At 42.8% G+C, this 72,089-nt stretch overlaps 1 protein-coding gene and 1 long non-coding RNA gene across 3 annotated transcripts; both read left to right on the forward strand.

The window, feature by feature from the left end:
- Positions 1-6,857: 6,857 nt before the first annotated feature.
- LOC141583311 (phospholipid phosphatase 2-like) lies at positions 6,858-11,178 on the forward strand. The gene is made up of 3 exons (XM_074392552.1): positions 6,858-6,954; positions 9,645-9,943; positions 10,855-11,178. Exons 1-3 carry the CDS (start codon positions 6,858-6,860, stop codon positions 11,176-11,178), a joined length of 720 nt encoding a protein of 239 aa, XP_074248653.1.
- Positions 11,179-12,707: 1,529 nt separating this feature from the next.
- LOC141583320 (uncharacterized) lies at positions 12,708-56,135 on the forward strand. 2 transcript variants are annotated; one of them, XR_012515987.1, is made up of 3 exons: positions 12,708-12,968; positions 51,451-51,589; positions 55,589-56,135. It is a non-coding gene; the product is annotated as an uncharacterized LOC141583320 (long non-coding RNA). The 2 variants fall into 2 exon arrangements; XR_012515988.1 differs by lacking the exon at positions 55,589-56,135 and adding an exon at positions 52,247-52,314.
- The last annotated feature ends 15,954 nt before the right edge of the window (positions 56,136-72,089 follow it).

The following is a 72,089-nucleotide window of genomic DNA, read 5'->3' on the forward strand; positions in this document are numbered from 1 at the left end:
AAGGGGCCAGAGAAGTCGCGTTGACTTCTTGGGGTATGGGGTTTTTAGGGCTATGAGTAAGGAGCAACAGCTGGGTGCTCTGATTGGCTCCAGGGGAGCGGGATTGGGAAGGGGCGGGCTTTTCTAATACAAGAGCCGGCCAGGGTTGCATCAGCTGGGGCTTTCCAGGGGAACTGTGTGCTGAGCCAGGTGCTGGGAGCAGAGGCCAGTGCCAAGTGCAGAGGTGGGTGCCGGGTCCGGAGTCAGGTACCGAGTGCAGAATGGGTGGGCGTGTCCGGTCTCCCGGCGAGGCAACCGGCCTTACATTCGGTCCCTTTTGATGATACAAGACGTCGCTTCTTTCTGGCTACTTCCTGCTGAATAGGGGCGGAGTGAGGGAGAAGGGTCAGTTGGCTGGTGCCTCCGTTGTTATTTTTTATTAATTGGAAGAGATCCACCTCTTTATTTTGGCTGTGCTCCTACCCAAACTCTCATCTTGCTTTGGGATCTCCATAGTGTTCACCTGTGAAGCCAGAGACCAGGTGGTGGTAATAATGAAATCACTGGCGCAGTTTCCGTATGCGAGGGAGTTCTCGCGAGATCTGATGGGTATGTAAGTGTTCGCTGGTTCCTCCCTCATTCAGTCTTCCTCCGACAGCCTTGGGAGGTGGTGTCTGGCTCTCCGTCCCCTTTATCAGTCCCTGTGAATGCTGGCCTCCGGAGGCTTCCCCAGTCGTGCAGAATGCTGAGTCAGTTAAATTTTTTTCCTCTGCGTCCTGGGTTAAAGCGAATCTTCCTGCTCAGCTTCCTGAGTATGTGGTCGCCTGCCGGGTTAATATTTTCGTGTTTTTAGTAGAGACGGGGTTTCATCGCGTTGGCCGGGTTGTTGTCGATCACTTGAACTCATGAACTCATGATGCTTCGGTTTCAGCCTCCGAAAGTGCTGGGGGTACAGGCTTGAGCCGCCATGTGTAGCCTTTATTTATTTATTTATCGTAACGGTTATTGCTGAGTTTAAAATGAGGAAAGTGAGGCCAGTATGAGAACAATTAAATGCGAATTTATTCAGCTACTGGGCGAGGTTCTGTGGTCCGGGAAAGAGGGGCCAGAGAAGTCACCCTTGACTTCCCCAGTCGTGCGGTTTTTACAGCGAGTGAGGGTGTCTTGATTGGTTATGAGGGAATAGGATGTGGACCGGGCAAGCTGCTGTTGTTGGTAGTCGGGATTTCTGGTGACCGGGCTGCCCAGGGGGAGCTGGACGGGGCAAAATGCTATTGGGCTGCTTTTGGCGGTGCTTCTTTCAAATTTTGGCAGGCTTTTCCATTGGTGGGCTAGGTGCCGAGTGCAGCGTCTGGTGTTGAGTGCAGATTGGGGTGCGGAGTGCCCAATCGGGCGTTGGGGAAGCTACGTGGCCGGGCTAGATGCTGAGTGCAGGGCTTGATGGCGAGCGCGGCGTGGTGATGTTTTCAGGTGTGGAGAGGGATGGGTGTGTCCGAGCTGGCAGGGACCGGCCTTACAATATGTATCTATTGTTTCCATTTGATTGTTTTTCTAAAGAGAGACAGGGTTTCTTTCACCATCTTGGACAGGCTTCTCTCGGTGTCCTGACCTCAGGTGATATAATGGGCTCAAGCTCTCAATGGGTGGATGATTAAAAGCATGAGCCTCCAAGCGAGGCTATGTATTTATTGAGTTATTTATCTATTAATCGATTTATTTAGAGGCAGACTCGAATTTGTTTATTTACTGACGTACTTACTGTCTGTAGTCCCAGCTACTTGGGAGGCTGAGGCAGGAAAATTGCTCAAACATGGGAGGCAGAGGTTGCAATGAGCCGAGATCATGCCATTTCACTCCAGCCTGGGTGACAGCAAAACTCCATCTCAAGAGAAAAACAAAAGAAAGAAAAGAAAATGAATTTGTGGGCAGCTGAGAAAAATCGAGGAGACACAGAGACTAAAGATGACAGGCAGCCAACTGGACAGCCACCGCCTCCTCAAGCCCGAACATGCAGAGGCTGGCCTAGGGGGGTGACACAGAAATGGCCAGGCATGGTGGCTCATGCCTGTAATTCCAGCTTTTTAAGAGACCTAGGAGAGCAGATCACTTGAGACCAGGAGTTCAAGACCAGCCTGACCAATGCGGTGAAACCGTTTCCACTAAAAATACAAAATTAGCCAGGCATGGTTGCAGGTGCCTGTAACTCCAGCTACTTGGGAGGTTGAGGCAGGAGAACTGCTTAAGCCTGGGAGGTGGAGGTTGCAGTGAGCTGAGATCACACCATTGGACTACAGTCTGATCAACAGAGTGGCTCTTTCTCAAAAAAAAAAAAAAAAAAAAAGAAAAGAAAAGAAAGAGAAAAAAAAAGACACATAGATTCAATTTCTTTTTCTTTTTCTTTTTTTTTTTTTTTTTTTTTTGAGACAGTTTCGCTCTTGTTACCCAGGCTGGAGTGCAATGGCGCAATCTCGGCTCACCGCAACCTCTGCCTCCTGGGTTCAGGCAATTCTCCTGCCTCAGCCTCCTGAGTAGCTGGGATTACAGGCACACGCCACCATGCCCAGCTAATTTTTTGTATTTTTAGTAGAGACGGGGTTTCACCATGTTGACCAGGATGGTCTTGATCTCTTGACCTCGTGATCCACCCGCCTCAGCCTCCCAAAGTGCTGGGATTACAGGCTTGAGCCACTGCGCCCGGCTAGATTCAATTTCTATGCAGAATTGTGAGTGAGTGTCTCTCCTTTTGGGGGCAATGTCAGGGGATTTCCGGGATCTGAGAGTGGCCACTGAGCATGTGGCTGAGAATCCTGGACAGCTGCAACATCCAGATGTACTTAGCAGAGGAATCCGGGATGTGCCTGACTGGGGTATCAAAAAAGCTGTCAATTCCAGCTGGCTGTGGATGTTGATGCTATACATCCTGTATATGAATTCTCCCATCAGAAGCTCTATCTAGTTAGAAAGGCAAAGAAGAAAGAAAATCATGCTCCCGTTCCCCAAAGGAAAGGGCAAGGAGGCGGGAAGGTGGAAGGGAACTTCCTCGTGCTGCGGCCTGAATCTCTGCTTGTGCTGCTGTCTTCCCCACTAGACTGTGTACTTTCAGAAGGGGCTGGAGATGGGCGCAATGCCAGCCCCTCCCTTCTATCCAGAAGTGTTCTGCAACCCTGACATTCACAGTAATTACTTCTTTCTGTTCGTCTTTTTTTTGAGGCAGGTTCTTGCTCAGTCACCCAGGCTGGAGTGCAGTGGTGTGGTCATGGCTCACTGCAGCCTTGACCTCTTGGGCTCAAGTGATTGTCTCCCCTCAGCCTCCTGAGTAGCCGGGACTATAGTCGTGTGCCACCATTCCTGGTTAATTTTAAAAAAACTTTTTTTTTTTTTTTTTCCTGTAGAGACAGGGTCTTACTATGTTGCCAGGCTGGTCCCAAACTCCTGGGCACAAGCGATCCTCCCTTCTCGGCCTCCCAAAATGTTTGGCGTTACAGGTGTGAGCCACCACACCTGGCGTCTTTGTGTTTCTTTAGAGTAGAGCCGTCCTAGTATGCATCTCTAGCCCATAACTGTTCCCCAGCATTGTTATGTCTTTTAAACCTCTTTAAATCTCCCAAGTTTGTTGGCTGGGTGAGTCCTCACACCTGTAATCCTGATGTGATAGGATCATTTAAGTTCAGAGGTTTGAAACCAACCTGGACAACACAGGGAGACTTCTATCTCTACAAAACCTAATTTTCTTCTTTTTTTTACCCTACCCAGGCTGCAGTGCAGTGGTGTGATCTCACCTCACTGCAACCTTCGCCTCCTGGGTTCAAGTCATTCTTCTGTTTCATCCTCCCAAGTAGCTGAGATTACAGGCACATGGGACCATGCCCAGCTAATTTTTGTACTTTTAATAGAGCCAGGGTTTCACCATGTTGGCCTGGCTGTCCTCAAACTCCTGACCTCAGGTGATCTGCCCACCTCAGTCTCTCAAAGTGCAAAGATTGGGATCACAGGTGTGAACAACCATGCTTGGCCAAAAACTAAAATTTTTAAAAAGACAAAATCTACAAGTTTCTCCTCTATTCCTTTTCCTTTTTTTTTTTTTTTGGAGACAGAGTCTTGCTCTGTCACCCAGGCCAGAGTGCAATGGCACAATCTCAGTTCACTGCAACCTCCGACTCCCAGGTTCAAGTGATTCTCTTGCTTCAGCCTCCTGAATAGCTGGAATTACAGGCATGTGCTACCACACCTGGCTAATTTTGGTATTTTTGGTAGAGATGGGGTTTCTCCATGTTGTCTGGCTGGTCTCAAACTCCTGACCTTGTGATCTGCCCACCTTGGCACCCCAAAGTGCTGGGATTACAGGCGTGAGCCTCCTTGCCTGGCCTATCCCTTTTCTTTTCTATGAATTTTGGAAGACTCCACACTGTTGGGCCTGTAGCATTTCTCAAAGTCTGGATTTCCCTGGTGCAGGTGAACCCATTTCTGTCTTTTGTATTTGTGGCGTATTTGCAGCTGGATTTATGCTCACCTCATTAGATTAGAGTTTGATCGTGTTGGCAAGATTCGGTGGGTGATGTGATTGATCTCTTATTGGTGATGAATACTATCCTATTTTCTCTCTTACTTTGTTAATTTTTTAAATGAGTTTTTTAGAAATAGGGGTCTCATTTTGTCACTGTCTGGAGTGCAGTGACTCCAACATAGCTCCCTGAAGCCTCAAATTTCTGGGCTCAAGTGGTCTGCACACTGCAGCCTCCTAAGTAGCTGAGACCACACACCACCACACCCAACTTTTTTTCTTTTTTGAGATGAAGTCTTGCTCTGTCGCCCAGGCTGGAGTACAGTGGCATGATCTCAGCTCATTGCAAACTGCCTCCCAGGTTAATGCAATTCTCCTGCCTCAGCATTCTGAGTAGGTGGAATTATAGGCAACTGCCACCACACCCAGCTAATATTCATATTTTTAGTAGAGATGGGCTTTCACCATGTAGGTCAGGCTGGTCTGGAACTCCTGACCTCAAGTGATCTGCCTGCCACAGCCTCCCCAACTGCTAGGATTACAGATGTGTGCCATCGCACTGTACCTGGCCAATGCCCAGCATTTTCTTTTTTTAGACTGAGTGTTGTTTTGTCACCCAGGCTGGAGTGCAGTGGCGCAATCTCGGCTCACTGCAATCTCCACCTCCTGCGTTGAAGCGATTCTGTTGTCTCAGCCTCCTGAGTAGCTAGAATTACAAGCACCCACCACCAGGCCCAGCTAATTTTTGTATTTTTAGTAGAGACGGGGTTTTGCCATATTGGCCAGGCTGGTCTTGAACTGATCTAGTGATCCACCCACCTCAGCCTCCCAAAGTGCTGGGATTCCAGGCTTGAGCCACCATGCCTGGTACCTAATTCCTATTCACTGGTCATGGATGGGAGCTATGGAACCTTTCCCCAGAATACATGCTGGCCCCATCAGAACTTCAGGATTCGGTCTCCTAAGAGATGTTCCTCTGTTTGTGCTACACACCCAAATAATCCATCTCAGTCCACTGTCAGACAACTTCCAGGAATGACAGTGGCTGTAGTCTAGCTGAAGAAACACTGAAGTAGGAGTCAGCAGACCCCAGGACTCTTTTGACTCAGCTGCTAACAACTTAATGTGGCCTTGGGGAAAAAAAAAAAGTTGGAGCGACCATGCCTGTCATCCCAGCACCTTGGGAGGTTGATATGGGAGGATTGCTTGAGCCCAGGAGTTTGAGAGCAGCCTGGGCAACGTAGCAAGACCCCATCTCTACAAAAAATTTCAAAAATTTTTCCAGATGTGGCAGTGTCCCCCTGTAGTCCCAGCTACTCAGGAGGCTAAAGTGGGAGGGTCACTTGAGTCCCGGAGGTCAAGACTGCAGTGAGCCAAGGTCATGCCACTGCACTCAAGCTTGGGCTTCAAAGTGAGACACTCTCAGAAAAAAAAAGCTGGAGCTTTTGTTTCACGTTTGTAAAAGGTAAATGTTATTATCTCCCTCATGGAGTTACTGTGAGGATGGAAATACAATTATTTTTCTTCCCTCTCCTTTTAGAAATACAATGAGATAGGCATAGTGGCCAGCTGAGGTGGTTCATGCCTGTAATCCCAGCACTTTGGGAGGCTGAGGCGGGTGGATCACCTGAGGTCAGGACTTCAAGACAAGCCTGGCCAACATGGTGAAACTCTCACTCCACTAAAACTACAAAAATTAGCCCAGTGTGGTGGCATGTGCCTACAGTCTCAGCTACTCGGGAAGCGGAGGCAGGAGAATTGCTTGAACCCGGGAGATGGAGGTTGTAGTGAGCCGAGATCATCCCACTGCACTCCAGCCTAGGAGACAGAGCAAGACTCCATCTCAAAAAACAAACAAAAACCAAAACCCGGTGTGGTAGCTCATCCCTGTAATCTCAGCACTTTGGGAGGCCGAGTTGAATGGATCACCCGAGGTCAGGAGTTCAAGACCAGCCTGACCAACATGCAGAAATCCCACCTCTACTAAAAAGACAAAATTAGGCAAGCATGGTGGCATGTGCCTGTAATCGCAGCTACTTGGGAGGCTGAGACAGAAGAATTGGTTCAACCTGGGAAGCAGAGGTTGCAGTGAGCTGAGATTGCACTCCAGCATGGACAATGAGAAGTAAACTCTGTTTCAAAAATAATAATAGTAATTAGATAGGCATAGGCCCTGCGCGTCGGTGGGATTCGAACCCCTGCGCCTCGGGCGGGGGAGACACTTGGAGAGAAAAGCTGAGTCCCACGCTTCGGGACCTCGGGAGACTGAAACCTGTCCCGCGGGTTATTGGGCCAGGTTGGGGAAGCAGTGCCCGGAGGCCTCCCGCCAGGGTCCCGGAAACAAAGGCCAAGTGTTTGCTCTGTGGCTGAAGGGACAATGGCGTCGCGGATCTGTCACCGCGGGGGGGTGGCCAGGGGTGCGCTCCTCCCCAGCGCGTTTCCTGGTTCTCTGGCCAAGCACTCTGAACTCCGAAGTAGACCCTTGTTGGGGCCCAGGGGACAGCACGAGGTCCCCGTGGGGTGTCTGCCAGCCCTGGGTGCCATGTCCAGTGGGGTGTCTGCCAGCCCTGGGCGCCATGTCCTGTGGGGTGTCTGCCAGCCCTGGGTGCCATGTCCTGTGGGGTGTCTGCCAGGCCTGGGTGCCATGTCCTGTGGGGTGTCTGCCAGCCCTGGGTGCCATGTCCTGTAAGGTGTCTGCCAGCCCTGGGCGCCATGTCCTGTGGGGAGTCTGCCAGCCCTGGGTGCCATGTCCTGTGGGGTGTCTGCCAGCCCTGGGCGCCATGTCCTGTGGGGTGTCTGCCAGCCCGGGGTGCCATGTCCTGTGGGGTGTCTGCCAGCCCTGGGTGCCATGTCCTGAGCAGCTGTGCTGTCAGTTACTTAAACGTGTGTGGCACTTTCTGGTTGCCAGGCCCTCAGCAGCATGCAGATAACCTAAACGGTTCCGTAAACGGCCTGTGAGGGAGGGGCAGCCGCGCGGAGTCGCCTGCTGGAGGCCGCACAGCCAGGAGGTGCCGCCGGGGTGGGGTTGGGTGTGGCTGCTGCGTGCCAGGGGTGGCGGCCAGGCCGAGGGCACCTCCATCTGGAAGCTGCCGCCCGTCACAGTGCAGTCCACAGGTTCCAGACAGGGCTGTGGGGGCAGCGTGAGGGCGAGAAGGCTCCCGGGGGTCAAAGGAAGAGAAGGTGCCTGTTCCGGGGACCCCAGAGTGAGCTTTCCAGGCAGAGGGAAGCCCGGGGCCGGTTGTCATGGGGGTGTCTGAGTCTCTAGCTGGAGTTACTGGGGCAGGGAGGTCGGAAACGGAGGCCAACCGGTGTGAGCCTCCGCCTGCTGAGAGCCCCTGGGAGGGGCTGGTGTCCTGTGACCCTGACCTTCCACCGCGGGGCAATTGCAGGAGCCTCCTCCCTGGTCTCTGCCGTCACTCACAGCAGCGCCAGCCACCCTTGTGCCCCAGCAGAAGCTGGGCTCTTACAAGGCATCCCGCTCTGCCCCAGCGCTCGCCTCTCCAGGCACCGTCCCGGCTCTGGGCCCCTGCACTGCCCGTTCTGTTCTGCATTCCCTCCGCCTTTTCTGCCCTGTGAGGCAGACCTCTGCTGTCTTCACTGCTTTATTTCCCCAGACTCAGCCAGCATCGAAGGCGTGCCGTGTCCTAGGACCCTTGCAGCTGGCATGCAGGGAGGAGTGTGAGGCTCCCTGTCCCTCCTCAGGCTCTCAGAATTCAGAGAAGCCACGCTTTTTTGTTCTTACCCTGCTGGGCCAAAGACGCCCTGCCTTCGTTATTCTCTGGGGTAGACACCCTGCGCTTTTGTTGTGTACCTGCCGTGTGGAACAGGGAGCTGCCCCGGGCCCTGCCCTCTGTAGCTGACTCCGGCTTCCCTGGCCACCCTGAGCCCAGCAGGGCCCCGGGAGCCCCAGTGCTGTGTGACACCTTCCGCAAGTGTGGAATTGACAATAATGTGCTTTTCGTCCCTGAGTTACCATGTGGCTGGCATGTGCCCTGGCACGAGGGTCAGTGGTGGGCAGGGGCGAGCAGGAAGGCACCTCCGCTGTGCCCCTGCTTTCGCCCTTTCCTGACTTCTCTGGCCAGCTCTTAGGTTGAAATAAGTCCTGCCTGTTTTAACAGATGTTTATTAAACATCTGCGCTGGCCAGGCTCTGAGCAGCCTCCAGGGTCTCTGTCCTGAATACAATAGGCCCCTCCTGGTGCTGGCGGGTGGAGGCGGGGAGATTAAGTCCAGTGTCCCACAGGTGACTGCGTAATTCCACATGGGGCAATAGGGAGAAAGAGCAGACCTTCCCTTTTATTTTTATTTATTTATTTATTTATTTATTTATTTTCTTTTAATAAATTGAGACAGAGTCTCGCCCTGTTGCCAGGCTGGAGTGTAGTGGCACGACCAGCTCACTGCAACTTCCATTTTCCGGTTTCAAGCAATTTTTCTGCCTCAGCCTCCCGAGTAGCTGGATTACAGGCACACGCCACCACGCATGGCTAAACAGACCTTTCCTTTTGTGAGAGGGATGCTGGTGGGGACAGCCGGGAGGGGAGATGAAACTGAGCGGAAGTGAGAGTCACTTTGGTGCCCAGCACGTTGTCTCACACCTGTAATCTCAACACTTTGGGAGGCTGAGGCTGGGGGGTCGCTCTAGCCTGGGAGTTTGTGACGGGCCTGGTCAGCATCAGACCGCAGTCTCTACTTTTAAAAATAAAAATAAGATATTCTGGGCAGAGAGAAGTCCCTGTGCAAAGGACCAGAGGTGAGTGTTTGCCCGTTTTTTTTTTGTTTGTTTGTTTGTTTTTGGGGCCGGAGTTTTGCTCTTGATACCCAGGCTAGAGTGCAATGGCAGGGTCTCCGCTCACTGTAACCTCCGCCTCCTCGGTTCAGGCAATTCTTCTGCCTCAGCCTGCAGAGTAGCTGGGATTACAGGCACGCACCATCATGCCCAGCTGATTTTTTTGTGTTTTTAGTAGAGACGGGGTTTCACCATGTTGACCAGGATGGTCTCGATCTCTTGACCTCGTGATCCACCCGCCTCAGCCTCCCAAAGTGCTGGGATTACAGGCTTGAGCCACGGTGCCCGTCCTTGCCCGGTTTTTCAAGGAGCAGAGGGAGGGTGTGACGGGGAGAGGGCCTGGGGAGTTGGTGCTCATCTGAGGGTGATGGGAAAGGAGTGTCGCTTGGGCCTCCCACGTGCTGTGAGAAAAGCTCTTCCTTGTTGGTGGGAGCAGGCCTCGAGGCCAAGGCGGGTGTGGGGGCCCCATGGCCCAGCTGGTTTGAGAACCTCACAGCTCCCAGGCCCTTCTCCCCCTCCAGCCTCCCTGTCCTTCGCTGTTCTGTGTCGCTGGTGAACACCCCGTATAACCGAGGATTTGACTGTGGGGATGACTCCATCCGGTACCCCTACCGTCCAGACACCATCACCCTTGGGCTCATGGCCGGGGTCACCATCACAGCCACTGTCATTCTTGTAAGACAGGAGGGATTCAGAGGGACAGGTAGGGGGCGGGATGGGGTACAGCCTAACCCTGGGTTCCTGATGGAGGTGGCCTGGAGGTCTGTGGGGGGCTAGGGGACACAGCCTTGCCCCGAGTGGTACTTGTGGGTAATAGGAACCCCCTTTTGGCCGGGCACGGTGGCTCAAGCCTGTAATCCCAGCACTTTGGGAGGCCGAGGCGGGTGGATCACGAGGTCGAGAGATCGAGACCATCCTGGTCAACATGGTGAAACCCCGTCTCTACTAAAAACACAAAAAATTAGCTGGGCATGTTGGTGCGTGCCTGTAATCCCAGCTACTCAGGAGGCTGAGGCAGGAGAATTGCCTGAACCCAGGAGGCGGAGGTTGCGGTGAGCCGAGATCGTGCCATTGCACTCCAGTCTGGGTAACAAGATCGAAACTCCCTCTCAAAAAAATAAAAATAAAAATAAATAAATAAAAAACACAAAAAACAACAACAACAAAATAGGAGGAACCCCCTTTTGTGTTTTGAGATGGAGTTTTGCTCTTGTTGCCCAGGCTGGAGTGCAATGGCAGGATCTCCGCTCACTGTAACCTCCGCCTCCTGGGTTCAAGTGATTCTCTTGCCTCAGTCTCCCCAGTAGCTGGGATTACAGGCATGTTAATTTTTGTATTTTTAGTAGAGACAGGTTTCATCATGTTGGTCAGGCTGGTCTTGAATGCCCGACCTCAGGTGATCCTCCCGCCTCAGCCCCCCACAGTGTTGGGCTGGCAGGCGTGAGCCACCGAGCCCAGCTTGGGCACCTTTAGAGTCCCCAGCTCTCCAGCAGCCTTGGGGAGGCCCGTGGGGAGGACTGAGGCCCACTAAGGGCCCATGGGCTGACCAGGACCCCCTCTGGTCACCGCGGCTGCCCCACACGCAGGTCTCGGCAGGAGAAGCCTACCTGGTGCTCACAGACAGGCTCTATTCCTGCTCTGACTTCAATAATTATGTGGCTGCCATGTACAAGGTGCTGGGGACCTTCCTCTTCGGGGCGGCTGTGAGCCAGTCTCTGACGGACCTGGCCAAGTACACGATCGGCCACCTGCACCCCAGCTTCCTGGCCATCTGTGACCCCGAGTGGAGCTGGGTCAACTGCTCGGTCTATGTGCAGCTGGAGAGCGTGTGCAGGGGAAAAGCTGCTGACGTCACCGAGGCCAGGTGGGTGTGGACGAGCAGCCTTCACTCTGAGGGCAGTGGGAGCTGAAGAAGCCGCAGAAGCCAGATGGTTAGCAGCCAGCAGGCGGGGGGTCAGGCAGGAGCGGGGCCTCAGGGCTCCAGGCGCCCCACAGACAGCAGGAGGCCGCGGGGAACGTGCTGTCTCCCTTGACTCCCTTGAGTCTCAGCCCTGCCCTCTTCTGCACTGTCTTTTTTTCTTTTTAAAGATAGGGTTTCACCATGGTGGCCAGGCTGGTCTTGAATTCCTGACTGCAGGTGATCCACCCACCTTGGCCTCCCAAAGTGCTAGGATTACAGGCGTGAGCCACCGCACCCAGCCATGCGCTGTCTTCTTACCATTTCTACTGATAGGCCCTTAAACATTTCAACTCATCATTGTCCTTTTTAAAAAAATCAAAATATTGACTGACAAGCCTAGGGTAATGTCGGACCAGAATAAATAAATAAATAAATAAATAAAAATAAAATTTGTGTAAGTCACCATTTCTTCCATTTTAATGTGTACAGTTCATTTTTAGTACATTCACAATGCTGTACAGCCATCTCCTCTACCTAATTCCAGAATATTTTCATCTCATCAGAAGGAAACCCCGCAGCATAGGTAACATGGCAAAACCCTGTCTCTACGACAAATCAAAAAATTAGGCCGAGCTAGGTGGCTCATGCCTATAATCCCCACACTTTGGGAGGCTGAGGCTGGCAGATTACCTGAGGTTGGGAGTTCGAGACCAGCCTGGCCAACGTGGAGAAATCCTATCTGTACTAAAAATACAAAATTAGCCAGGCATGGTGGCACACACTTATAATCCCAGCGAATACCACACCATGAGCAAGAGAACCCTGCAGTGCTCTAGTTGCCATCACGGGAGTGTTGCCAGGACGCTATGGGCAAGAGGGTCTTGCAGTGCCCCAGCGGCCAGCAGGGGGCGTGACCCCACTCCACCGAGAGTAAGAGTGTCCAGCAGCACAGGCACCACACCGTGAGCAAGAGGATGTAGCACTGCCCTGTTTGCCAGCAGCGGGCATATTGCCACTACTCTGAGCAAGAGGGCCCTGCAGTGCTCCAGCTGCCAGCAGGTGATGCCAGTCACCACACTGTCAGAGGGCCCTGCAGTGGATCTAGCCAGAAGGGGGCGTGGGCACAACATCATGAGCAAGAGGGCCCTGCAGTGCAGGCCCCCAGTAGGGGCCCCCACACCCACCTTTCAGATTCTTGAGGCTCCTCCACCGATGTACATCCTGTCACATCACCAGCGTGCATTGAGTCACAACGGTCTGCAGAGTTGCGTTCTCCTCCTTACAGAACTGGGGGGCATTGTGAGGGTGGAACTGCGTCCTCCTCAGCACAGACCTTAGGGTGGGGTTCTTACTCCAAGAGGGGCTTGCAGTGGCCCCAGCTGCCATCAGGAGGGGTGCAGACACAGGACCATAAGCAAGAGGGCCCCCACCGCCTGACCACCAGCAGGGGGCGCCCGAGCGTGCATCGCATCGCTTCAGGGCAATCTGCGGAGCTGCGTTCTCCACGGCACAGACGTAGCGAGCACAGCCTCGGTTTGGGACAACTCTGGGCCGTGTCCACGGTGAGTAAAATCCTTCCTGTTTGCATTCCTGACTGCTGAGGGTCAGAGACTAGTACGAAGAGCTCTGTGTGGGAAACTGGACACGAAAAGCCCCTCTGAACCTTGCGCACCTGGGTTCTCCCGCCCAAGGCCAGGCGGCTGCAGTGTGAGGTGCACCCAGCAGCCTCAGAAGACAAATGGAGCGTTCCTGAGGCAGAGATGGCCTCTGAAATACGGATACAATAAGCCCAGTGCTCAGGTAGGAAACACCTAATGCTAATGCAAGGCCTCAGTCCAAACATGTTACTATAAAATCCGCACTAGTCATGTGGCCCTGCCAGTACCGCAGTTTCAATACTGAACACGGACATATCAGTGCAAATGTAGAAATTAACGTATGGTTAGGGTTTAGGGTGAGGATTAGGGCTAGCGGATAGGGTTAGCGTTCGGGGTTACCAGTTAGGGGTTAGGATACAGGGGTTAGAAAAATTTTAGGCAAACTTGAAGGAAGGAATGATGCATGAATCATGCCTGAAGCACCAGAACGGAAAACAGGGCTTGGGGCTTCAAGCTCTTAGCGGTGGCAGCTGAGTGAGGTTTCTCATGGGCTCTAGCTGGGTGACCGCCGGTTGTGGGGATGGTTCCCTCAGTGTCAATAGTCATACAGCCAGCTGGCAGCTGGGCTTTTTGTCATTAACTAATTGGTTTATTCATGTTTTTAAGTCAGTTTGCACGCCTCGAAGTTCGGTTTCCGTTTGCCTAGGCAAGACCTCAGGCTAACGGCTTCCTCGTTTTTTGCTGTAACATATCAAAATCATAATTCATTTTCATTTTATTTTCCTGGCATTAGAAAAGTAAGTTCACATTTTTGTTGTCATTCAGAAAGTCAGTTTAATTGGCAGCCTATTTGTGATTTGCGTAAAATAATGTCTGTTAATTATTAGCATCTTAGATTAGATGAAATGTTTATTAAGCTTTGCTATTAAACCATAACAGGAGTTCAGTTGCTTTTTTTTCCTCCTAGGCTTTAACCAATTAAAATACACTCAAGCATCTCCTAACAATGTGGATACTGTCTGAGAAATGTGTCCTTAGTGATTTCATCTTTGTGCAAACACCATCGAGTGTCCTTATAAAACCTGGATGGTGTAGCCCCCTTCACACGTAAGTGATATGGTATAGCTTCTTGATTTCAGGCTACATACCATACCTGTATAGCTCATCTCTGTACTGAATGCTGTAGTCAAATGTCACACCATGGTGATTGTGGATTGTGATCCCAAAATATCTGAGTCAGGTCTCAGTCAAGTAGAAAGCTTATTTCGCCAAGGTTAAGGACATGCTCGTGACACAGCCTCAGGAGGTCCTGACAACATGGGCCCAAGGTGGTCAGGGTAGAGCTTGCTTTTATATATTTTAGAGAGACAGGAGACACCAATCAATATGTGTAAGATGTAAAGTCATTGGTTCAGTGAGGTGGAACAACTAGAAGTAGGAAGGCGGGGTAGGGGGTGGTTCTAGGTCAGAAGTAGATAAAACAAAAGTTGCATTCTTCTCAATTTTTTGATCAGCCTTCCACTGAATACAATTTAGTCTGGTTCAGTGAAGTTGCATTTTTACATAGACAGTAGGGCAGAGGAATGGTGTGATCTTGGCCTAGCGTACCCGCCTCTGCCCTGGTTTAAGCCATTGTCTTGTCGCATCCTCCCCAGTAGCTGGGATTACAGGCATGCACCACCAAGCCTGGGTAATTTTTGCATTTTTAGTAGAGATGGGGTTTCTCCGTGTTTGTCAGGTGGGTCTTGAGCTCCTGACCTCTGGTGATCCGCCTGCTTTGGCCTCTCAAAGTCTTGGGATTACAGGCATGAGCCACCATGCCTGGTCAGGAAGCTTATTTTGATTCTGATATTGTCAACTATATTTCAGGTATAACTTGTTTTCCTTGGAGCGTTAAATACTGCGTTGGTATTGTATTACACAAATAAAACAGAGATCCCTTTTTATCACATTCATTGCTAGTGATATTGACAACTAAATTTAGATACATTCCAGAGTCTGGGCTTCCAGTAATTCTTGGCGATCCTCTGAAGGTAAATTACTTTTTCTCACAAGACACAGTGACATCTAAAGTCGCATTGATTGTCCTGCCACTTTTGTTTCTCTAGTTTCATCGATTACTTCAAAGCATCTTGGGGGGAATAACTTTGACTATCCCTTTAAACTTTTCAGTATTAGAAAGCATCGTCATGAAACATTGAATAATTGTGGTCACAAATTCCCTTTACAGTCTTCCTTTGAATATTTTTTCCAATGGCAAATATTTGCTTTTGTTGTATTGTAGCTAAAAGGAATGCTGGGAAACAAAACAAAGACAAGCATTCATTATAATAAGTGATTCAGTCACAATCAATTGCTATTTTAATTTTTTTTAAAAAAGTTATATTTTTGAAAATGTCCCGCTGTAAATTGAAATAGTCTCCAAAATCTGAAGTCTTTCCTTGGTTCTAAGGTGACCAGATTTCCTAGAGAGTGAACCACACCACAAGAAAAAAGATATGATAAATATGTTTACATGGATGTGTTATTTTAACATAAATCTTGTAAAATAGGCATTTCATTGAAATTATATATGTTTGCATAAATTACTTTGCAGCATAATAAATGCCCTTGTTTTGAAAAGTAGTAGTTAGTGTCAATTACTACTTATTAGTACAAATAAGTAAGCAGATATTTTTAAAAATTTATAATTTTTAAATAAAGGTTTTATTTTAAATTGGTTTTAGATTCACACTGAAATTGGGAGGAAAATGCAGATTTCCTGTGTAGACCCAAACTAGTTTCCCCTCGTATTAACATATCAACATGTGTCAGATACGTTACTAACAATTTTTTTTTTTTTGAGATGGAGTCTTTCTTGCTCTGTAACCTAGGTTGGAGTACAATGGCAGGATGCTGGCTCATTGCACCCTCTACCTCCCATGTTTAAGTGGTTCTCCTGCTTCAGCCTCCCAAGTAGCTGGGATTACAGGTGCCCACCAGCACGCTTGGCTAATTTTTATATTTTTAGTAGAGATGGGGTTTCGCCATGTTGGCCAGGCTGGTCTGGAACTCCTGACCTAGATTATTTACCCGTCTAAGCCTTCGAAAGTTGTGGGATGACAGACATGAGCCACCATGCCCAGCCTACTATCAGTATATTTGCTTTGGTTAGGTATCTGTTCAGATATTTACCCAGTTTTAAAATCACGTATGTATTTTGTAATTATCTTCTCACATCTCTCTTGTCTTTTTGTTCTCTGCATACAGTTTTGCACAGTAGAATACTTAGTTTTATAAAGTCTGTGTTATCAATATTTTCATGAATTGGCATTTGATGTTTTGTGTTACAAGTCAACACCAAACTCAATGTCATATAGATTTTCTTTTAGATTTTTTATAATTTTGCATTTAAAATTACCGTCTCTGGACTATTTTGAGTAGGTTTTTGTTTTTCTTAATTTCTGTATTTATTCATTTTATTCTACATGGCTTCCAAAGTCTTCCATCACCATCTTCGGGAAGGAATGGCTACAGTGGGCTTCATTTTGGTTTGAATTTCTAAAATTATTACATTGAGTAAACTCAATATTGAATTTTATAGGTATTTCAGGACAGCCAGGCGGGGTTGCACGTCCACCTAGAAACTCAGCAAGAGTGTCTGTGCTGAGCTCTGGCATCACCAGAGGGTGCATGAACCCACCCCTGACCAACTTCCCTCTGAGGTGCCAGAAGCGGCAAGGAGCTTTATCTTCCTCAGGGCAGCATGAAGGTCATGTCAACTTGGTGGTGTTCATTGGTGAGTAACAAACTTCTGTCCAAAGCCCTGAGTGCAGAGGAGAGAGTCTTTAGAGAGTACTCAGCAGAGGAAGGAATTCAGCTAGACAAAGGAAACCCTCACATCCACTGTTTTGACTACACTCTGATCTTGTCAGTGTCCAAGACACAGCGGCTGCTAATAAGTATTCTCACAAGTATTCTCACAGTGGTCTGTAATATAGTAATCACTCCGTGCCCTAACACCAGTATAATATTCACACCATGTCCTAACACTAAGATCCATATCATGCCATAACACTAACATATCCACACAGTAGCTTCTAATACTGGTAAATACAGTAGTATCTACTAAGTGAACTCTGTTGACATGGAGACTTTTATAAGGATTTCACAGCTTTGGTTGAACTATAGCCTCTATAATGGATTTTGATGAGGTCTTTGCTTTCCTGGCATGGTATTGATATGGTTGTTCTAAAAAGTAGTTTGTTTCCAATAATGTCATACTTCTAAGAATCTTCCAATAGCAGTACAAAGTATAACCTGTTTCTTTTCTTAGATTTGCAGCAGTTGTTGCTGTACCAGATTTACAATGTCCCAGAAAATACTTCAGTATATTTTGCCCAAAGTACACTCTCCCAGGTAACCACCACATAACCCCTAGATCAGGAAATTAGCATGGTTCCTACATGATAATTCAGTCTACAAACTCATTTCACTTTTACCTTCTGCACCACCTGGAAGTATGATGTGTTTTTTCATTGTTCTGATCCAGTTTTCTTTTCCTGGCACTGTTCCCCAGACTTTCCTGCATATTTATCACCTTGACACACTTAAAGAGCATACAAGTTTTTGTTTGAACACCTGTCTTCAGTTCTTTACAGTATACGCCGAGGAATGGAATCATTGAGTCATATGGCAAATCTATTTGCACGTGTTTGAAGAAACACCAAATGATTTTACACATAGGCTGGACCGTTTAATACTGTCAGAAGCAGTGTTTATGGGTTCAAGTTTCTGCACATCTTTGTCAACTCTTTTTTGTTTGTTTTTTAGTATAACTATTCTAGTGTGAAATTATTTGAATTTTTTTTTTTTTTTTTTTTTGAGACAGAGTCTTTCTCTGTCACCCAGGCTGGAGTGCAGTAGCACCACCTCAGCTCACTGCAAACTTCACCTCCCAGGTTGAAGTGATCTTCCTACCTCATCCAGCTAAGGAGCTGGGATTACAGGCACATGCCACTATGCCCAGCTAATTTTTGTATTTTCCATAGAGACAGGTGTTCTTCATGTTGGTCAGGCTGGTCTTGAACTGCTAACGTCAGGTGCTCTGCTCGCCGCAGCCTCCCAAATTGCTGGGATTACAGGAGTGAGCCACTACACCCTGCCACTCCCAGACATTTTGGTTTTCTTTCTTTTTTTCTTTTCCAGATGGAATCTTGCCGTTTCAGCCAGGCTGGTGTGCAGTGGCTTGATATCAGCTTACTGCAGCCTCCACCTTTTGGATTCAAGCAGTTCTCCCGCCTCAGCCTCCCAAGTAGCTAGGATTCCATGTGCATGCTAGCAGGCCCGGGTAATTTTTGTATTTTTAGTAGAGATGGGGTTTTGTCATATTGGCCAAGCTGGTCTAGAACTCCTAACCTCATGTGATCTGTCTGCCTCAGCTTCTGAGGCGAGTGGATCACGGGGTCGAGAGATCGAGACCATCCTGGTCAACATGGTGAAAGCCCGTCTCTACTAAAAATACAAAAAATTAGCTGGGCATGGTGGCACCTGCCTGTAATCCCAGCTACTCAGGAGGCTGAGGCAGAAGAATTGCCTGAACCCAGGAGGCGGAGGTTGCGGTGAGCCGAGATCGCGCCATTGCACTCCAGCCTGGGTAACAAGAGCGAAACTCTGTCTCAAAAAAAAAAAAAAAAATTGAATATAACTTAATCCTTTGTTACTAAAAGAATGCTCAACTCAAGGGGACACAAATCACTCATTTTGACTTCATGAGCTATGGCACTTAGAGACAAATTTTTGAAAATACACAGCTTAAACTGTCCGTGCTTTAAGTGCTAGACAAGTTTTTTTTTTTTTTTGAGACGGAGTTTCGCTCTTGTTACCCAGGCTGGAGTGCAATGGCGCAATCTCGGCTCACTGCAACCTCCGCCCCCTGGGTTCAGGCAATTCTCCTGCCTCAGCCTCCTGAGTAGCTGGGATTACAGGCAGGTGCCACCATGCCCAGCTAATTTTTTGTATTATTAGTAGAGACGGGGTTTCACCATGTTGACCAGGATGGTCTCGATCTCTCGACCTCGTGATCCACCGGCCTCGGCCTCCCAAAGTGCTGGGATTACAGGCTTGAGCCACCGCGCCCGGCTGTTTTTAAGAATACACAGCTAAAATAGCTAAAATGGTCCCCGCTTTAAGTGATTTAGGAAAATGGATTTCAGGCAAGGCCAGGCACATCGATTTCAGAAAAGTCGATTTCAGGCAAGGCACATCAATTCCAGAGGAATTGATTTCAGGCAAGGCCAAACAAGTCGATTCCAGAAAAATAGATTTGGGCAATGCCAGGCAAGTCGATTTCAGAAAAGTCGATTTCAGACCAGAAAAGTCAATTTGAGAACAGGCCTAGCAAGTCCATTTCAGAAAAATTGATTTCAGACAAGGCAAGTCAATTCTAGAAAAGTCGATTCAAAAAAAAAATGGCAAGACAAGTTGAATCCAGGAAAAGAGATTTCAGGCAACGCCTGGCAAGTCGATTCCAGAAAAATAGATTTCAGGCAAGGAAAGTTGATTCCAGAAAAATGGATTGCAGACAAGGCAGGTCGATTCCAAAAAAGGAAAGGCAAGTTGAATCCAGGAAAATATGTTTTAGGCAAGGCCAAATTGATTTCAGAAAAATCGATTTCAAACAAGGCCAAATAAGTTGATTCCAGAAAAGTCGATTTCAGAAATGTCGATTTGAGAAAAGGCCAGGCAGGTCGATTCCAGAAAAGTCGACTACAGACAAGGCCAAACAAGTTGTTTCCAGAAAAGTCAATTTGAGAAAAGGGTTAGGGTTAGGGTTCAGGTTTGGCATTAGGGTTAGGTTTAGCGCTAGGGCTAGGGCTATAGCACTTAAATCAAGGACAGTTTTAGCTGTGTATTTTGGAAAAGTTGTGTGCTCTACAAAGAAAAAGCAACTTTTGTTCTTTTTGGTCCCCAGGAGAAATGGGAGTCTTTTTTAGAGAGCACAGGAGACACATGAGTCCTTTGCAGTCCTCTTGTCTGCCTCTAAGGGTGAAATGAGAGTGTGAAGCACTTTGGGAGGTGGCCAGGCACACAGCTTGGATGGCTGCAGAGCAGAGCTTCTCCCTGGAGGCGTGGTCCCAGTCATCATGAGCCATGTCTGAAAGAATCACGTTTTATATGCAAGCATGCTTTCCATTTGACTGTGCTGTTATTTTAAATGAGAGCATCATTGACAATGCTTTATCCTGATAGCCCTGCCTAATTTTGTTCTACTTAGTAATGCGTGGGCTTGAGGAGAAGGCAGCATTGGGGGATAAGGAGGGAGAATGGACGTGTGAATTAGGGAAAGGTGTCTCTTCCTTTGGAGCATGAATGACTTCAAAGCCCTCCTCATACTGCTAAGTATCTGGCTGGACACTACCAGTTGTGTGTTTAGACTGTTTGTCTCTGTGTGTGTGTGTGTGTCTGTGTGTCTGTGTGTCTGTCTGTCTGTCTTCAGGCGTGAACAGCATCTCCTTCCTGTGGTAGCATGTTACTCAGAATCTTGGATAGCCCCCAGCCTTCTGAAAAACACAATACATGTATGTTTTAAGAAATTTTATCTTGATGATTAGTCAGAGGGTGGTATTGAAACCAGCTCATTTCCTATTGACCACTGAGGTCAGCTCACCTTTGCTGAAAATGGTTCTTGACTCTTACTTTGTAGCAGGAACTCCTAAGTTAATCAATCCTTTTCAAGAGTTTCAGGCTGAAAGTCCAGATCTCTCAGGTTAGACCCAGTGTTAAAATATTACCTGGGCAAATTCTCGTTAGAGACAAGGGGCCAAAGACTGTTCCGATGTCTTTTAATGTTGACTTCAATCGAGTAAAGCCCTTGTTAAGCTATTTACCTGTGAAACTGGGCCTTGGGGAGGCAGTGCACCCTTTGAAATTAGAGGTCAGGAGATTTGGATTTGATTTCCAGCCCTCTGCCAGTCAGTCAGCCACTCACTTTCAAGTGACAAGCCTTAGGCGAGTCCCTTTCTGTCTCTGTTTCTCGATTTCTGCACAGGGATTTATGTGGGCCTTAAGGCCCACTGGGAAAAGATCCCTCTTCCAGCTCAGTGCCTGGTTTGTTGAGTATACTTGTCAATCTGGACTTTAATACACCTATGGTTTTGGATTAATTATATTACCTCTGCTAGAAATTAACACAGAAAATTCACAGTTGATTGACAAGAATGAGAGTCAGTTCTAAAGAATTCAAATAGAACTTAATCCTTTATTACTAAAAGAAAGCTCAACTCAAGTAGACACAGATCACTCATTCTAATTTCATCAGCTATAGCACTTAGAGACAACTTTTTCAAAATACACAGCTAAAACTGTAGCAGTCCCCCAGGGCACCCTGGCTGCTAGGGACTCCTTGGCTAGGAGGCTGTGCCCACACACAGCCCCTGGCCCACCCGGGCTACTAGGGACCCCTGGCTAGGAGGCTGTGCCCAGACCCCTCGCCAGAGGGCCCATAGCAGCCCCCGGCCCATCCTGGCTATTAGGGACCTCCTGGCTAGGGGGCTGTGCACACAACCCCATCCAGAGTGCCTACAGCAGCCCCCCAGCTCACCCTGGCTGCTAGGACCCCCTCGGCTATGGGGCTGTGCCGACAGACCCCAGTAGAGGGCCTGTAGCAGCCCCCCGGCCCACCCTGGCTCCTAGGGACCATCTGTTTTGAAAATGTTGTGTAATATGATACTTAGAACCATATCATAGGGCGATCATAATGTTATTCTGTTTTTTTTTATATTAAGCACAATAACACTAGTTCTAGTTACATGTCTTTGATATTGACAAAAATGTCATCCTTACCTTCCTTGACATTAGGATTGAAAGCACAGGGGGTTTTCACCCTTTGCAATGTTTAATTCAATATAATTTTGTGTGTGTGTGTGTGTGTGTGTGTACATTAGTGACCATATGAGAGCTTGATGTACACCTCTTGCCATACTGAGAGTAATTCCCTATGGGCAGTAACATCATCCTCTCCTTCCCTGGATATTAGGAACAACATCACAGGACGGGTGTACAGCCCCAGTCAGATTGTGAGTATTATTATCTGTAATCCCTTAGTTATTAGGAACAATATCACTGGGGGTTTGTGCACTTCCTGAGATACTTGGAGTAACATCCTCTCCGTTTTTGGATGTGTTAGAAACAGTATTACAGTGGTGGTGTACACTTCCTGCGATATTCAGGGTACTCTCCCCAGGATATTAGTAACCACATCACAGAAGCGTTGTACACCGCCTGTGATAATGGAACAGTCACAGAGTGTACACTTGCTTTCACAGTGAGAGTAATACTTACTTAGGATACGATGGATAATATCACAAGATATACACACATGGGTGTATACCCACCCTGATATTAGGAATAATTTTTATCTAATATACTAAAAATAATATCCCAGAATATACTCATAATGTGTACATTTATTGGGATATTACAACAAATGTATATAATATGTACCATATGTACCTTTACTGTGATGTACATATGTGTACACAATACATATGTACAATAAATGTACATAATCCATACAATATGTACATTTATGTGCACATGTGTATGATATATACATTATTGTAATATCACAATGATATATGTAATTACAATTATATATATACAATATGTAATATCATGGTAAATATACAGATTGTACACATTATGTACTTTTTATTTTGGTATTACAATGTGTAACCATGTACATAATGTACATATGTACTATATGTACATGTGTACATATTTGTGCACATTATGTACATTATGTACAGCTGTACAAAATATACACATTTACATAATGTGCACATTATGTAAGGATGTACAATATGTACACATATATGTAATGTACACATGTTCACGTGTACATAATGTGCACATTAGGTAGAGAGGTACTGTATGTTCACATTTACATGTTTACATTATGTACAGATGTACAGTATGTATGCATGTACATATAGGCGCACATTGTGTACATATGCACAGCCCCCTAGCTCAGTGAGCCTGAGGATCCTGCATTGCCCTAGTTGCCAGCAGGGAGCATGTTGCCACGGCAGTGTGAGCAAGAGGGCCCTGCATTGGTCTGCTGCCAGGAGAGGGCGCCCAAGCCCACCTTTTCAGAGTCCTGAGGCTCCGCCCCCCGAGGTGCATCATCGCCGCCCACGTGGTCTGCAGAGTTGTGTTCTCTTCAGTGTTGACCTAGGGGCACTTGGAGGTGGAGCTCCGACCTCCTCAGCACAGACCCTGGGGCTCGGGTCTCACTGTGGGAGGGCCCTGCCGTGGCCCTCGTCGCCGGAAGAGGGCGCGGGCACATCACCGGGAGCGAGAGGGCCCCGCACTGCCCGGCGGCCGCCAGCAGGGGGCGCCCGGGCCGCCTTTTCGGACGGCGTCACAGTCCCGGCGTGCCTTGCGTCATGGCGGCCTGCAGAGTTCCGTCGTCCTCAGTGCAGACCTGCGGGGCCCCGTGAGGGCGGAGCTGCGTTCTCCACAGCACAGACCTAGCGGGCACAGCCTCACCTGGGGACGACTCTGGGCCGCGTCCACAGTGAGTAAAATCCTTCCTGTTTGCAGCCTGACTGCTTAGGGTCAGAGACTAGTAGGAAGATCTCGGTGTGGAAACCTGGACACCAAAAGCCCCTCGGAGTCCTGCGCGCCGAGGTTCTCCCGAGCCAAGGCCACGTGGCGGCAGTGCGAGGTGCACACCGCAGCCTCGGAACACAGTGGCACGTTCCTAAGGCAGCTGTGACATCCGGAATGTGAATACAACACCTGCAGTGCTCGTGTAGAAAACAGCTGTGATGCTGATGCAAGGCCTCCGTCCGCGGCCTTACTCTAAAGTCCGCGCTGCTCCTGCGGCCGCCATACAGCAGTTTGAATCATCAACAGTGACATATCAGTGCAAACGCAGAAACCAATGTATGCTTAGGGCTTTGGGTGAGGATTAGGGCTACGGGATAGGGTTAGAGTTTAGGGTTACCGGTTAGTTGTTAGGATTTAGGGGTTAGAGAATTTTAGGCAAAATAAATTTTGTTTATTTAAGCAAAGGAATGATTCGTGAATCACACCTGAAGCACCAGAATGGAAAACAGGGCTTGGGACTTTGAGCTGTTAGTGGTGGCAGCTAAGTGAGGTTTCTCCTTGGCTCCACCTAGGCGACTGCCTGTTGTGGGGATGGTTCCCTCAGCATCAACAGTCATAAAGCCAACTAGCAGCTGGGTTTATTGTCATTGACTGGTTGGTTTGCTCCTGTTTTAAAGTCAGTTTTAATGCCTCCAATTCGGTTTCCATTTGCTTTGCAAGACCTCAGGCTAACGGCTTCCTCCTGTTTTGCTTTAACATGTCAAAACCGTAATTCATTTTCATTTTACTTTACTGGCATGAATAGCAGTAAATTCACATTTTTGTTATTCAGAAAGTTTACTTGGCAACCTATTTGTGATGGTGCATAAAATAATGTTTGTTAATTATTAGCATCTTAGATTAGATGAAATATGTTAACTCTATTAAGCTTTGTTATTAAACCAAAACAGGAATTGAGTTTCTTTTTTTTTTTCTTCTAGGCTTTAACCATTTAAAATACACTCAAGCATCTTCTATTGATGTGAATTCTCTCTGAGAAATTTGTCCTTGGTGATTTCATTCTTGTCTGAACACCATAGAGTGTCTTTTTAAATCCTAGATGGTATAGCCCACTCCACACATAAGTTATATAGTTTAGCCTATTGCTCCCATGCTACAAACCTGTATAGCACATCTCTGTACTGAATGCTGTAGTCAACTGTCACACCATGGTGACTGTGGATTGTGATCCCAAAATATCTGAGTCAGGTCCCAGTCAAGTAGAAAGCTTATTTCACCAAGGTTAAGGACACGCCCATGACAGCCTCAGAAGGTCCTGACAACATGGGCCTAAGGTGGTCAGGGTAGAGCTTGCTCTTATACATTTTAGAGACAGGAGACACCAATCAATATGCATAAGATGTACAGTCATTTGATTCAGTGAGGAGGAACAACTGGAAGTAGGAAGTGGGGGTGCTTCTAGGTCAGAAGTAGATAAAACAAAAGGTTGCATTCTTTTGAATCCTTGATCAACCTTCCAGGGAATACAATTTAGTCTGGTTCAGTGAATCTGCATTTTTACATATACAGTAGGGCAGAGGAATGGTGTGATCTTGGCCCACCACAACCTCCGCCTCCCAGGTTTAAGCAATTGTCTTGCCTCAGCCTCCCGAGCAGCTAGGATTACAGGCATGCACCACCATGCCTGGGTAATTTTTGTATTTTTAGTAGAGATGGGCATCCACCATGCCCAGCCTACTATTGGTATATTTGCTGTGGTTGAGTATCTGTTCAGATATTTAACCAGTTTTAAAATCACCTATGTATTGTGTAAATATCTTCTCACATCTGTCTTGTCTTTTTATTCTCTGAATACAATTTTCCACAGTAGAATATTTAGCTTTATAAAGTCTGTTATCAATATTTTCATGAATTGGCATTTGATGTTGTGTGTTAAAACTCAACACCAAACCCAATGTCATCTAGATTTTCTTTTAGATTTTTTATAGTTTTGCATTTTATATTACCACCTCTGGACTATTTTGAGTAGGTTTTTGTTTTTGTTTTTTATTTTGTGTATATATTCATTTCTTTCTACATGGCTTCCAAAGTCTTCCATCACTATTTTTGGGAAGGATATGGCTACAGTGGGCTTCATTTTGGCTTGAGTTTCCAAAATTATTACATTGAATAAACTGAATATTGAATTTTATAGGTATTTCAGGACAGCCAGGCAGGGGTGAACATCTGCTGAGAAACTGAGTAAGAATGTCTGTCCTGAGCTCTGGCGCCACCAGAGGGTGCGTGAACCCACCCCTGACCAACTTCCCTCTGAGGTGCCAGGGCAGCACGAGGGTTGTGTCAACTTAGTCTTGTTCATTGATGAGTAAAATGCTTCCTTTCCATGGCCCTGAATGCAGAGAAGAGAGCTTTAGAGTACTCAGCAAGGGAAGAAATTCATCTAGAAAAATGAAATCCCCAAATCTCATCATTACGACTACACCCTGATATCATTGTCAATATCCAGACGCAGTGGCTGCTAAGATATGTTCTCACGGTGACCTCTAATATAATAATCACAGCATGCCCTAACATTACTATGATATCCATACCGTGCCCTAAAACCAATATATTCACACCATATTCTAACGCTAATCTGATATCCACACCATTGCTTCTAATACTAATGTAATACTATCCACATGGTTCCCTGATGTTAATGTAATATCTGACTGTTCTCCAACACCAATATAATATGTACACCATGTCCTAACACTAATATCCACACTGTGCCGTAACACTAATGTATCCGCACAGTAGCCTCTAATACTAATAAGTATAATAATATCTACTAAGTGGAGTCTGTTGACGTTGAGGCTTTTATAAGGGTTCACAGCTTTGGATGAAGCGTAGCCTCTATAGTGGATTTTGGTGATGTCTCTGCTTTTCTGGTGTAGTATTGATATGGTTGTTTTAAAAAGTAATTTACTTTTTTTTTTTTTTTGAGATGGAGTTTTGCTCTTGTTACCCAGGCTGGAGTGCAATGGCGCGATCTCGGCTCACCGCAACCTCTGCCTCCTGGGTTCAGGCAATTCTCCTGCCTCAGCCTCCTGAGTAGCTGGGATTACAGGCACATGCCACCATGCCCAGCTAATTCTTTGTATTTTTAGTAGAGATGGGGTTTCACCATGTTGACCACAGGGTGGTCTCGATCTCTTGACCTCATGATCCACCCGCCTTGGCCTCCCAAAGTGCTAGGATTACAGGCTTGAGCCACCACGCCCGGCAGTAACTTACTTTTTAATAATGTCATACTTCTAGGAAACTTCCAGAAGCAGTGCAAAATATAACCTGTTTCTTTTCTTAGAGTCCCCAGCAGTTACTGCTGTACTAGATTTGCAGCGTCCCACAAAATACTCCGGTATACTTTATCCAAAGCATGGAAACTCTCCTAGGTTACCACCACATAACCCCTAGATCAGGAAATCAGCATGGTTCCTACGTGATAATTCAGTTCACAAACTCATTTCACTTTTACCTCCTGCCCCGCTTGGGAGTATAATGTGTTTTTTCATTTTGATCCAGTTTTCCTGTCAGTGTTCCCAAGACTTTCCTGCATATTTATGATCTTGACACATTTAAAGAGCATACGAGTTTTTGTTTGAACACCTGTTTTCAGGTCTTTGGTGTATATAGCTAGGAATGGAATCACTGAGTCATATGGCAAATCTACTTGCAACTGTTTGAAGAAACTCCAAATTATTTGACACATATGCTGCACCATTTCATATTGTCACAAGCAGTGTTAAATAGTTCACGTTTCCGCACATCTTTGTCAACACTTTTTTTTTTAGTATGACTATTTAAGTGTGAGTTAAGGGGTATCTCTTTCTGGTTTGAATTAGGACTAATGATGTTAAGCATCTCTCAAGTGCTTGCTGGTGAAGTGTGTATTAAAGTGCTTCATTAGTTTTTAGATTGGATTGTCTTTGTTGTTGAATTGTAAAAGTTATTTATACATTCTGGATAACAGACGCGTATGAAGAATCTACTGTGCAGATTTTTTCTTCCATTCTGTGGGTTACTGGAACATAATAAGAGTTTGTGTGTGGTCTCTGCCCCAGTGTCCTGAGTGTAATGTATGAAATGATGTGTCTTTTGTATGCTAATGAGATGACTGATGGCTGGGGGCACCTGGACAGCCTCAGTGGGGCTGGTTGCCAAAGAAACCAACCTTGCCATTAGAAGATTTGAAATTTCAGCCTCCCTCCCATCTCTGTGAAAGTTAGAGGTACTGATGGTTGAGTAGAATACCTAAGGCACTGTTGGGAACATGGTAACACAGTGGTCTGCAAGCTTTTTGGCACCAGGGACTGGTTTTCTGGAAGACAGATTTTCTATGGCCCAGGGTAGGGTGCATGGATTTGGGATGATTCAAACACATTATGTTTATTGTACATTTATTACACTGTAACATGTAATGAATGATTTCAGATTGTCTTCTTGCAACTGGACGGTCCCATCTGGGGGTGATGGAAGACAGTGACAGATCATGAGACATGAGATTCTCATAAGGAGCATGCAGCCCAGATATCCCACATGTGCAGTTCACAATAGGGTTCATGCTTCTATGAGAATCTCATGCCACTGCTGATCTGTCAGGAGGCGGAGATCAAGTGTGGACGCATGTGATGTGGAATGGATATGAACACAGGTGACACAATGCTCGCCTTTCCTCCTCTCACCTCCTGCTGTATGGTCCAGTTCCTGAGGCTGCAGACTTGTACCAGTCTGTGAGCTGGGGATTGAGGGGACGCCTCCTCGAACAGACCAGGTCTTGTCCTCATGCAGAAAGTCCAAGATGATAAGCATGGCAACATTTTGGTCAAGCTAGAAAAAAGTATCACTGCAAGCTCAGCATGGTGACTCATGCTTGTCATCCCAGCACTTTGGGAGGCCGAGGTGGGTGGATCATGAGGTCAGGAGTTTGAGACCAGCCTGGCCAAACTAAAATACAAGTATTAGCCAGGTGTGATAGCGTGCACTATAATCCCAGCTACTCAGGAGGCTGAGACAGAATAATCTCTTGAAGCTGGGAGGCGCAGGTTGCAGTAATCCAAGACCATGCCACTGCACTCCAGCCTGTGCTACAGAGTGAGATTCCATCTCAGAAAAAAAAAAAAGAAAGAAAGGAGAAAAGAAAATAGCATCATTGCAAGCATTATTGCATGATGAGACTCTCCAAACTCAAGTTACTTGGGCTTGCCCCTCCAGCCCATCCTTTTGTCACCCCACAGAACAAGCCACCCTCCCCCTTGTTGTACTGAAGAGCCTGGGCAAACTGTGTACCTGAAAAACACTGACCTAGTGGTAAAAACCTAGCCGATGGCATTGGACTGCCCAGGTCCAAATCTCAGCCCCAGCACTGACTAGCTGGTTGATCCTGACAAGTAGATCACCTCTCTCAGCCTCTGTGTTTCCATCTGCAAAATGGGCATATTGATCATCACAGCAGCTGGTTGTGAGAATGGATTTAATGGATCTGGGCTGAGCCATGAGAGCTTTGATTTTTAGAAAATCTTTCAGGAGATTCTATTTGTTAAGGATCAAGAACCACTAATCTAATTACACGTGTCACAGTGAAATATTTATTACCGATTATAATGGTTATGATAATTATTGTAGTTATGTAATTAAAAATATATAATATGTATTCTAATAAGTACGTGCTATTATTTGAGATGGAGTCTCGCTCTGTCTTCCAGGCTGGAGTGCGGTGCAATCTTGGCTCACTGCAACCTCCCAGGTTGAAGCAATTCTCCTGCCTTAGCTTCTTGAGTAGCTGTGATTACAGGCACCCACCACCACACCTGGCTACTTTTCATACTTTTTGGTAGAGATGGGGTTTTGCCAAGTTGGCCAGGCTGGTCTAAAACTCCTGGCCTCAAGTGATCCACCCACCTCAGCTTCCCAAAGTGCTGAGATTACAGGTGTGAGACACGCGCCCTACCCCTGCAGGGTCACACAGGAGCCAGCGAGCAGCAGGACGGTTTGTTCAGTAGGAGAGATTTCCTGTTGCCGCTTCTGCCTCTGGCCTCCCCGATGCAGAGGGTGGCCAGGTCAGGGGGCTCCCGTAACTGGCCTCTTGTGCCCCGCAGCTGCCAGAAAGGATTGCATCATGATACACGGTGCCACCTCTGCCTGGTTCCAGGAAAGCCCTCCCTGCCTCCACAGGTACAGAATGACACCCATGGAAACCAGCCTCATGTTTTTAGGGAGAAGCTGTGTAGGGCTCCAGCTGACTTCCACCTGAGGCGTGGTGCAGGTTTCCAGCCTGGGATGGGAGGGTAGGTTAGGTTGGGCTGGGCCTCTGCCAGGAAGGTTCCCAGGATGCTCCTGTACCTCCTGCAGGTGGGGACCTGGACAGCATAGACCTGCACTTCCTGCAGATGGGGACAATGGCATTTGCTTAATCGGCTTTGCTCAATTCTGTGCCACATATATCAGTCCCAGATCATTATCATCTACAGCCCCCAATTCCATGGCTTGGTCTTTGTGGCCAAAAAATCTCAGCCAGGCCTGAAACTCCATAAGAAGGGAGAGAATATGTCCTGGGCAGTATTTGCATTGGCTGTCACTCAGTCACTTCATTGATGGAGCACCAGCTCTGGGCCATGCTCTGTTCTAGGTACTGGGGATTGGGTGAAAGAAACAGACAAAGGCCCTGCTCTCTTGGGGTGATGTGCTGGTAGAGGTGAGGCCCAAACAGGAATCCAGGGCAAGGGGACAGAGCACGATGGCATGCCTAGTGAGGGAACGCTTGGCATTCAAGCCGAGATCATAAGGAAAGACAGTGAGCCGTGCAGGTGTCTGGGAGAACAGTTTTGGTTTTTTTTTTTTTTTTTTTGGAAACAGTCTTGCTCTGTCACCCAGGCTGGGGTGCAATGGCATGCTCTTGGCTCACTGCAACTTCCACCTTTGGGGCTTAAGCAATTCTCTTGCTTCAGCCTCCCGAGTAGCTGGGATCACAGGTGTGCCCCACCACACCCAGCTCATTTTTGTATTTTTAGTAGAGATGGGGTTTCACTATGTTGGCTGTGCTGGTCTCCAACTCCCAACTTCGAGTGATCCACCTGCCTCATCTCCCATAGTGCTGGGATTACAGGCATAAGCTGCCATGGCTGGCATGGGAGAAGAGCCTTCTAGGCAGTGGGAATGGCATATGCAAAGGCCCTGGGTCAGGACTATGCCTGGACTTGGGTTTTCCAACCTCAGCATGGTTGATATTTTGGGCTGAAACTTCATTGTTGGGTTCTGTCCTTTGCATTATGGGATGTTTAGTAGACTCCCAGTCTCTACCCACTAGATGCCAGCATCACCCTCTACCAGTTGTGACATCCATAAATATGTAGATCTTGCCAAATGACTCTTGGTGGATGCAGTCATCCGCAGTTGAGAACCACTGACCTACTGTGTTCAAGAAACAGCAAGGAGGTCAGCATGGCCAAGAAAGAGCAGCTGAGGCACAGAGTGGACGGAGACAGGATGTCGTTCATGATCATCAGGACTTTAGCTTTGACCCTGAGTGAAATGGGTGTGCTAACGGGTTTAGCTGGGAAGTGTTAAGAGCTGACTTGGGTTTTTTGTTTGTTTGTTTGTTTTTTGAGATAGAGCCTCTGTTGCCAGGCTGGAGTGAAGTGGTGTGATCTAAGCTCACTGCAACCTCCACCTCCCAGTTCAAGCAATTCTCCTGCCTCAGCCTCCCAAGTAGCTGGGACTACAGGCATCCACCACCACACCCAGCTAATTTTTGTATTTTTTAGTAGAGATGAAATTCCTCCATATTGGTCAGGTTGATCTCAGACTCCCAACCTCAGGTGATCCACTCACCACAGCCTCCCAAAGTGTTGGGATTACAGGCATGAGCCACTGCCGACTTGGGTTTTAACAGATCCCTCTGGTCACGGGGTGGAGGATGGGCTGTGGGACATGGACAGGAGTGGGGCAGGACCAAGAGCAGGGGCAGGGAGGGGAGGAAAGAGCCTATTTATTGCAGGAGCCAAGGCAGGAGGCCAGGCTGGTGAAACCCTCAGGGTACTGCCAACTCTGTGCACGTGGGTGGACATGCATGCATGTGTGTGCATGGTGTGTGTGCACACATGTATGCGTGTGAACATGGATTGCTTGGGTATGCATATGTGCATGTTGTGTAGATGTGTGCCTACATTGTGTGTGTTGATGTGCATGCTAACATGCTTGTATGAGTGTGCAAATGAGTGTACATGCATGTGTACACACTTTGTATGTGTGTATGCATGTGCACATGCACAGATGTGCACAGGATGGTTGCTCAAATAGCCAGACAAGGACTGGGAAAGGAACAGCCCCACAGGTGCTCTTAGAGTCCTGGAGCAGGAAAGCTCGTCTCCATCTGAGGCTCGCCGTTCCTCAAAGATGAGGGCTGGGCCCTAACCAATGTCATGTCTCCTTTCTTGCACTCAAAGAATAAACCTCACCATGTCCCAGGGCTGTTTCCTGCCTTTAGTCAGTCCAGTGGGGACAGGGAAGTCCTCCCTGCTGTCCATCCTCTTTGGGGCGCTGTCAAAGGTGGAAGGGTTTGTGAGCATCCAAGCAAGGCCACCCCCTGCCTGTGTGCTAGGATGTCCCCATCATCCTGAAAGTCCCCCTTCCTCACTGCCTTTCCACCCCTCCCAATCTCAGCCAAGCTCACTTTCATTCTCTCAACCACGCACCCACCCACCCACCCAGAGCCCGGCTCCCACTGCTCCTCAAAACCTGTCATACGTCTTTCCCCATCATCCTTCTGTGACCAAAGTAAGTCGTGTTTTAGTGTTCAGTGGCCTACATGCTCCAGGAGGCCTGGATGCAGAACACCTCTGTGGTGGAGAAAGTGTGCCTCAGGCAGTAGCTGGACCCAGCCTGGCTTGGGAGAGTCCTAGAGGCCTGTGCCCTGTGGGCCAGATGTGGATAGCTTTCCTGGGGGAGTCCACACTTCAATTAGGGAGAAGGTGAGAGTCTCAGGGTCTTTTGGGTCAGGGAGGCATTGCAGTTGGGGGTCATTTGGGTTTCTGACTCATCATGGGCACCGTGATGGAGAAATGCAGGGAGTGGTCAGGGAAGTGAGGAAGAAGAAGGGCTGAGCTCATGGTCAAGCACATACTAGGTGCTCAATGAATAATCACTAATCAATAAATAGAAATGGACACAAAGAGAGACTCAAGGAGTCATGGTAGGGATTGGCTGTGAGGGTCTGTTCGACAACTGAGAATGAGATGACTAGAGTCCTGTCTTACTCTGCCCTGCCTTGTTGGGTGATGTTGATCTAATTGCTTCCCCTCTCTGGGCCTCACCAAAGGGTCTGTACAGAGATGTCCAAGACACAGAATATATGCATCTGGAGCTATGGCTTGGGCAGGAGCTTGCAAACTGTGACCCCCAGGCCAAATCCAGTCCTCCACTTTTGTGTGTGCGTGTGTGTGTGTGTATGTGTGTGTGTGTGTGTGTGTGTGTGTGTGTTTGAGATGGAATCTCACTCTGTTGCACAGGCTGGGGTGGTGCAATCTTGGCTCACTGCAACCTCCCCCTCCAACATTCAAGAAATTCTCCTGTCTCAGCTTCCTGAGTAGCTGGGATTATAGGGACATGCCACCACACTTGGCTAATTTTTACATTTTTAGTAGAGACAGTGTTTCACCATGTTGGCCAGGCTCATCTCGATCTCCTGACCTCAGGTCATCTTCCCATTTTCCTCAGAGTCAAAGCCCAAGTCGTGATGATCCCTGGCAAGGTCACTGTCACCTTGCTCTGGTATCTGTCATCCCCATCTTCCTTCATCATCTCCTGGCTTCACTCCAGCCTCCAGAGTCTGTGATGTTCCCTGATCCCCTGCAGCACACTCTGTCCCCAGGGCCTTTAAAACTGCTGTTCCCACTGTGGGAAATCTCTCCCCAGGAGTTCCCAGGGCTCATCCCTCACTTCTGTCACATTCGCAGAGAAGGCTTCCCAGATTACCTTATCCACCTCCACCACTGCAACCCTGCTCATGCTAGTGCGCCTTACACCCACACCTGCTTTGCCTTTCCTTTCCTTTCCTTTCCTTTTTCCTTTCCTTTTCTCTTTCCTTTCCTTTTTCCTTTCCTTTCCTTTCCTTTCCTTTCCTTTCCTTTCCTTTCCTTTCCTTTCCTTTCCTTTCCTTTCCTTTCCTTTCCTTCCTTTCCTTTCCTTTCTTCTTGAGACAGTCTTGCTGTGTTCCCCAGGCTGGAGTGCAGTTGTGCAATCTCGGCTCACTGCAACCTCCGCCTCTCAAGTTCAAGCAATACTCCCGCCTGAGTAGCTACGATTAAAGGCAGGTGCCACCAGTTTTGTACTTTTAGTAAAAATGGGGTTTCACCATGTTGGTCAGGCTGATCTCGAAGTCCTAATCTCAAGCGATCCACTCACCTTGGCCTCCCAAGGTGCTGAGATTACAGGCGTGAGCCACCGCACCTGGCTGCACCTACTTTAGTATTTATTCTTCATAGCACTTTCCACCTAATGTGCTGTCTGTGTTACTGGTTTGTTTGTGCATTGCCTGTATTTCTCCCTCTCATTAGAGTGATGGATCCATTCAGATAGCAGAAACTGTTTCGTTCACTGCTGTTTCCCCAAAGACTAGAACCCTGACAGGGATATGATAACCAGGCAGTAGTTCTTAATGGAATAAATTAATGTAAGAATGAATGAATGTGTCATCTGAGTCTAGATTACAGAGAGAAAAAAAAAGAATGAATGAATGGCCGGGTACAGTGGATCATGCCTGTAATACTTGGGGAGGCTGAGGCGGGCAGATTGCTTGAAGTCAGGAGTTCAAGACCAGCCTGACCATCTCTACTAAAAATACAAAAATTGGCCAGGCATGGTGGCACACCTGTAATCCCAGCTACACAGGAGGCTGAGGCAGGAGAATCGATTGAACCCTGGAGGTGGAGGTTGGAGTGAGTTGAGATCATGCCACTGCACTCCAGCATGGATGGAAGAGCGAGACTGTCTCAAAAATAAATAAAAATAATTTTAAAAAGGAATGCATGAAAGACAAGAAGTCCTAGATAGAAGGAATAAGTGATAGTAATCAATAGTACACAAGGGAAATCATAGTGAATGAGAATTTATTTGTAAATTTCAAGACAGCTAGAAGACAAGGATTGTGGTGTACTCAATACAAAAGATAAATATTTGAGGTGCTGACTATCTCAGTTACCCTGATATAATCATTACATACTCTCTACATCAGGGGTCCCCACACCCTCTGGCCATGAATCAGTACCAGTCTGAGGCCGGTTAGGAACTGGTCAGGCAGCACAGCAGTTGAGTAGGGGGCAGGTGTATGAGGCTTCATCTGTGTTTACAGCCACTCCTTATTGTTTGCATCACCACTTAAGCTCCACCTCTAGATCAATGGCAGTGTTAGATTCTCATAAGAGCACAAACCCTAGTGTAAAGAGCACATGTGAGGAATCTCAGCTGCCTGCTTCTTCTTCTTCTTCTTTTTTTTTTTTTTTTTTCTTTTTTTTGAGATGCAGTCTCACTCTTTGCCAGGCTAGAGTACAGTGGCACATGCTTGGCTCACTGCAACCTCTGCTTTTTGGGTTCAAGCCATTCTCCTGCGTCAGTCTCCTGAGTAGCTGGGATTACAGATACATACCACCACACATGGCTAATTTTTATATTTTTTTAGTAGAGACAGGTTTTCACCATGTTGGCCAGGCTGGTATCAAACTACTGACCTTGTGATCCACCCACTTTGGCCTCCCAAAGTGCTGGGATTACAGGCATGAGCCACCATGCCCTGCAACTGCATGCTTCTTATAAAAATCTAATGCCTGATAATCTATCACAATCTCCCAGTCTCCCATTGCCCCCAGAGGGACCATCTAGTTTCAGCAAAACTAGCTGAGGCTCTCAATGATTTTACATTATGGTGAGTTGTGTAAGTATTTTGTCATATTTTACAATGTAATAATAATAGGAGCAGGCCAGGCACAATGGCTTATGCCTATCATCCCAGCACTTTGCGGTGTGAGGCAGGAGATAATCTGAGGTCAGGAGTTCGAGACCAGCCTGGCCAACATGGCGAAATGCCATCTCTACTAAAAATACAAAAAATCAGCCAGATGTGGCGGCAGGCACCTGTAATCCCAGCTACTTTGGAGGCTGAGGCAGGAGAATTGCTTGAACTCAGCAGGCAGAGGTTGCAGTGAGCCCAGATCATGCCATTCCACTCTAGCCTGGGTGAGGAGAGCAAAAATCCATCTCAATTAATAATAATAATAATAATAGAAGTAAAGTGCACAATAAATGTAATGTGCTTGAATCATCCTGAGAGCACCCCCCTGCCCCCAGGCCCATGGAAAAGTTGTCTTCTACAAAACCGATCCCTGGTGCCAAAAAGGTTGGGGACCACTGCTTTACAGGTCTCGAAATATCACCTGTGCCCCTCAAATAGGTACAACTATTACATATCAATAGAAACTAAAAGAAATCTATTAAAATTTAAAATAAAAATAAGTAGGACTGAAAAGTTACCACTGGATCATCGAATAGGGAAATGAATGGTGTCCTCATTAAAGGTGGTCTCAGTGGAGAAAGGGAACAGAAGTTGGACTCAAATGGATACAGAGAGTGAGTAGGAGACAGAGTAGCTTGGGAAGCACAGGTAAGCCTTCCAGGAAGTGTGCTGGGAAGGGAAGAAGCGAGGCCGGTAAGAATGTAGGGAATGCTGGCTTGGGAGTGAGTGCCTTTGAAGCTGAGCATGTCCCCAGGGGAGAGACATGGGGAGCTACACCTCACCCTGATGGGCAGTTGCACCCCAACCTGCTTCTGCGTGGGCTCCCCAGTTTCACCCTGTAGATGTCCCTTTTGTGGCCACAGGACATGAATCTCTCAGGGGCCCGAAGCAGCAGCTGAGCCTCGCCCAGGCTGTGTACAGAAAGGCAACTGTGTACCTGCTGGATGACCCCCTGGTGGGCTTGGATGCCCACCTCACTTAGCACATCTTTAACCAGGTCATCAGGCCTGGCGGGCTACTCCAGGGAACAGTAAGTTTGGGAACATGTGTCAGAGGGCACAGGGCAAAGGCAGAGGAAGCCCTCAGCATTCTGTCCTAACCCAAGTTTCTCTCACCGCCACCTTCCACTTGAGTCCAATTTTCCTCTTTATTGGTCAGCTTTTGCTGTGATGATGCGACATAACAAACAACCTGTCAGATTCCATCAGCTTACAACAACATCTGTTTCTTGCTTATGCATCTGTGGTTTAACTACTACAGCTCTGCCTTGGATGATTGTCCTGGGTCAGATGACTCCTTGTTTTCTTGAGGTAGGCTGAAGGAGTCCCCTCTGTTTCTCTATTTGGAAATGCTATTTTCAAGAAAGATAGCAGGAGCACAAGGAGGGGAGCTCTCCCAACTCGGAGTCCAGGGACAATACTCCCACCCCTACCCCCTGCTCCAGAGGTTGGCCAAGCACATGTTTATGACTTTTCTTTTCTTACTTTCTTTCCCCTTCCCTTCATTCCTCTTTCCCTTCCTCTCTCTCCCTCTTTCTCTCTCTTCCTCTCTCCTCTCTCCCTCCCTTCCTTCCTTTCTTTTTGATGGAATCTTGCTCCATCACCTAGGGTGGAATGCGGTGGTGCAATTTCAGCTCACGGCAACCTCCACCTCCTAGTTTCAAGTGATTCTCATGCCTCTGTTTCCCAAGTAGCTGTGACTACAGGTGTGTGCCACCATACCAAGCTCATTTTGGTATTTTTAGTAGATACAGGGCTTAGCCACAGTGACCTGACTGGTCTTGAACTCTTGGCCTCAAGTGATCCACCTGCCTTGGCCTCTCAAAGTGCTGGGATTACAGGCATCAGCCATGGAACGTGACCACATGTGTGTTAACTCCTAACCCTTCTCTGCCCAGACACAGACTCTTGTGACCCATGCACTCCACATCCTGCCCCAGGCTGATTGGATTGTGGTGCTGGTGGGTGGGGCCATTGTAGAGATGGGTTCCAACTAGGAGATTCTTCACAAGAAGGGGGCCTTCACAAGTCTTCTGGATCAAGCCAGACAGCTAGGAGATAGAGGAGAAGGAGGTACTAGGTGTGCTCTGCTGATTCTCTGTGACTGGCTCTTGCCAACCTTCAGGAAAAAGACTCAAAGGGTCCTACTGGCAAGAGTGGATTGCTCTGGTCACACCCTCCCTGCAAACTGATGCCCAGAAGCAGATGGCTCTCCAATAGGTCACCTCTCTCCAAGAAGAGCCAATAACACCATCTATGAGCCAGGGGCTGTGCTAAGTACTTCTGTAAAAAATACACTATTTGCATTTGATTCTCACCATACCCTCAGAGGCATGTGAAATTACTGCTATCATTTTATGAGCAAAGAGAGTTAAATCAGTTGCCCAAGGTCACCAGATTAGAACTTGAGTGTGTCCGACTCAAGTCTATGCTTGCAGTTGCTATGGAGACAGCACAAGAAGGTTTTGGTGCCTAGAAAGCTACAACATGCCAGCTAGAGTTTCTAGTAATCCAAAGAATACGAATTGCGCTGGATACATGACAAGGTTCTAGAAGTAAAGTTGCCAAGCCAAGCTCACCCACAATGACTGAAAAGTAGCGACTCATAGCACATCACATAAATTAGCTTACTGAATCAGCTTAATGCCCTCGTGAGGCTGGTACTTGAATCATTTCCATTTCACAGATGAGGAAACTGAGGCCCAAAAGTTAAGAAACTAGTACCAGGTTACATAGCTTATAAGTGGCAGCACTGGGATTTGCACCCAAGCAACTTGATTCCAGAGAATGTGTTTTTTAATCAATAGACTTTTTACTACCCCTGCATGACAAAGCAAAGACTCACACCCAGGTCTCTCTCAATCTCAGATGTTGTCTCTTCTGAGAACATCTGCTTAGCATTGGCCCACCCTGCCTAAAAACACTAAGCGTTGATTCACTGTGTCCCAGTCCTGAAACTTGAAGCTAGAATTTGCCTGTTTGTATTGGTCAGCTTTTGCTGCAATGATGCTTTGTAACAAATAGCCCCCCAACTCTCAACAGCTTACACTACCAGTTATTTCTTGCTTACAGGCCTGTAGTTAAACTTCTATAGGTCTGCCTTCAGTTATTGGCCATATCTGGGGGATAGTGGTGGGCAGGTGCCCTTCCTGGCAGAGATGGTACCTGAGGGTTGGTGGGAGTTAGCCAGAAAAGAGCATTCCAGACACAAGGAACTGCTTGAGCAATGCTGTCAGGAGAAACAGAGATAACGTTATACAGTGTTCACTACTGTTTTTCCAACCTCAAGTTCACAGCAGGTGCTCCATTATATTCACTGATTGAAAAAATGAATGAGTGAGTGAATAGCCTGAATGATGTTCCTGGAAGAACTCAGAATGGGATGTTGAGGTTGCTGGAGAGGTGGCAGGAGGCAAGACAGGGAAAATGGATGGTCAGAGCAGTTAAGGCCACATGGTCAGTGGGTGTCAAAGTGAGTATCTGAACCATGTTGTGTGACAGGACTCTCTTGACCTTTTATCAGATTGTGAAAACAATCTGGTAAAAAGAGATGACAAGATAAAAATTTAAAGTGATATGCAGAAAGAAATCAGCATGAGGCAATTTAGTTGGGAAGGCCTAAGCCTTAGATTTTTGGATATGGACTGATTCAAAAGAAATATGCAACTACCCTTTCACCCCAAATTCCTCAAACATATTGTTGACAGTAATTGATTTTCACTCATTTCTCTTTAATATGGCTCCTAGTCCTTGTACTTTACTGTAAATGTCTTTCCTGAGCTTATCAGTGACTTCTTTCTTGCCAAATTTAAGAGACTTTTTTTTTCAGTCTTCCTATTGCCCAATCATTTAATTATATTTTGGAAGGGTTATCTTACATTTCTCTCATTTTACTTTTGGTGTTATAAATATTCCAAAGGTAATATGTGTTATTTGCAGTGAAATAGAACATACAGATTTGTTGATTTGTGATAATCCAGGCTAAGGTGTTAGTAGAATTTTTCCTGGCTTTTAAGTACATTTTTATATGTTGTATATGTATTCTAAATAAAGTCAATTGAGAACAGAGACAGGAATCATTATTACATTAATACTCAGATGTCAGTGGCTTTTGCTCCACGTGCTTGCAGATGACATTAGCTACTTCTACAATGTTTCTCAAGTTTTTCTGGGGATCCCTGGAGGTGTATCTTGTTTACTTATAAATAAGTCTTATCTTAAAGGTACTGTTACTGCTCTGTCAAATATCTACCTCCACCAGACATCATAGACACTGCTCAACACCAGCACTAGCTCTCTAGAGCCCATTAATTGTAAAGGCAAGGTTGATCTCTCAAAGCAAAAAGGTGGGGAAAAGATATACCAGCAAAATTAAAAGAATGTCATGTTAGTTATATTTATGTCAGGTAACACTGACAACCAAAAAGCATTACTAAAGATAAAGAGATTATTACATAATAATTAAAAAGTTCATTTCACCAGCATTTAAACCTTGTTTCCTTCTATCACATTTTCGTTCTTAGATGTACATTTTTTTTCACATTTTAATATATCTGAAGTCAGAAAGCATCTTATAGTCAGGTAAGCAGCAAAAGTAATATCATCATTGCTTGAACATTTACATCAAAACTTGTAGAATGGGTGTTAGAGGCATGGAAGAAAATTCTGGAGAAAATAGTGATGCACTTTTAATAAAGGCTGAACAACAGTTGATGATACAGGAAACTACTGTATGAAGAAGGGTGGACATGGATGACTCAGTCAAAAAATGACTCAAGTAAGTCAAACTGAATTCAAGGAAGATTGAGGAATAATTTAGCCAATTCACTTTTCCCTAGTTTGATTGAGGAATAATTTCCATGCAATAAAATTTACGTATTTTAAATGTAACATTTAGTAAGCTTTGGAGTTTACACACAGTCATGTATCCATGACCATAATCAAGATATAAATCATTGCCAGAAGTTCCTTATGGCCCTTTGCAGTGAGTGCCTTCCTCCAATTCCCAGTTCTAGGCAGCCATCTATCTAGTTTCAGTCACTATGGTTTTACCTTTTCCAGAATTTAGTATTAGTGAAATAATACAGTATATGGTCTTTTCTGTTTGTCACAGTCTTCCATTTGTTTGGGTAATTACCTGGATTGCTGTGTTGTACTGTAAGCATATGCCTATTAGAAAGTGTCAAATTACTTTCTATATGGTGTGATATATGGATCAAGATTAGCTTTTTAAAAATATGGATTTACTATAAAAAACTAGCTGGGCGTGGTGGCGCATGCCTGTAATCCCAGCTATTCAGGAGGCTGAGGCAGGAGAATTGCCTGAGCCCAGGAGGCAGAGGTTGCTGTGAGCCGAGATCACGCCATTGCACTCCAGCCTGGGTAACAAGAGCAAAACTCCGTCTCAAACAAAACGAAACAAAACAAACAAACAAAAGAAATATGGATTTACAATTATCCCAGCAGTATTTGTAAAAAAATCTATTCTTTCTCCATTTCATTACATTAAAATGTTGGGGTCTACATCTGGACTGCCTCTGATTTATCTGTCTGCATTTTTTTTTTAATCAGCAGTACACTGTCTTAAATACAGTACTATTGAAATTGGATATTGTGAATTCTTCAACATTGCTATTATTATTCTTTCTGGAAATTCTTTTGGCTAGTTTTAATCTATTGTCTTTCCACCTAATTTTGGAATCAGCTGATAAATTTCTACAAAAATTTTGCTCAGATATTGATTGGAGAGAACCGACATCTTAAGAATATTGAGTTCACCAATCCATGAACACAGTATATCTTTCTGTTTATTTAGTTATCTGTGATATTTTCTGATAAGTTTTGCAGTTTTCAGCATACAGATTTTGTACATATTTTGATTGATTTATACTTAAGCATTTCATATTTTGGTGCTATTGTAAATAGTGCTTCATGTTAAAATTTGATTTCCAATTGCTCATACTAATTATGAATGTACTAATTATGAACAATTGGAAATCAGATTTTATAGTATATAAAGCTACAATTAATTTTATAGAACAGAATTTTATAGTATAGTATATAGAACTATAATTAATTTTTGTATATTGACCTTGCATCCTAAAACTTTGCTAAACTCAACAAATAGTTTCATTCATTTTTTGCAGAGTCTTTGGTATTTTCCAAGTACAAATCATGTCATCTATGAAGAGAATGTTTTATTTCTTCATTTCCAAGATTATTTATTGAATGATTGACCTCATTATACAAGGTGGAACCTTCAGTTCTTCAGTATAATTATAAATTCTGGTGACAGTGGAAATGCCTGTCTTGTTTCTGACATTAAGAGAAAAGCATTTGATTTTTTTATCATTAAATATGATGTTTGATATAGGGTTTTTTGAGATGCCCTTTATTAGGTTGAAGAAGTTCTCTTCTGTTATAAGGTGGATGAGAATCCAATATTTTAGTCTTCCTTTTTGATAAACTCCACAAACTAGACATTATTATTAGTAGGACTTTTAGAGAAAATTTTTTTCCTTTTTTTATTGCATTTTAGGTTTTGGGGTACATGTGAAGAACATGCAATATTGTTGCATAGGTACACACATGGCAGTGTGATTTGCTGCCTTCCTCCCCATCACCTATATCTGGCATTTCTCCCCATGCTATCCCTCCCAACTCCCCAATCCCCACTGTTCCTCCTCTATTTGTGCTGACAGACCTCAATATGTGATGCTTCCCTCCCTGTGTTCATGTGTTCTCATTGTTCAACACCTGCCTATGAATGAGAACAGGTGGTGTTTGATTTTTTGTTCTTGTGTCAGCTTGCTGAGAATTATGTTTTCCAGGTTCATCCATGTCCCTGCAAAGGACACGAACTCATCATTTTTAATGGCTGCATAGTATTCCATGGTGTATATGTGCCACATTTTCTTTGTTCAGTCTATCATCGATGGGTGTTTGGGTTGGTTCCAGGTCTTTGTTATTGTAAACAGTGCTGCAATGAACATCGGTGTGCATGTGTTCTTATAGTAGAACGATTTATAATCCTTTGGATATATACCTGGTAATCGGATTGCTGAATCAAATGAAATTTCTATTTCTAGGTCCTTGAGGAATCACCACACTGTCTTCCACAGTGGTTGAACTAATTGACACTCCCACCAACAGTGTAAAAGTGTTCCTATTTCTCCACATCCTCTCCAGCATCTGTAGTCTCCAGATTTTTAAAAAAAATTTTATTACATTTTAGGTTTTGGGGTACATGTGAAGAACATGCAATATTGTTGCATAGGTACACACATGGGAGTGTGATTTGCTGCCTTCCTCCCTATCACCTATATCTGGCATTTCTCCCCATGTTATCTCTCCCCAATTCCCCACCCCATGCTGTCCCTCCTCTTTTCCCCTGAACAGACCCCAGTGTGTAATGCTCCCCTCCCTGTGTCCATGTGTTCTCATTGTTCAACACCAGCCTATGAGTGAGAACTTGCGGTGTTTGACTTTCTGCTCTTGTGTCAGTTTGCTGAGAATGATGGTTTCCAGGTTCATCCACCTCCCTACAAAGGACACGAACTCATCGTTTTTGATGGCTGCATAATATTCCATGGTGTATATGTGCCATATTTTTCCTGTCCAGTCTATCATTGATGGGCATTTGGGTTGGCTCCAGGTCTTTGCTATTGTAAACAGTGCTGCAATGAACATTCGTGTGCATGTGTCCTTATAGTAGAATGATTTATAATCCTTTCGCTATATACCCAGCAATGGGATTGCTGGGTCAAACGGAATTTCTATGTCTAGGTCCTTGAGGAATCGCCACACTGTCTTCCACAGTGGTTGAACTAGTTTACACTCCCACCAACAGTGTAAAAGTGTTCCTATTTCTCAACATCCTCTCCAGCATCTGTTGTCTCCAGATTTTTTAATGATCGCCATTCTAACTGGCGTGAGATGGAATCTCAATGTAGTTTTGATTTGCATTTCTCTAATGACCAGTGATGATGAGCATTTTTTCATCTTTTTGTTGGCCTCCTGTTTGTCTTCTTTTGAAAAGAGTCTGTTCATATCATTCACCCACTTTTGAATGGGCTTGTTTTATTCTTGTGAATCTGTTTTAGTTCTTTGTAGATTCTGGATATTAGCCCTTTGTCAGATGGGTAGATTGCAAAATTTTTTTCCCATTCTGTTGGTTGCCGATTCACTCTAATGACTGTTTCTTCTGCCGTGCAGAAGCTGTGGAGTTTGATTGGGTCCCATTTATCTGTTTTGGCTTTTGTTGCAAATGCTTTTGGTGTTTTTGTCATGAAGTCCTTGCCTACGCCTATGTCCTGGATGGTTTTGCCTAGATTTTCTTCCACGGTTTTTATGGTATGAGGTCTTCTGTTTAAGTCTTTAATCCATCTGGAGTTAATATTAGTGTAAGCTGTCAGGAAGGGGTCCAGTTTCTGCTTTCTGCACATGGCTAGCTAGTTTTCCCAATACCATTTATTAAACAGGGAATCTTTTCCCCATTGCTTGTTTTTGTCAGGTTTGTCAAAGATTGGATGGTTGTAGATATGTTGTGTTGCCTCCGAGGCCTCTGTTCTGTTCCATTGTTCTATATCTCTGTTTTGGTACCAGTACCATGCTGTTTTGATTACTATAGCCTCGTAGTATAGTTTGAAGTCTGGTACTGTGATGCCTCCTGCTTTGTTCTTTTTGCTTAGAATTGACTTGGCTATGCGGGCTCTCTTTTGGTTCCATATGAAGTTTAAGGTGGTTTTTTCCAGTTCTGTGAAGAAGGTCACTGGTAGCTTGATGGGGATAGCACTGAATCTATAAATTACTTTGGGCAGTATGGCCATTTTCATGATTTTGATTCTTCCTAACCATGAATATGGAATGTTTCTCCATCTGTTTGTGTCCTCTCTTATTTCATTGAGCAGTGGCTTGTAGTTCTCCTTGAAGAGGTCCTTTATGTTCCTCGTTAGTTATATTCCTAGGTATTTTATTCTCTTTGTAGCAATTGTGAATGGCAGTTTGTTCTTTTTTTTATTTTTTATTTTTTTAATGAGACGGAGTTTCGCTCTTGTTACCCAGGCTGGAGTGCAATGGTGCAATCTCGGCTCACCGCAACCTCCGTCTCCTGGGCTCAGGCAATTCTCCTGCCTCAGCCTCCTAAGTAGCTGGGATTACAGGCACGCGCCACCACACACAGCTAGTTTTTTGTATTATTAGTATAGACGGACCACGTTGACCAGGATGGTCTCTATCTCTCGACCTCGTGATCCACCCGCCTCGGCCTCCAAAGTGCTGGGATTACAGGCTTGAGCCACCGCGCCCGGTGGCAGTTCGTTCTTGATTTGGCTCTCTTTCAGTCTGTTATTGGTGTATAGGAATGCTTGTGATTTATGCTCATTAATTTTGTTTCCTGAGATTTTGCTGAAGTTGCTTATCAGTTTCAGGAGATTTTGGGCTGAGACGATGGGGTCTTCTAGATAAACAATCATGTCGTCTGCAAATAGAGACAATTTGACTTCCTCCTTTCCTATTTGAATACGCTTTATTTCTTTTTCTTGCCTGATTGCTCTGGCTAGAACTTCCAATACTATATTGAATAGGAGTGGTGAGAGAGGGCATCCTTGTCTAGTGCCAAATTTCAAAGGGAATGCTTCCAGTTTTTGCCCATTTGGTATGATATTGGCTGTTGGTTTGTCATCAATAGCTTTGATTATTTTGAGATACATTCCATCAATACCTAGTTTATTCAGAGTTTTTAGCATAAAGTCCTGTTGAATTTTGTTAAAAGGCTTTTTCTGCATCAATTGAGATAATCATGTGGTTTTTGTCTTGGTTCTGTTTATGTGGTAAATTATGTTTATAGACTTGCATATATTGAATCAGCCTTGCATCCCCAGGATGAATACTACTTGATCATGGTGGATAAGCTTTTTGATGTGCTGTTGCAATTGGTTTGCCAGTATTTTATTGAAGATTTTTGCATCTATGTTCATCATGGATATTGGCCTGAAGTTTTCTTTCTTTTCTTTCTTTTTTTTTTTTTTTTTTTTTTTTTTTTTGAGACGGAGTTTCGCTCTTGTTACCCAGGCTGGAGTGCAATGGCGTGATCTCGGCTTACCGCAACCTCTGCCTCCCGGGTTTAGGCAATTCTCCTGCTTCAGCCTTCTGAGTAGCTGGGATTACAGGCATGTGCCACCATGCCCAGCTTATTTTTTGTATTTTTAGTAGAGACGGGGTTTCACCATGTTGACCAGGATGGTCTTGATCTCTTGACCTCGTGATCCACCCGCCTCGGCCTCCCAAAGTGCTGGAATTACATGAAGTTTTCTTTTCTTGCTGAGTCTCTGCTGGGTTTTGGTATCAGGATTATGTTGGTCTCATAAAATGATTTGGGAAGGATTCCCTCTTTTTGCATAGCTTGGAATAGTTTCAGAAGGAATGATACCAGCTTCTCTTTGTATGTCTGATAGAATTCATCTGTGAATCCATCTGGACCTGGACTTTTTTTGGGTTGTAGGCTCTTAATTGCTGCTTCAACTTCAGATCTTGTTATTGGTCTCTTCAGGGTTTTGACTTCTTTCTGCTTTAGGCTTGGGAGGATGCAAGTGTCCAGGAATTTATCCATTTCTTCCAGGTTTAATAGTTTTTGTGCATAGAGTTGTTTGTAATAATCTCTGATGATGGCTTGTATTTCTGTGGAATCTGTGATAATATCCCCTTTATCGTTTGTTATTGAATTTATTTGATTATTCTCTCTTTTCTTTTTTATTAATCTGGCTAGTGGTCTATTTTGCTGATATTTTCGAGAAACCAACTCCTAGATTTGTTGATTTTATGAAAGGTTTTTTGTGTCTCTATCTCCGGTTCTGCTCTGATCTTAGTCATTTCTTGTCTTCTGCTAGGTTTTGAGGTTTTTTTTGAGCTCGCTCCTCTAGCTTTTTCAATTTTGACCATAGGGTGTCGATTTTAGATCTCTCCTTGCTTCTCATATGGGCACTTATTGCTATATATTTTCCTCTAGAGACTGCTTTAAATGTGTCCCAGAGATTCTGGTATGTTGTGTCTTTGTTCTCATTGGTTTCAAAGAACATCTTTATTTCTACTTTCATTTCTTTGTTTATCCAGTCAACATTCAAGAGCCAGTTTTTCAGTTTCCATGAAGCTGTGTGGTTCTGTTAGTTTCTGCATTCTGGGTTCTAACTTGATTGCACTGTGATCTGAGAGACTGTTTGTTATGATTTCCGTTCTTTTGCATTTGCTGAGGGTGATTTACTTCCGATTATTTGGTCAATTTTAGAGTAGGTGCAATGTGGTGCTGAGAAGAATGTATATTTTTTGGATTTGGGGTGGAGCATTCTGTAAATGTCTATTAGGTTTGCTTGGTCCAGGTCTGAGTTCATGTCCTGGATATCCTTATTAATTTTCTGTCTCGTTGATCTGTCTAATATTGACAATGGGGTCTTAAAGTCTCCCACTATCATAGTGTGGAAGTCTAAGTCTCTTTGTAAGTCTTTAACAACTTGCCTTATGTATCTGGGTGCTCCTGTATTGGGTGCATATATATTTAGTATCATTAGCTCTTCTTGTTGCATTGATCCTTTTACCATTATGTAATGTCCTTCTTTGTCTCTTTTGATTTTTGTTGGTTTAAAACCTATTTTATCAGAGATGAGAATTGCAACTGCTGCTCTGTTTTTTGCTCTCCATTTGCTTGGTAAATATTCTGCTGTCCCTTTATTTTGAGACTTTGTTTATCATTACATGTGAGATTGGTTTCCTGGATACAGCACACCAATGGGTTTTGGCTTTTTATCCAGTTTACCAGTCTGTGTCTTTTGATTGGAGCATTTAGCCCCTTTACATTTAGGGTTAATATTGTTATGTGTGAATTTGATCCTGCCATTTTGATGCTAGCTGGCTGTTTTGCCTGTTAGTTGATGCAGATTCTTCATTGTGTTGATGCTCTCTACTCTTTGGTATGTTTTTGGAGTGGCTGGTACTGGTTGTTCTTTTCTATGTTCAGTGCCTCCTTCAGGACCTCTTGTAAAGCAGGCCTGGTGGTGATGAAATCTCTGAGTACTTGCTTGTTCACAAAGGATTTTATTTTTTCTTCACTTACGAAGCTTTGTTTGGCTGGATATCAAATTCTGGGTTGAAAGTTCTTTTCTTTAAGGATGTTGAATATTGGCCCCCACTCTTTTCTGGCTTGTAGGGTTTCTGCTGAGAGATCTGCTGTGAGTCTGATGGGCTTCCCTTTGTGTGTAACCCGACCTTTCTATCTGGCTGCCCTTAGCATTTTCTCCTTCATTTCAGCCCTTGTGAATCTGATGATTATGTGCCTCGGGGTTGCTCTTCTTGAGGAATATCTTTGTGGTGTTCTATATTTCCTGGATTTGGATATTGGCCTGCCTTGCTAGGTTGGGGAAGTTTTCCTGGATAATATCCTGAAGAGTATTTTCCAGCTTGGATTCATTCTCTCCATCACATTCAGGTACACCTATCAAATGTAGATTAGGTCTTTTCACATAGTCCCATATTTTTTGTGGTCAATTCGGCTGTTGAAACTTGTGTATGCTTCATGACATTCTCTTGTTGTGTTTTTCAGCTCCATCTATTCACTTATATTCCTCTCTAAGTTGTTTATTCTTGTTAGCATTTCATCAAATCTTTTTTAAAAGTTCTTAGTTTCTTTGCGTTGAGTTAGAACATGTTCTTTTAGCTCACAGAACTTTCTAATTACCCACCTTCTGAAGCCTGAGTCTGTCAATTCATCATATGTATTCTCCTCATCCAGCCTTGTTCCCTTGCTGGTGAGGAATTGTGATCCCTTCTAGGAGGAGAGGCATTCTGGTTTTGGGTGTTTTCATTCTTTTTGCACTGCCTTCTTCCCATCTTTGTGGATATATCCACCAGTTGTCTTTGTAGCTGTTGACTATCAGATTGAGTCTCTGAGTGGATGTCCCATTTGTTGATAATGAAGTTATTTCTTTCTGTTTCTTAGTTTTCCTTCTAACAGTCTGGCTTCTCTGCTGTAGGACTGCTGAGGTCCACTCCAGGCCCTGCTTGTCTGGGGGTCACCTGCAGCAGCTGCAGAACAGTAAGGGTTGCTGCCAGTTTCTTTTTCTGCTATCTTTGTCCCAGAAGGATACTTGCCAGATGTCAGTTTTATCTCTCCTTTGTGAGGTGAATCTTGGCATATACCGGGGTCAGAGAGCTGCTTGAGGAGACAGTCTGTCCTTTATAGGAACTCAAGTGCTGAGCTGTGAGCTCCGCTGTTCATTCAGAGCTGCTAGGCAGGTACATTTAAGTCTGCTGCAGCAGAACTCATAAACCACACCTTTTTTTTTTCTTCCCAGGTTCTTTGTCCCAAGGAGTTAGGGCTTTATTTATGAGTTTCTGTTGTGCTGCTGGCTTTTTTTCAGGGCTGCCCTACCCAGGGAGGAGACAGCCTTGTCACTGTCTGCCTGCCGAGGCTTTGCTGAGCTGCTGTGGGCTCTGCCCAGCTGCCATGTGAACTTCCCTGCAGTCCTGTTTCTATGGGTGTAGTTAGAACTTCCTTGGCATTGGTGGCCCACCTCTATAATGGCCGACTCTCTCTGTAATGGTGGACTGCCTCAGGAATGGCAAACTACCTCTGTAGTGGTGGACTGCCTCAGTAATGGCAGATGCCCCTCCCCCCCAGAGCTGGGCCTTCCCAGGTTCAGCTGTGCTTGCTGTGAAACTCTCAATACAGAGTGTTTCGGGTTGCTTTTTTTTTGTGTGGAGGTGGGACCAGCTGAGACTGATCACCTGGCTCCCTGCCTCAGAGCCCCTTAAAATAAATTATTTTTCTTTCATTAACGGTAGACTGTCTCCCAGGTGTTCCAGTCACCTGTTGAAAAGGCGCCAGGATCTGTGTGATTTCCCATGCGGTGACCCACTGTGCCAGCTGAAACAGCAGCACTGAGATTCGTGGTGCTTTTTTGCCTGAGACTCTCCTGGTCTGGCTCCCTGTTTCAGTACCCTTTTTAATCAGATGAATGGGCGACTTTGCCTTCCCAGAGCTCCAGTCACCGGCTAAAATGGCATCCGGACCTGTGTATTTTGTATGGAGAACCGCCATGCTGGGGCACCAGCAAAACAGTTGCACTGGCAAAAACAGCCATGCAGGGCAAAACAACTGTGGGGGCCAAGACAGGCATGTTGGCCACCCATGGGGCTCCTCCGCTTGGGAATCTCCTGGTCTGTGAGCAATAAAAATACATCTGGAAATGCAGCATCCACTCACCCTCCATGCTTTTCCTGAGAGCTGCAATCCTGAGCTGCTCCTAATTGGCCATCTTGGATGCCCTCTCTAGATAATAGTCGAGAAGAGATTTGATTGTTTACCCTTGGGTAGATGAAGCGTTACTGAAACATACTGTCATTCACTCCAAGTTTCAAAACCTCTTTGTAGTGCTTCAGTTTCTTGTCATGAAGGAGGTTCAATAAGTTTTTATTAAGAATTAGGTTTGAGGCTGGGCGCGGTGGCTCAAGCCTGTAATCCCAGTACTTTGGGAGGCCGAGGTGGGTGGACCATGAGGTCAAGAGATCAAGACCATCCTGGTCAGCATGGTGAAACCCCGTCTCTACTAAAAATACAAAATAATTAGCTGGACATGGTGGCACGTGCCTGTGGTCCCAGCTACTCAGGACACTGAGGCAGGAGAATTGCCTGAACCCAGGAGGCGGAGGTTGCAGTGAGCTGAGATCATGCCCTTGCACTGCAGCCTGGGTAACAAGAGTGAAACTCCGTCTCAAAAAAAAAAAAAAAAAAAGAATTAGGTTTGATATGAATAATGCACTAATACAAAGGTGAGATTTAACTTTTCCCTGTGAACAAGATTTTCATGTATTATTTTAAAAATGAAAAATTTTTGCCTGACCTTTTGAATAAACTGGAACAACAGGAAAGGGAAAAATATATATTATTTGGAAAGAGAAGTCATCCCTCTATTAATGAGTAAAGGTTTTTGCCTTTTTAGAATTTTTGAGTTATCACTTTGGTTAATGAGTGACTTAAGATAACCTGGGATTTGATATCTGAGAAACTTGTAAAAATCAAATTATAAATCACTTGTTTTTCTTACATACATATCTTTTAGATATTATATCCCCTAAAGTACATAAATGACATTTGGCTTATTTGGTATAAAAACCATAGAGGAAGAATTGTCAGAAAGCATTGTCAGGTCAGATACAGTGGCTCCCATCTGTAATCCCAGCACTTTGGGAGGCGAGGGAGGGTGGATCATCTGATGTCAGGAGTTAGAGATCAGCTTGGCCAATATGGTGAAACCCCATCTCTACTAAAAATACTAAAAGTTAGCCAGGTATTGTGGCAAGCACCTATAATCCCAGCTACTCAGGAAGCTGAGGCCGGAGAATTACTTGAACCCAGGAGGTGAAGGTTTCAGTGAACAGAGATTGCAGCATTGCACTCCAGTCTGGGCAACAAGAACAAAACTCTATCTCAGGAAAAAAAAGAAAGCATTGCCAAATGTGAAATGGTGTTTCATTTTCCTTGGACTGTATTTGCATAAATATGTTATCCTAAGACTTCTTTGTCATCCACAGACATTTGTTGTCTTGTTTTAATCCTCTTTGAAAGGTGACTTATAATCTGCTATAGGACATTGGCAGGTGCTCCTAAATGCAGGTTTCTGATAACTTTGGAAATTTTGTCATTAGCATAAAGAAAAAACTTTCAGGACTCTCATGGAGACCTGAAATGTTCAAGAATATAAAGCAGAACAGGTGATAACTGCACGGAGTGAACTAATATAGACTGAAGTAATCTTTTTGGCTTTGCTTAAAATATTACTGATCCTTTGTTTTGTTTTTCAGAGTTCAGGAAGCTTATTTTGAGCTATTTACAGCTTTTAGCAATTGAGTAAAATATACTCCAATTGAGTAAACAAAATTAGAATCATATTTGTTTCTCTCTATTTGTTTACTCCAGAATTTAGAATCTATTTGTGAATAGATTCTTAACTTATGGAAATATAATTTGCATAAGTGCAAAAGAATGTTTTCTTCTGCAACAGGTCACAATTGGAGAAATTAGTTATTTTGGCAAGGCTTTGACTGGAATGGCATGCTTTCCCTAAGGAATCAAACTTGATGTATAGAGTCAATAAAAACCCTTTGGGAAAACTGGCTTCATACCTTGTCTACACATTCCCTGTAAGTAACTTGTGGTAAGTAAATAATGTCACTTCCTGACAGGCTTATGAGACCCAAGTTATCCTGTGACCTCAAAAGAGAAATTTATGCAACTCATGTAGTTATTTGAGGGGACAGACCCATAGCTGGGCTCAGCTTTAAAAAGTCTTATCTGAGATTCACTTTATGAAACCAAGTTTTATGAAATCCGATTTTGAAAACATATTAAAAATAATTATTCTTGCTATACTTTATACAAATATTCAGGCCAGGTATAATAGAGACATTTGGTCATATCATGATTTTTCCTTAGTAAAAATGGGAGACTGGAGAGAGAAAAAAATTATACTTTAAGAACTAAGGGCCGGTAGTGGTGGCTCACTCCTGTAATCCCAGCACTTTGGGAAGCTGAGGTGGGCGGATCACAAGGTCAGGAGATTGAGATCCTTCTGGCCAATATGGGGAAACCCCATCTCTCCTAAAAATACAAAAAAATTAGCTGGATATGGTGGCATACACCTGTAGTCCCAGCTACACTGGTGGCTGACGCAGGAAAATCACTTGAACCCAGGAGGTGGAGATTTCAGTGAGCCAGGATTGCACCACTGACAGTGTGGGACTCCGTCTAAAAAAAAAGAGGTCCAGGTTCAACCTCCAAGGGTTGGCCTCTGTCTGCAGGAAACCTGGAACCCCCATCTAACAGAGGAGGCCCCAGGCTGGAGTCAGGAAGCCTTCAGAGTCACCAGGTGAGTAGATCAGAGCTGGAAACATAGAGCAGGTGGAAGCCCTGGACTCTTCTAGTGAGGGCTGAGAAGCTGGGGTAGGAACACATTCCATGGGCAAATGCACACAAGGGGTCCCTGGGCCCCTTCCCCTGCCCAGTGACTGCCAAGTTCCTAAGGAACTTCTGAGGCCTGAGACCCAGGGACATACTACCTGATCATCACCCCCACACCTTTCTGCCAAGATGAGACAATGCCCAGTACAGGCAGGTGGTCTAGGATTGGGGTCTGGGGTGGGGTGCATGTTCCTAACTAGCAGGTGCCCTTACATAAAGCTGCCTGAGCTGGTTGCACCATCACTTGTTAGTCTGCCTATGTGTGGCCTAGATTCAAAGGCCCAGTTGTCCATTCTGGCTATGCCATTCCCTGGATCCTCTGCGAGACCCAATAGTGTATAAGGAGTTTGAATAACTTTGCTTTTAGATCCTGAATAAGAAGATTTATTGTTACTAGATTTTATCTGTAAAAACATTTTCTGCATTTTCAATGAGATTTGACTTACTAATTTTGGATAAAATCCAATTGGTTAATTTTAAAAATTGAAAAATTTTTGTTTTTTAGGTAATGATTTTCTAAAGTGCCCACAGAACTTGGCAAATAGGCTTGCCATGTTACACTATTAGTATAGGCTTGCTGAATTTGAATTTTTGTAAGAGGCACTATTATTCTTATGGTATTAAATCCATGCACTTTTACAACTTGAGACCTCCCCATTCCAATCAAAGTTGCAATTCAGTCCAAATACAGAGTGTGAGTGCTACTATGAAGTAAAAACAGCCACTCCACTAAATCCTGATTTTTGAATAATAACTCCTAAGAGATTATTACTAAGAGAGTGTAAGATAGTGTTAAATAGGGAAAATTAATAATGTTAAAGGCTTGTTATGATTAATTTTACTTACTTGAGCCTTATGAATTTTTTTCTTCAATTACTTGCAATTCCATTTTAGCTTTTTAAGTTAATTCTTGAGGACTATGCAGACTGGAATCTTCTCAAAGAATAGAAAACAAATTACTCATAGCATAAGGTGAAATGGCTAAAGTAGGTCTTATCTAATTGATATTTCAAAGTAACTTCTGGAAATTATTTAGAGTTTTTAAATTATCTCTTCTGATGAACACCTTTTGAAGTGACATAGTGAGGGTTTTTTTTTTTTTTTTTTTTTTTTTTTTTACCAACATGCACAAATACGAATAAGGTGTTATAGTTTGAATTTTATCTGGAGCTACTATTAACCTAGTACATTGAATGGATTTCTTTTTTTAAATGGTTATAGCATTGTATAAGTAACTCTTTATTTGGTGCAGTACAAAGAATATTATATAATGAATAATATAGCACTGAGGACATTTTTTTCTAGTGGGCTTAATAGCTGTGTCCACATAAGTTTGACAAACTGTGGAACTGTTTAACATCCCTTGGGGAAGCACTTTTCAATAATATTTTTAGGCAGGTTTTTGATTAGTATAATAGGAAAAGTGAAGGCAAATTGCTTACAGTTCTTTTCTGCCAAAGGAATCGTAAAAAAAAAAAAAGAAAAGAAAAGAAAAAAAAAGAAAGTCCTTCAAATCAATAATAGTAGTAGACAATTTTTTTGAATCATAGTGGGTAAAAGTAGTATAGCTGCATTAATTGCTCTGAGATCTGTTAACATTTTTTATTTTTTAGATTTCCTTTTTATTACAAAAATAGGACAGTTTTAAGCTAAAAATGTGGGAACTATATGTTCTTTTTCTAATTGTTTAGCAACTACATTTAAAAAAATCTCCAGTTTTTGTACGTGGCCATTGTTCTATCAAAATTGGTTTATTATCTAACCATTTTCAAGCTCTTGGTTTTGGAGGTTTAACAATGGCTGTCATTAAAAATGATATTCTAACCATGTTGAGAACTTTGTCCCTTAACTTCTAATGATTCTTTTAGACCCTGTAAATTTTTTTCTATTCCCGTTTCAGGCACATAGCCCATGGCCTCCATTATTTGTTGATTTTGGGAGCTATACGATTGTTCAGGTATTAAGACTTTGGTTCCCCACTGCTGTAATAAGTTTCTTCCCCACAAGTTAATAGGAATCTGAATTACAATAGACTGAATGGGGCCCTTTGCATGGTAAGATAAGACTGCTTTGATAAACTTCTGAGGCCTACCCCACTCTGACTATATTAGAGTGAGCATTTTATACAGGCCAAGAAAAGGGTCAGTGCTGAACAGAAATAATTGAGATATTTGTGCTAGTATTAACTAAACGTTTAAAATTTTTTTCTATGAATAGTGACTTTACATGCTGGGTGTTTATCTGTAATTTGATATATCCAGTATGCAGCTTTGCCCTGCTTATTTGTACTTCCAAATCCTCCAATTCTTTCATCTTTGCTTTGACTTAATTTGATGTAAGGTAAAAGTAAGATTTGTGTTATGCGTTTTTTAGGTTTAGCACTGCAAGTATTGGAAAATGACATACAATTTGCATTCCCCCTGTAAAATTACTATTAATAGCTTCTGTATGAAATTTTATCCCTTTAGTATTAAGGCTAGGTTTTTCTAAAAGCAAAACCACTGTTTCTGTAGGTAAGGGCTTACAAACTCCTGCTGGTATTTTTTCGTGGAGGCTCCCCAGGTAAAATATTTACTTTCTGAGTGCTACACAAATTTGCTGCTGCGCTTTTATTGGTGGCAGGGGACAAACATTGTACAGAGATAAGAGAGTAACTTAAGCAGGATAGGACCCAGTTGGAATCGGGTTCCCTTCCTTATTAAATTTTGAATGACATTGATTAGCCCAATTATTTTTCTTTATTTTTTTACACTTAGGGCAAATATCTGGTTTAGTATTTTTTGTTGTTACCCTCAGCTGAGGTCCTGTTCTTAGATTTTGTCTGCAGTCCTTTTGGTGTGTTCCTTTTTTCCAGAATGGAAACAAGCTCCAGGAAATGCAGCAGTCCCATTGTTTACCCTCAATCCTGCCATAGTTGGCACTAATAATGTAGCCTTATGTAAATTTCCTCCATTGCCATCATGAGCCTTAATATAGTCCATTAAATGAGCTATCCCTTTAAAAGGCTGCTTAGCAACATGACATTTTGTATTAGCATTATTGATTGCTTGTTTAAGTTTCTTTAGAAATTTAAATGGCATTTAAATGGAAAAGGCTTCAATGTTACCTAAAACTGTCCCTGCTCATTTTGGGGTGCATTATAACTGGAAACTGCTATCCCTCTAAATTTTCATCTTTACCAGCCTGCTGAATCCCAGCCTGAATAGACAATTACTGCTGTGGAAGGCCGGTATAGAGCCACTGGAGCAGCAAGCTTTGCTTTTTGAACAACGTTTAAGTTTTCCAACAGGGAAATATCAGGTAGGTTTGGCCATTTTACTTTTTGAGAATGGGCTTAACAGTTTTACTTTTTAACTTAACTGATATTACTTCCATTTGGTTTAAAGCTTTTCTTTAAAGGGTGTAGTTTTACATGCTTAGCTTCTACTTGCTTTTTAACTAATTTATGGGCTAGATGTAATTTCTTCCCCTTTAGAAGCTACTGCTTTAATTAAATCAGATTTTAAAAGAGTTATCTCAGAGATAACAAAGAAATTATTATTAGAATTTAAATGTTACTTAAACCTTAGCGGAGAATTACAATTTTGGATGTTACTTGTTTACAAAGAACACACAAAATTTTGCTGTGGAACACCTGCGGAGAGCAGCACGCAGCTATTTGGACCTGGCCCCACATGGCTGCTGCTTGCTGCGTTCTGCTTGTGTTCTGCTTGTGGTACTCACTACTGAGCCTGGGCCACAGTTGTGGCCTTGGGCTGAGTCTGTTCGCTTGAACGCTGCTTTGACCTTTCTTTGCTGCTGAGCTGTTACCATTTTTTTCTTTTTCTTCCCTGCCCTCCCCACCCCTGTAATGCTATTAAAGTTAGAAATACCTGTAATGCTATTAAGGTTAGAAATCTAGCAAATGAAAATCTGTTGATTCTTAAAAATGTATTTTAAATTTCTGGGCTTAAATGTGTAACAACATAAACATTTGACTAATTCTGCTGCCATAATTAATATGGAAGCTTCAGTTTAATACAGTTACACAGATCTGAAAAAACAATTGCTCTAAAGCTAACAACAGCAATGAGAAAATTATCAGAATAATTACCATCGCGTTAATATCTGCACACAAAATGTTTAGAATAGTAAGCTAGGATTTGAACCTAGGCAATTTGGTCTCAGAGAGAAAAAGTGTTCTGTTCCCAGTGAGTTCATAGTCAAATAGGTGCTGGGAGAGGAGGAAAACGAAAATGAAGTCACACAGATGAATGCATGCTGTAATTCTGGACAATTTTAGGAAGGAGTGGTATATGCTACTAAAAAAGCCTGAGGTTGCAAGATTTGACTTATCTAGAGGAAGATGAAGGCTTGGCTGTTGCCTGACTTGTGAAGAATGCATAGGCCTTTTTAACTAGATAAAGCTGTAGGGTGGGGGCCTGGAAGAGCTTTCCAAGCAGAAGACTGAGCTTCTGCAAATGGCCTGTGGCAATCTGTTTGCTTAGCCTGTATGAACAGAGAGAAAGAAGGCTATCCTGGCCAGATGACAGGAAGTAAAGGGAGCTGAGTCCTGAATGAGGTGGGAAAAGGTGGAAGCCAGACCAAGGTGTGAACGTTTTGTACTGTATTTCCATAAGAGCTCTGGGCAATATGTTAAGCTCTGGGTGACTTGGTAAGATTGATGTTCCAAATGATAAGTCTGGCTCTAATGGAGAAAACAAGTTGGAGTAAGGCAAGAGTAGAAGCCAGTGACCTGGTGTGAGAATGAGATACTGGAGTAGACTGAGGTTTGTTGTTAGGCTCTTAGGTGACAGGTGTGATGAGGGGTAATGGAGGTAAGTCGAGATATTTCACATGTATTTAGGAGATAAAGGTTTTAAAAACGATGCTGCATTGAATGTTGGTATGAGAAGGCAGGAGATTGAAAGACCCCAATGTGTCTATATATTCTTTATCTTTTCCAGCCTCTGGGATTGATTATAATGTCTTTGGAGTCTTGTGAAATAGTGCTTCTTAAACTGAAGCTCTTGATTCTCCTTACTTCTGTGGAGATCCTGACTCAGGAGGTTTTGCTTGAGGATCTAAAATTTGGAAATTTAGAGCCATTAGTCTTCTTTTGGATTTTTGAGGTATCTTGTTTGAACATTCTTACGTTCAAGCACATTTGGAAAATGCTGATATAGACAGTGTGTAAGATAGTCAGTGATTCTCAATATTGGCTACACATTAGAGTTGCCAGGGATGCTTTTAAGAATATGTATGCCAGGGCCCTACCTGAAACAATTAAATCAGAATCTGTGAGTTGAGCCTGGATGTTGATATTTTAACAGGTGATTGGGATATGCAGCCAGTATGAACCTCTGAGTTAAATTATAATTCTAGAAAGCATGTGGAAAAAAAACTGGGATAATATGAAGATAGAAGCATGCCAGGCATATATTAAAAATGATTTGTAAAGCAAAACATGGACAAATTACTCAAAATAAAATCAATAAAGTAGTAAAGGTACTGAATTATGCTGTGTCCACTGGGATATTTTCAACCTTTTCCAAATGACTATATAAAATTATTCTTCCATCTTCCTGCAGGAATTATTAAATAGTGTATATAGTACTTGATATACTTCTCTAAATTGGACATAAAGCAAATGTCTTAAATTGAGAGAAACTCTTCATGAAAAGAATCAAAGTATTCAAATGAAGATAAAGTAACTTTGGCCATTTAGCATGATCTGAGGTTATTTATAAAATAAACCAGGCAGAACTATAATTTCTGTACTCGTAAGCTTTGTATTTTTACTTCTCAGTAAATTTTATGTTAAAAGACATTAATACTTGCTGTTTGTTATTGGATACTTATGTCCATTGTTGAGAATGCTTTGCATTTAAAGCAAAGCACAAATAAAAATATAACTACAAAAATGATTTCTATAATTAAGTTAAAAAATTAGAATGCCCGAGACCTAAAAGTTATTCTCATTCGCAGGTGATATAAAGAGAACAACTTAGTTAGGTGACCCAAGCTTTAGAAATGCAAAGGTCTCTAGAGGGATTCCTGGCTTTACATTTCTATCAGTCAATCAATCTGGCTATCATTCATCTATCAATCAAGTTATACTCAATCCTCAAAAACTGCATATTTAAAAGTTAAATATATATATTTAAATCATAGAATGTAATGTTTTGACATATTTATAAACTTGTGAACCCCTTGCAACAAAAATAATGAACATATCCTTCAGCTCCCAGAGTTTACTCATGTATCTCTGCAATCCTTTGCTCCCACATTTCCTCATTCCCCATTCTTCATACATACAGAATATACTCCTTTTTTGTCCTGTTTTTTGTTTCATCCAGAAAAAATATTTTGAGATTCATCCATATTGTTGCTTATACTGATAATTCATTTCTTGTTATTGCTAAGTAGTAGTCCATTACATATAATCACCTCAGATTTTCTATATTTCTTGATGGATATTCAAAGCATTCCTAGTTTTTGGCTATTACAAATAAAACGGCTATGAACATCCATATACAACGTTACATACAAGGTTAAAGGAGAGCAGTATCAGAAAGAATATTTTCTTTCAGAACTTTGGAGTAGAATGGCTGAATCAAATGGTAAGTGTATGTTTGACTATTTAAGAAAATACCAAAATATTTCATGAAGCAGCTGTATCATTGCACATTCCCACCAATGTTTTTCCCATAGACAAACCCTCCAAAGGCCTGGATGGATAAACCTGTCTGTAAATATTTCAGAATTCATGTGAGGGAGGGAGACTGGATCTGGTACTCTCAGTAAACCCAGTTTCTAGCATGGCACCTCACTTTAGCTTTTACTGTGCCTCCACAACCTGGATTCTGACACTCTTTGACCCAGTTTCTACAGAGAATAAATTAATTATCTCCTGAGACATAAAAAAGAGGAAATTACTTGGTTGCATGAAGTCAGAGAAAGAGACACAGAATCCAGTTGTCCTTTTACAGACACCTAGGCAATGCTTCATTTTCAGTGTCATGATCCTTAAGCCCCTATAACTTCAGAAATACCTGGCATCTTCGATGTCTAAAATTTTCCAGGATTCTAAAAGATAAGTTAGCTTATTTCTCATTGGAATCTTGCTTAGCTTCCACTTAGGCAACACCTTTCTCCTTTCTGTAAAGTCAGCTATCACCTAGCAATTTTTCCTCTTCCAAAAGTTGGTTAACATCTCTTGCTCTGTCACTTAATATGGTATTATATTTCTCTTATTGCTTAGCTGACACTTCAGCAATGTTTGGAGAGGGAGCAGACATAAACAACTGTATTGTTACATCTATGCAAAGTAAAACAGCGAAAACCTTTCATGCATGTTGGTTATTAGACTTGGCTACTCCAAGTCTCCTGCCCCTTCTAAGATCTCTGAATGTCTCCCATGATTTAGCAACGAATGAGGTAATGTCTTATGCAATAGGGGGGCTTCTAGGCCCCTGATCTAGCACTTAGCTGTTTATTTTGATTGGGTGGCATGTGTTCTGATTGATCTGTAAGTTTTCTTGAGTAGTTGGCATCTGGTTCTGATTGATCCTGTCCATAATATACTCTGCTAAATAATTTTGATATCACTCTTGAATAAAGGAACTCTAACCCATATCATCTGAGGAGGAATTGAATGAAATGAAGTATGAGGTTAAGAGAGTAGAGTTAGGAAGGATATTTTAATTATTTAAAAATACAGTAGGACTTAGTGACATGTTCAAAATAAACCATAGATTTAGATGTAGGGAAGAATTAATTTCAATATGAACATGAAACTTCTAAAGGTTAAACCTTATCAAAGTTCAAATGAGCAGTTCTATTTTTTCCCTAACTTTGGGAAGAATAATGTAGCTACAATTATATCTATCTCTAATATGTTATATACAACATAATACATGATTTTAAAATATAACATATATTCTACGTTTAGACTATAAGAGCAATGCAGCCTTTTACAGCAGCACGTGCTGAAAAACTTAGCATAGGAAAGTCTGAATAAGAGGCTGGGCATGGTGGCTTATGCCTGTAATCCCAGCACTTTGGGAAGCTGAGGTGGGTAGATTACTTTAGCCCATGATTTTGAGTGGGCAACATGGTAAATCCCCATCTCTACTAAAATACAAAATAATAATAATAATAATAATTAATAACAAGTAGCTGGGCGTGGCAGCCTGCACCTATAATCAGAGCTACTCAGGAGGCTGAGGTACAAGAATTGCTTGAGCCTGGGAGGTGGAGGTTGCAGTGAGCTGAGATCATGCCACTGCACTCCAGCCTGGGCGACAGAGTGAGACTGTCTCTCAAACAACAACAACCAAAAAAAAAAAAAAAAGGAAAGAAAGAAAGAAAAAAAAAGTAGGAATAAGAAAACAGAAAACTCTGTCATTTTATAACTGAGAAATGATGATGATATATTATTTCCATGTAATTAATTTTTTTAGTAAAATAAATAAATTTGTCCTTTGAGGTTTTCCTACCTTATGTATTTGACATTTGAGACCTTATTTAAAATATCTACCTTAAAATGATTTTCGATCACAGGAGGCAGTCCATTCTTTTATCCAAGAAAATTCTGGAAATCCCTAAAATGTATGTATACAATATGCATAACATGTACTGCAAATTGACCCATTGGCTGTGTTTGGGAGTTGTTTTGTTGGATTGTATTCTGATTTTGTTTTAAATCTGTGGAATTCTTAGAGTACTTCACTAAATCCAGTGGTTTCTCTGCATCATACTCTTCCTCCATCAGTTTACTTACAGGATGAATATAAACCCCTCATTTAATTTCCCCAAATTATATTTCAGGTGAGGCTATGCTGTGTCATAGAACTTGAGTAAATGCAGATACATAGAGCAAAATAGAGGAAGTATATTGCACTGCTATTAGAAATAGTTTCTCTTAGTGTGTAGATACTAAAGAAACCAGAGAGTTCATGCCTTCCTCCTGGTAGGTTGCTGCTCAGTCAGGGACATCTCAGCTCCATCAGAAAGTAACTTCTGCCATCTGGTACCACGTATACCAGGAGACAATCTTCCTGGATGCCAGAAAGAATAGCAGGTCCCCTCCCCTGTTGTCCAAGGAAGTCGTGCTTATTTAATGATCTCGTATGTTTGACAGTGATAGTAGCCATTCCTTCATAAAAACCGCATACCCCACCTATGATGATGTGGTTAGACTTTCCTGACCCAAGAAACACATTCACGATAGTCGCTATACATTTCTAAAAGATAAAACTATTTAGTCTTAACTTCATATGTAATACCAACATACGACTAAACATAGTTCATACTATGTTTAGTTTGGACTGAATATATTTATGTGGGGATGGGGGGAAAAGGATCTAACTTTCCAAAGGCAAGTGATCGTAAAAGTAAGAATACTCAATTTACATTCACATACAGGATATATAATATTTCCACCTGCAGCTTCTGCACTGAAAATTGTTGAGATTCCATAGTTTTTCAAAGTCCATATACTTGCTTTATATTTGTGTAACTAAAGAATCTAGTCCTGTGAGTGTTTTTTTTTTCTAAAACACTCCATTACAGAAGTAAATTAAAGTTTTTTCCAAGGAAAAGAAAGCTGCTAGAAATGTGTTATTTTTTTTATTTTTATTTTTAAATATGTTTATTGAGTTATAATTCATATATCATGCAATTAATTCATTTAAAGCATACAGTAATAGCTTCTAGTGTATTAATAGATGTGTAGAACTATCACTACAGTCAACTGTAGTTTTCATAATCTGAAAAAAGTTTCCATGCCCTTTATTTATACACTCCCATTGCCCAATGCCTCCATCCCTAAGCAATCCCTGATATATTCTCTGTCTCTGTAGAATTGTCTATGCCAAACATTTCAGTAAAAATGTTGTATAGTGATGTATATTAGTTCATTCTCACATCTCTATAAAGAACTGCTCAAGACTGGGTCATTTATAAAGGAAAGATTTAATTGACTCACAGTTCTGCATGGCTTGGGGGGGCCTCAGGAAACTTAGAATCACGGTTGAAGGGGAAGTAAACACGTGCTTCTTCACACGATAGCAGGAAAAAGACTTGTCAAGCAAAAGGTGGAAAAGCTCCTTATAAAACCTTCGGATCTCACGAGAATTCACTCACTATCACTAGGACAGCATGAGAGTAACCACCCTCATGATTAAATTACCTCCCACCAGATCCCTCCCACCACAGAGAGGGATTATAAGAACTACAATTTAAAATGAGATTTGGGTGGGGACACAGCCAAACCATATCACAATGTAAGGTCTACTTGAGTGACTCCTTTCACTTGGCATTATGTTTTCAAGGTTAAATTTGGTGTGTATCACTACTTTTTTACGGATGATAACCATTGTATGGCTACCACATTTTAAAATTCATCAAGGTGACATGTGGAGGGTTTCTACCTTTTGACTACTGTTAGTAATGTTGCTATATAAATGTAGGTACATATATTTGTGTGATCACAGATTTTTATTCCTTTGGGTACATACATAGGAGTGAAATTTCTGGGTCATATGTAAGTGGTAGCATAAGTTTCATTTTTCTTAAAGGTAAAATTATGATATGTACTTTGGTGCCAATTTTATACGTATGTATATATACACACATGTATCTCACATGAGATATATGCTATTTATAGTTAAAGAGAAAAGAGAGAAAAGGATAGAGATAAAAAGCACTGATAAGCCTACCATTTTGTAAAATATACTTTCAGCTCTTTCAGGTGTACATATCAATAATACATCCAAGTTTCTGTCATAATGTAGATAATTTTAGATGCTTCCTTCGATGCTTAACATGATCATGGAAAATGGATTCATTATTACATCATGCAAATGTATCATAGTTTATTTAACTGATTTCCTACTACTGGACATTGTGGTCATTTCAAAACCTGGTATTATTAATACTTATTTTAATATATAGAGTTGGTGCATACATTTTGGTCCTTGGAATAAATTCTCAACAGTGGGATTGGTGGATCAAAGATGAACATATTGCTACATATTGCCCATTTGAATCACACAATTTTAAGGTCTTGTAAAACAAGGTCTTGTAAAACAATTTTTTGTTTGTTTGTTTGTTTTTTGTTTGTTTTTTGTTTTTTTGAGACGGAGTTTCGCTCTTGTTACCCAAGCTGGAGTGCAATGGCACTATCTCGGCTCACCGCAACCTCCGCCTCCTGGGTTCAGGCAATTCTCCTGCCTCAGACTCCTGAGTAGCTGGGATTACAGGCACGCGCCACCATGCCCAGCTAATTTTTTGTATTTTAGTAGAGACGGAGTTTCACCGTATTGACCAGGATGGTCTCGACCTCTTGACCTCGTGATCCACCCGCCTCGGCCTCCCAAAGTGCTGGGATTACAGGCCTTGAGCCACCGCGCCCGGCATAAAACAAGTTTTTATAAAACCTGAATGAGAAAACATATGAAAGGGCACTATCTAAACCAGGGTAGTCCTCATGTAATTATTTGAGCAATTCGAGTTGTGGCGAGAGAGTGATATTGTGATAGAAATTTAAAAAAAGAAAAGAAAAGAAATGATGTGAAGCATCAAAGAGAAATGGTGAATAATGGAAGCAATGCTGATAGTTTGACTCAGAATGGTAGAAACTAAATGGCAAGAGAGATGATGTGGAGTTGGCTGTAGTAATCTTTTTCTAATCAAAACATCTGTGCTATTTTTAATATAAGCCACATTTAATTAAGTACATGTAAATACAAAAACATATAGCAACTGTTCTTTAGCAAATGATGGTGGCTCTGTTGGGTTGTCCACAGAGAAAATATGTCTACCCTTTCAGTTTATGGAGAAAATACAGCTAAATCTTACCCTAATGAACCAAGGTAATTGGAAAGGAAGTCAAACAAAAAGTAACAAAGTCTTTATTTATTTATTTATTTATTTATTTATTTTTGGCGAAGATGTGTGTGAAACAAGAGAAAATTCTCATACAGAAGACAATAATTTAAAAACCAGTAAGCATTGCTTCAAGTCCTTTCTAAGAAGCAAAACCTAAAATATGGAGGAGAACGTAGATCTTATATCTATGTTCTAGATCTTAGACCTATGTTATTATAGATCTGTGTTCTCCTTAGATCTCAATACTATTGCAATATTTCCTAAAGTTCTGAAGAAGTTGGTTCAACAGAAGGAATGTAGCAAAAACATTAAAGTTCGTCAATGTTTTGTTTTGAAAGTGGGTAGCCTTCACAACTTTTATTTGCATTATCTATGTTTGTCTCACTTGTGAATGTATATATTCAATGACATTTTTATTGCTTACTTTTTTTAACTTCTATGTTATGAGAACTGAAATTTTTCAGACATGCTTTTCCACACCTTTTTTTTAGAAATACAATTTCTGTGTTTGAAGACGTCTGTGTTGGAGAAGACTTCCCAGAGGCAGGACGGACATAAGTTGGTTTTAAGGATGCATTTGCTTCCCTAGCCTAAAAATCAAACAATACATGAAGTAAACCAAAGCTCTGTTCTCAGATTTGGAACACAGCACTTCTGGGACTGTTTCTTGGCAGCCTCTATAAATACATATAAGCTCACATTATAGTGTGGCATAGCAGGAAATTCTAGAAGTCAGTGGTCAGAATTAAGAGAAAGAGCCAGATGCAGTGTTATGAACCTGTAGTCCCAGCTACTCAGGAGGCTTGAGGTGGGAGAATGGCTTTAGCCCTGGAAGTTGGAGGCAAGCCTGAGAATTTGAGACAATCCTGGACAATACAGTGAGACCCTATCTCTTAAAAAAAAATTAATAAAATGAAACAAGAAGAGGATCTAATGTAGGTGAATATTGAGAAAGTGCAGAATACGCAGAGCCCAAAAGGGGAGATATTTTACATAGGCAAGTGACTCGAGGCATTTTCTGATTGGTCTTCTCCATGCTCCTTGCCCAGCAATCTCCATGGCATTCACCTGAAAGCCACCATGTCAGTGAGTAGTTATGGGTGAAAGGCATTCTGGAGGTCTTGGGGAACATGGCTAAAATGGGCTTATGACATTCTCCCAATTCATGTCACTTACTTCTCCTAAATCCATTTTCTGTTGTTGGTACCACTTATATTACTTCTTCACTAAGTGTCTGCATTCATAAAGTTCCTACCATAAAAATAGGAATCTGTTTTCTTTAGAAGATCACAGATTCTCAAGGAACAAAACAATGTAACAGTGATTAAAAGTTCATATTCAAAAGGCAGTTACTGGATATTTCTTTTCTCAGCTAAATGTAATGTTCACTTATCTTGACTTTTAAGTAGCAAAGAGTAGGGATCCTTAACATAAATCTCAATGTCTAATCTCTAAATTAAATGTATTTAACCAGATTGTCAATAAAATTAATTTTAGCTGCAAATTCTGATGATCTTGTGTGATTTCCTAAAACAAACACAGGATTATTCAAGTATTGAACTCTGATAAAAAATGTGCACTGGCTTCCAATTGCCCTGGTTTTAGACTGGCATTTAAATCTATTTGACTGATTTGCCCCCAGTCTTCTATTCTAGCTTGCTTCCTACCATTTCTCAATATAAATCCTCCACTGACTCAGTCAGTCTCCTAGTTATTCTACAAACATAACTTTTCTTCTCTTTTCATCCTGTGTGCTTTCTCCTTCCTGTAACACTCATTTTCTTATCCAAATACTACTATTTTTATTCTAGAGCCATATTAATCTCTTCTTTGCTCTTTGGGAAGACTGGGACCTTGGAATGAGAGGATCTTTAGTAGTGTAACCACTTTGGACCAGTTATTTACAACTTCTGTAGGCTTTAATTTTTTCATTTGAAAAAAGGGGCTCATAAAAGTACCTGGCTCATAAACGTTTTGTGAGGTTTCCTTGAAAACACTTAACTTGTTGGCACACAGTAAACATTCAGTGGATGATGATGTTGAGAAAGATGATGAATCTTGGCTTATGTAATTGTGTATTTGGTCTTTGTCAGGATAGACATGCCTTATGTTTTAATTCATATCAGTATGAAAGATCAGGGGGTCTCACTGTATTGTTAAATTTTTCTTTCTATACACCAGTATGTGATTTTTTTTAAAATTTTCCGAATATCCCCTTCCACCTTTGTGAAAAAAATAAGCTAATCTCTATGAGAAAGAAAGTCTCTCAGTGTTTGACAGAAAGCAGCCAATTTCAGAACTACAACTTCTCTGGCTGTCTCCTTAGCTGTGCTTTATTTCTCAGAGTTCTGAGCCCATTCCACTTTCTCTTCAATCCTCCCTGGCTCACAGTAGTAAACTGAAGCATGATTTATTAAAGTGGAATGAAATAATTATATCATGCTTCTTGCCTGCAAGCACATGAGTTTTGATGCCTTTCAAGATGTATTAGACGGGCAGGTGGTTGGTAATCATCCTACTCTGCCTCATCGGGTGACATTTAAATAATCACACTCAAATCTGCAGTAACTACAGAGGAGCTTTTCAAGTGAATTATTATTTACTTCATACTACAGTTTATTAGGCATACAGATAAATAAGGGAACATTTTCATGACATCCATGCTATTGAATGCAGTGAACATCGAGAAAGCAACTTGATTTCTAAAAATTCCTACAGTTACCAGTGAACAAAAAGAATACAACTGAATGGGGAAATTTTCAATTCTTTTCCAGGTTCAGGTTGTCTGGCAGCTTATTTTTAGAGATGCCTAGGACACTGAAATAACCGATGATTCATAGGCAGATTCTTTTTTGACTTGCAATTATGTCCACAAAAAATATAGAGTTAAAAAAAAATTAACCTGGACTACTAGAATATTTTCCCTGAAGATCTCTCAGTAGAATGGGGAAGACATTTTTATTTTCAGTAATTATTTATGTGGGTTCTATTACTATTCACCATGTTAAAAATTAATACTGAGAAATGCTTAAAATATGTGTACAGTTATCTTAATATAATTTATATTTTAAGTGTCTATGAAAAATAATTTTATTTTTCAGTAATAATGATGAGTAATATTTTTATTGTATAAATGTAAGGTGTACAACATGTTTCCATATACATCTGCATGGTGAAGTGCTTTTAACAGTCAAATACTTTAATAAATTACCACATTATCTTCCATAGTCACCTTTCCTTTTGACGTGTGTGTATGTGCGTGTGTGGTAAGAGTATCTAAAATTTATTGTTTTAACAAATTTCCAGAGTATACAATGTAATATCATCAACTATGATGCTTATGCTGTATGCTAGTTCTCTACCCATATTCATCCTGTGTAAATAAAAAATTCATACCCTTTGGCCCACATCTCCCATTTCTCCTGTACCTTTCCCAACTACCATTCTACTCTGCTGCTTTGTGTTTATGATTATGTTTTTAAGATTCCACATATAAGTGAGTTCGTGTAGTATTTGTCTTCCTATATCTAGCTTATTTTACTGAACATAATTCATCCATGTTGCTGAAAACGGCAGGATCTCCTTTTTAAGGCCAGATAGTAATCTGTTGTATATGTATACCATGGTTTCTTTATCCATTCCTCTATCAGTAGATGCTTAGCTCATTTCCCTACTTTGGCTTTGAGAATAATTCTACAATAAGCATGGACACACAGATATCCTTATAAGGTGGTGATTTCATTTCCTTTGGGGATATATCCAGAAGTGGGATTACTATGGTAATTCTACATGAATTGCTATATGGTAGTTCTACGTTGAATTTCTTTTAGGAAGCTCTGTAAAGTTTTCCAAAGTGGCTACCTAAATCTCCATTCCTACCAACAGTTTGTAAGTGTTTCCTTTTCTCTACACCCTCAGCACCACTTACCTCTTGTCTTTTTCATAATAAGCGTCCCAACAGATGTTAGGGGATAAATCATTGTGGTTTTGATTTGTATTTCCCGAAAGGCTAGTGATGTTGAGCACGTTTTCATATACTTGTTGGCCATTTTTATGTCTTCTCTGGAGATAAGTCTGTTCAGGTCCTTTACCTATTTTTTAATCAGGTTATTATTTTGTTTTGCTATTGGGTTGTTTGAATTCCTTACATATTTTAGGTGTTAACTTTTTAAGAGAGACTATGGTTGGTAAGTCTATACTCCCAGTGTTTAAGTTGTCTCTTTAGCTTCTTTACCATGGTTTCATGATAAAAACAGTGTTGAGACAGACATATATCCAACTTGGTCATTGTGTGTAATTTCTTTGATGTGTTCTTGAGTTCATTTTGTGTGTGTTCTCTTGATGGTTTTTCCATCTATGTTCATCTTAGTGGCCTGTAGTTTCCTTATTGTGTCTAGCTTTGACATAGGAATGATGCTGGCCCAAAAAATGGGTTTGACAGTATTCCCTCTAGTTCTAAGCTTTAGAAAAATTTAAGAAGAATTTGAGTTATGTTCTATGAATATCTCGTTCATTGCACGTTTTTAACATGATGGGATGTTAAATTTTATCAAAGGCTTTTTCTGCATGTATTGAGATAATCATTTGATTTTACTCCTTGGTTCTGTTTATATGGTATGTTTATTGATTTGCATATGTTGAACCAGCCTTGGATCCCAAGGATGAAGCCAACTTGATTGTGGTGGATAAGCTTTTTGATGTGCTGCTGGATTCAGTTTGCCAATATTTTATTGAGGATTTTCACATTGATGTTCATCAGTGATATTGTCCTGAAGTTTTGTATTTTTTGTTGTGTGTCTGCCACATTTTGGTATCAGGATGATGTTGGCCTCATATAATGAGTTCGAAAGAAGCCTCTCCTTTTCCATTGTTAGGAATAGTTTCAGAAGGAATGGTACAGGCTCCTCTTTGTACCTCTGGTAGAATTGGTCAGTGAATTTGTCTGGTCCTTGGTTTTTTTTTTTTTTTTTTTTTTTGGTTGGTAGGCTATTAATTACTGCCTCAATTTCAGAACTTGTTATTAGTCTATTCAGCGATTTGACTTTTTCCTGGTTTACATAGAGGTAATATAATATTCTCTAAGTTTGTACTTCTGTGGCGTCAGTGGTGATATCTCCTTTAATAACATTTTACTGTGTCCGTCTGATTCTTCTCTCTTTTCTTCTTTATTATTGTAGCTAGGGTTTATCTATTTTGTTAATTTTTTTCAAAAAATGAACTCTTGGATTCATTGATATTTTGGGGGTGTTTTTATGTCTCTGTCTCCTTCAGTTCTTGTCTGATCTTAGTTATTTCTTGTCTCCTGCTATCTTTTGGATTAATTTGCTCTTGCCTCTCTAGTTCTTTAAGTTGTGATGTTAGGTTGTCGATTTGAGATCTTTCTAACTTTCTCATATGGGCATTTGGTGCTATAAATTTCCCTCTTAACACTGCTTTAGCTGTATCCCAGAGATTTTGGTATGTTGTCTCTTTGTTCTTGTTGGTTTCAAAGAACTTCTTTATTTCTGCCTTACTTTCATCCTTTACCCAGGAGTCATTCTGGAACAAGTTGTTCAATATTCATGAAATTGTGTGGTTTTGAGTGAGTTTCTTAATCCTAGTTCTAATTTGATGGCACTGTGGTCTGAGAGACTGTTTGTTATGATTTCAGTTCTTTTGCATTTGCTGAGGAGTGGTTTAATTCAATTATGTGGTTGATCTTAGAATAAGTGTCATGTGGCACTGAGAAGAAGGTATATTCTGTTGATTTGGGGTAGAGAGTTCTGTAGACATCTACTAGGTCCACGCGATCCAGAGCTGAGTTTAGTCCTGAATATCCTTGTTAATTTTCTGTCTCATTGATCTGTCTAATCTTGACAGTGGGGTGTTGAAGTTTCCCACTGTTATTGTATGGGAGCCTAAGTGTGTGTGTGTAGGTCTTAGGCTCAAGAACCTGTTTTATGAAACTAGGTGCTTCTGTTGTGGGTGTATATATATTCAGAATAGTTAGCTATTGTTGTTGAATTGTTTCCTTTAGCATATGTAATGCCTTTCTTTGTCTTTTTGACCTGTGTTTAAAGTCTGTTTTCTCAGAGACTAGGAATTGCAACCCCTAATTAATTTTTTTTTTTTTTTGGCTTTCTAGTTGCTTTGTAAATTTTCCTTCATCCCTTGGTTTAGAGCCTTTGTGTGTCTTTGCATGGAACATATCTCAAAATATTAAGAGCTATTTATGAGAAACCTACGGCCAAAATCATATTCAATGGGCAAAAGCTGAAAGCATTTCTTTTGAAAACTGGTACAAGACAAGGATGCCCTCTCTTACCACTCCTATTCAACATAGTATTGGAAGTTCTGTCCAGGGCAATCAGGGAAGAGAAAGAAATAAAGGATATTTAAATAGGAAGAGAGGAAGTCAAGTTGTCTCTGTTTGCAGATGACATGATTTTATATTTAGAAAACTTCATTGTCTCAGCCCCAAAACTTCTTGATCTGATAAACAACTTCAGCAAAGTCTCAGGATACAAAATCAATGTACAAAAATCACAAGCCTTCCTTTACACCAATGATAGGCAAGCAAAGAGGCAAATCTTGAATGAACACCCATTCATAATAGCTACAAAGAGAATACCTAGGAATACAGCTCACTAGGGATGTGAAGGACCTCTTCAAGGACAATGACAAATGGCTGCTCAAGGAAATAAGAGAGGACACCAACAAAGAAACATTCTATCCTTATGAATAGGAGAAATCAATATCATAAAAATGCCACACTGCTTAAAGTAATTTTTGGATTCAATGCTATTCCCATCAAACTACCGTATATATTTTTCACAGAATCAGAAAAAAAAAAAAAAAAAAAAAAAAAAAACTATTTCAAATTTCATATAGAACCAAAGAAGATCCTGTATACTCAAGATAATCTTAAGCACAAAGAACAAATCTGGAGGTATCATGCTACCTGACTTGACACTGTACTGCAAGGCTACAGTAACCAAAACAGCATGGTACTCTTGCCAGAATAGACCCACTGACTAATGGAGAAGAGAGGCCTCGGAAATAACACCGCACATCTACAACCATCTGATCTTTGACAATCCTGAAAAAAACAAGCAATGATGAAAGGATCTCCTAATCAGTAAATGGTTGCTACTTCAACTTTTTTTGTTAATGGTTTGTTGAACCTTTTTGTTTCTTCTTGATTTGATCTTACTAGGTTGTGTGTTGCTAGAAACTTATGCATTTTCTCTAGGTTATTTAATGTTGGCATATGACTGTTTATAATAGCCCCTTATGATTCTTTTCATTTCTGAGGCATCTATTGTAAGGTCTCCTCTCTAATCTGTGATTTCTTTTCTTTTCTTTTCTTTTTTTTCTGAGACAGAGTCTCGCTTTGTTGCCCAAGTTGGTGTGCAGTGGTGCCATCTCGGCTCACTGCAACCTCCACCTCCCAGATTCAGGCAATTCTCCTGCCTCACCATCCTGAGTAGCTTGAACTACAGGGGTGTGCCACTACCCCTGGCTAACTTTTTTTAATTTTTAGTAGAGGTGGGGTTTCGCCATGTTAGCCAAGGTGGTCTTGGTCTCCTGACCTCATTATCGCCCACCTCCGCCTCCCGAAGTGTTGGGATTACAGGCGTGAGACACAGCGCCTGGACTGTGATTTCATTTATTTGAATCTTCTGTCTGCCTTAGTTGGTGTAGCTAAAGATTTTTCACTTTTGTTTATTTTTGCAAAAAAAAAAAAAATTAAAAAAACCCACTTCTTTGTTTTATTGATATTTTTCCCATACTTTTTCTATTCTCATTTGATATATTTCTGCACCGATC

Source organism: Saimiri boliviensis (genome assembly GCF_048565385.1).
Source record: "Saimiri boliviensis isolate mSaiBol1 chromosome 19 unlocalized genomic scaffold, mSaiBol1.pri SUPER_19_unloc_3, whole genome shotgun sequence".
In the NCBI taxonomy this organism is placed as follows: Eukaryota; Metazoa; Chordata; class Mammalia; order Primates; family Cebidae; genus Saimiri; species Saimiri boliviensis.

Bases quoted from the DNA above. Each gene is read 5' to 3' on its own strand.
- LOC141583311 (XM_074392552.1), top strand. From the start codon at position 6,858: ATGGCGTCGCGGATCTGTCACCGCGGGGGGGTGGCCAGGGGTGCGCTC. The intron at 6,955-9,644 runs GTAGACCCTTGT...GTGATGGGAAAG, and splicing joins CAAGCACTCTGAACTCCGAA to GAGTGTCGCTTGGGCCTCCC. The intron at 9,944-10,854 runs GTAAGACAGGAG...CCCCACACGCAG, and splicing joins TCACAGCCACTGTCATTCTT to GTCTCGGCAGGAGAAGCCTA.